Below are 67874 nucleotides of genomic sequence, written 5' to 3'. Positions count from 1 at the left end.
ACCCTGTCGGGTTTGCTCGGGTCCTGTCGGTTTTGCTCGGGCCCTGTCGGGTTTGCTGAAGCCCTGTCAGGCTTCGTCGGACCCTGTCGGGTTTGCTCGGGCCCTGTCGGGCTCCGTCGAACCCTGTCGGGTTTGCTCGGGCCCTGTCAGGCTCCGTCAGGCCCTGTCGGGTTTTCTCGGGCCCTGTCGGGCTCCATCGAGCCCTGTCAGGCTTTGTCGAACCCTGTCGGGTTTGCTCAGGCCCTGTCGGGTTTGCTCGGGCCCTGTCGGGCTCTGTCGGGCCCTGTCCGGTTTCCTCGGGCCCTGTCGGGCTCCCTCGGACCCTGTCGGGTTTGCTCGGGTCCTGTCGGGTTTCCTCGGGCCCTGTCGGGTTTGCTGAAGCCCTGTCAGGCTTCGTCGGACCCTGTCGGGTTTGCTCGGGCCCTGTCGGGCTCCCTCGAACCCTGTCGGGTTTGCTCGGGCCCTGTCAGGCTCTGTCGCGCCCTGTCGAGTTTCCTCGGGCCCTGTCGGGCTCCATCGAGCCCTGTCAGGTTTGCTCGGGCCCTGTCGGGTTTGCTCGCGCCCTGTCGGGCTCCGTCGGGCCTTGTCAGGTTCTCTTGGGCCCTGTCAGGTTTGCTCGGGCCCTGTCAGGCTCCGTCAGGCCCTATCGGGTTTGCTCGAGCCATGTCGGGCTCCATCAGGCCCTGTCAGGTTTGCTCGGGCCCTGTCGGGCCTTGTCAGGCCCTGTCGGGTTTGCTCGGGACCTGTCGGGTTTGCCCGCGTCCTGTCGGGCTCCGTCGGGCCCTGTCAGATTCGCTCGGGCCCTGTCGGGTTTGCTCGGGCCCTGTCAGGCTCCGTCAGGCCCTGTCGGGTTTGCTCGTGCCCTGTCGGGCTCCGTCGGGCCCTGTCAGGTTTGCTCAGGCCCTGTCGGGTTTCGTTGGGCCTTGTCGGGTTTGCTCGGGCCCTGTCGGGCTCCTTCGTGCCCTGTCAGGTTTGCTCGGGCACTGTCGGGTTTGCTCGGGCCCTGTAAGGCTCCGTCGAGCCCTGTCGGGTTTGCTCGGGCCCTGTCAGGCTCCGTCAGGCCCTGTCGGATTTGCTAGTGCCCTGTCGGGCTCTGTTGGGCCCTGTCAGGTTTGCTCAGGCCCTGTCGGGCTCCTTCGTGCCCTGTCAGGTTTGCTCGGGCCCTATCGGGCTCCGTGGGGCCCTGCCGGGTTTCCTCGGGCCCTGTCGGGCTCCATCGAGCCCTGTCAGGTTTGCTCGAGCCCTGTCGGGTTTGCTCGGGCCCTGTCGGGCTCCATCGGACCCTATCAGGCTTTGGCGGGTCCTGTCGGGTTTGCTCAGGCCCTGTCGGGCCTTGTCAGCCCCTGTCGGGTGTGCTCGCGCCCTGTCGGGCTCCGTCGGGCCCTGTCAGGTTCTCTCGGGCCCTTTCAGGTTTACTCGGGCCCTGCCAGGCTCCGTCAGGCCCTATCGGGTTTGCTGGAGCCCTGTCGGGCTCCGTCAGGCCCTGTCTGGTTTGCTCGGGCCCTGTCAGGCCTTGTCAGGCTTTGTCCGGTTTGCTCGGGACCTGTCGGGTTTGCCCGCATCCTGTCGGGCTCCGTCGGGCCCTGTCAGATTCGCTCGGGCCCTGTCGGGTTTGCTCGGGCTCTGTCGGGCTCCGTCGGGCCCTGTCAGGTTTGCTCAGGCCCTGTCGGGATCCGTTGGGCCTTGTCGGGTTTGCTCGGGCCCTGTCGGGCTCCTTCGTGCCCTGTCAGGTTTGCTCGGGCCCTGTCGGGTTTGCTCGGGCCCTGCAAGGCTCTGTCGAGCCCTGTCGGGTTTGCTCGGGCCCTGTCAGGCTCCGTCGGGCCCTGTCGGGTTTCCTCGGGCCCTGTCGGTCTCCATCGAGCCCTGTCAGGCTTTGTCGAACCCTGTCGGGTTTGCTCGGGCCCTGTCGGGTTTGCTCGGGTCCTGTCGGGCTCTGTCGGGCCCTTTCGGGTTTGCTCGGGCCCTGTCAGGCTCCATCGGGCCCTGTCGGGTTTCCTCAGGCCCTGTCGGGCTCCATCGAGCCCTGTCAGGCTCCGTCGGGCTCTTTCGGGTTTGCTCAAGCCCTGTCGGGCTCCGTCGGGCCCTGTCAGGCTTTGTCAGGTCCTGTCAGGTTTGCTCGGGCCCTGTCGGGCCTTGTCGGGCCCTGTCGGGTTTGCTCGGGCTCTGTCGGGCTCCATCGTGCCCTGTCGGGTTTGCTCGGGCCCTGTCGGGCTCCGTCAGGCCCTGTCGGGTTTGCTCGGGCCCTATCGGGCTCCCTGGGGGACTGTCGGGTTTCCTCGGGCCCTGTCGGGCTCCATCGAGCCCTGTCAGGCTCCGTCGGGCTCTTTCGGGTTTGCTCGGGCCCTGTCGGGCTCTGTCGGGCTCTGTCGGGCCCTGTCGGATTTGCTCAGGCCCTGTCGGGTTTGTTCGAGCCCTGTCGGGCTCCATCGGGCCCTGTCGGGTTTGCTCGGGCCCTATCGGGCTCCGTCGGGCCCTGTCGGGTTTCCTCGGGCCCTGTCGGGCTCCATCGAGCCCTGTCAGGCTTCGTCGGGCCCTTTCAGGTTTGCTCGGGCCCTGTCGGGCTCCGTCAGGCCCTGTCGGGTTTGCTCGGGCCCTATCGGGCTCCGTCGGGCCCTGTCGGGTTTCCTTGGGTCCTGTCGGGCTCCATCGAGCCCTGTCAGGCTTTGTCGGGTCCTGTCGGGTTTGCTCAGGCCCTGTCGGGTCTTGTCTGGCCCTGTCGGGTTTGCTCGGGCCCTGTCGGGTTTGCCCACGTCCTGTCGGGCTCCGTCGGGCACTGTCAGTTTCGCTCGGGCCCTGTCGGGTTTGCTCGGGCCCTGTCAGGCTACGTCAGGCTCTGTCGAGTTAGCTCGTGCCCTGTCGGGCTCCGTCGGGCCCTGTCAGGTTTGCTTGGGCCCTGTCGGGATCCGTTGGGCCCTGTCGGGTTTGCTCGGGCTCTGTCAGGCTCCGTCAGGCCCTGTCTGGTTTGCTCGTGCCCTGTCGGGCTCCGTCGGGCCCTGTCAGGTTTGCTTGGGCACTGTCGGGCTCCGTCAGGCCCTGTCGGGTTTCCTTGGGCCCTGTCGGGCTCCATCGAGCCCTGTCAGGCTTTGTCGAACCCTGTCGGGTTTGCTCAGGCCCTCTCGGGTTTGCTCGGGCCCTGTCGGGCTCTGTCGGGCCCTGTCTGGTTTCCTCGGGCCCTGTCGGGCTCCGTTGGGCCCTGTCGGTTTGCTCGGGCCCTGTCGGGCTCCGTCGAACCCTGTCGGGTTTGCTCGGGCCCTGTCAGGCTCCGTCGCGCCCTGTCGGGTTTCCTCAGGCCCTGTCGGGCTCCATCGGACCCTATCAGGCTTTGGCGGGTCCTGTCGGGTTTGCTCAGGCCCTGTCGGGCCTTGTCAGCCCCTGTCGGGTTTGCTCGCGCCCTGTCGGGCTCCGTCGGGCCCTGTCAGGTTCTCTTGGGCCCTGTCAGGTTTGCTCGGGCCCTGTCAGGCTCCGTCAGGCCCTATCGGGTTTGCTCGACCCCTGTCGGGCTCCGTCAGGCCCTGTCAGGTTTGCTCGGGCCCTGTCGGGCCTTGTCAGGCCCTGTCGGGTTTGCTCGGGACCTGTCGGGTTTGCCCGCGTCCTGTCGGGCTCCGTCGGGCCCTGTCAGATTCGCTCGGGCCCTGTCGGGTTTGCTCGGGCCCTGTCAGGCTCCGTCAGGCCCTGTCGGGTTTGCTCGTGCCCTGTCGGGCTCCGTCGGGCCCTGTCAGGTTTGCTCAGGCTCTGTCAGGTTTGCTCGGGCCCTGTCGGGCTCCTTCGTGCCCTGTCAGGTTTGCTCGGGCCCTGTCGGGTTTGCTCGGGCCCTGTAAGGCTCCGTCGAGCCCTGTCGGGTTTGCTCGGGCCCTGTCAGGCTCCGTCGGGCCCTGTCGGGTTTCCTCGGGCCCTGTCGGGCTCCATCGAGCCCTGTCAGGCTTTGTCGAACCCTGTCGGGTTTGCTCGGGCCCTGTCGGGTTTGCTCGGGCCGTGTCGGGCTCTGTCGGGCCCTGTCCGGTTTCCTCGGGCCCTGTCGGGCTCCCTCGGACCCTGTCGGGTTTGCTCGGGTCCTGTCGGGTTTCCTCGGGCCCTGTTGGGTTTGCTGAAGCCCTGTCAGGCTTCGTCGGACCCTGTCGGGTTTGCTCGGGCCCTGTCGGGCTCCGTCGAACCCTGTCGGGTTTGCTCGGGCCCTGTCAGGCTCTGTCGCGCCCTGTTGGGTTTCCTCGGGCCCTGTCGGGCTCCATCGAGCCCTGTCAGGTTTGCTCGGGCCCTGTCGGGTTTGCTTGGGCCCTGTCGGGCTCCATCGGACCCTATCAGGCTTTGGCGGGTCCTGTCGGGTTTGCTCAGGCCCTGTCAGGCCTTGTCAGCCCCTGTCGGGTTTGCTCGCGCCCTGTCGGGCTCCGTCGGGCCCTGTCAGGTTCTCTTGGGCCCTGTCAGGTTTGCTCGGGCCCTGTCAGGCTCCGTCAGGCCCTATCGGGTTTGCTCGAGCCCTGTCGGGCTCCGTCAGGCCCTGTCAGGTTTGCTCGGGCCCTGTCGGGTTTGCTCGGGCCCTGTCGGGCCTTGTCAGGCCCTGTCAGGTTTGCTCGGGACCTGTCGGGTTTGCCCGCGTCCTGTCGGGCTCCGTCAGGCCCTGTCAGATTCACTCGGGCCCTGTCGGGTTTGCTCGGGCCCTGTCAGGCTCCGTCAGGCCCTGTCGGGTTTGCTCGTGCCCTGTCGGGCTCCGTCGGGCCCTGTCAGGTTTGCTCAGGCCCTGTCGGGTTTCGTTGGGCCTTGTCGGGTTTGCTCGGGCCCTGTCGGGCTCCTTCGTGCCCTGTCAGGTTTGCTCGGGCCCTGTCGGGTTTGCTCGGGCCCTGTCGGGCTCCTTCGTGCCCTGTCAGGTTTGCTCGGGCCCTGTCGGGTTTGCTCGGGCTCTGTAAGGCTCCGTCGAGCCCTGTCGGGTTTGCTCGGGCCCTGTCAGGCTCCGTCGGGCCCTGTCGGGTTTCCTCGGGCCCTGTCGGGCTCCATCGAGCCCTGTCAGGCTTTGTCGAACCCTGTCGGGTTTGCTCGGGCCCTGTCGGGTTTGCTCGGGCCGTGTCGGGCTCTGTCGGGCCCTGTCCGGTTTCCTCGGGCCCTGTCGGGCTCCCTCGGACCCTGTCGGGTTTGCTCGGGTCCTGTCGGGTTTCCTCGGGCCCTGTTGGGTTTGCTGAAGCCCTGTCAGGCTTCGTCGGACCCTGTCGGGTTTGCTCGGGCCCTGTCGGGCTCCGTCGAACCCTGTCGGGTTTGCTCGGGCCCTGTCAGGCTCCGTCGCGCCCTGTCGGGTTTCCTAAGGCCCTGTCGGGCTCCATCGGACCCTATCAGGCTTTGGCGGGTCCTGTCGGGTTTGCTCAGGCCCTGTCGGGCCTTGTCAGCCCCTGTCGGGTTTGCTCGCGCCCTGTCGGGCTCCGTCGGGCCCTGTCAGGTTCTCTCGGGCCCTGTCAGGTTTGCTCGGGCCCTGTCAGGCTCCGTCAGGCCCTATCGGGTTTGCTCGACCCCTGTCGGGCTCCGTCAGGCCCTGTCAGGTTTGCTCGGGCCCTGTCGGGCCTTGTCAGGCCCTGTCGGGTTTGCTCGGGACCTGTCGGGTTTGCCCGCGTCCTGTCGGGCTCCGTCGGGCCCTGTCAGATTCGCTCGGGCCCTGTCGGGTTTGCTCGGGCCCTGTCAGGCTCCGTCAGGCCCTGTCGGGTTTGCTCGTGCCCTGTCGGGCTCCGTCGGGCCCTGTCAGGTTTGCTCAGGCTCTGTCGGGTTTGCTCGGGCCCTGTCGGGCTCCTTCGTGCCCTGTCAGGTTTGCTCGGGCCCTGTCGGGTTTGCTCGGGCCCTGTAAGGCTCCGTCGAGCCCTGTCGGGTTTGCTCGGGCCCTGTCAGGCTCCGTCGGGCCCTGTCGGGTTTCCTTGGGCCCTGTCGGGCTCCATCGAGCCCTCTCAGGCTTTGTCGAACCCTGTCGGGTTTGCTCGGGCCCTGTCGGGTTTGCTCGGGCCGTGTCGGGCTCTGTCGGGCCCTGTCCGGTTTCCTCGGGCCCTGTCGGGCTCCCTCGGACCCTGTCGGGTTTGCTCGGGTCCTGTCGGGTTTCCTCGGGCCCTGTTGGGTTTGCTGAAGCCCTGTCAGGCTTCGTCGGACCCTGTCGGGTTTGCTCGGGCCCTGTCGGGCTCCGTCGAACCCTGTCGGGTTTGCTTGGGCCCTGTCAGGCTCTGTCGCGCCCTGTTGGGTTTCCTCGGGCCCTGTCGGGCTCCATCGAGCCCTGTCAGGTTTGCTCGGGCCCTGTCGGGTTTGCTCGGGCCCTGTCGGGCTCCATCGGACCCTATCAGGCTTTGGCGGGTCCTGTCGGGTTTGCTCAGGCCCTGTCAGGCCTTGTCAGCCCCTGTCGGGTTTGCTCGCGCCCTGTCGGGCTCCGTCGGGCCCTGTCAGGTTCTCTTGGGCCCTGTCAGGTTTGCTCGGGCCCTGTCAGGCTCCGTCAGGCCCTATCGGGTTTGCTCGAGCCATGTCGGGCTCCGTCAGGCCCTGTCAGGTTTGCTCGGGCCCTGTCGGGCCTTGTCAGGCCCTGTCAGGTTTGCTCGGGACCTGTCGGGTTTGCCCGCGTCCTGTCGGGCTCCGTCAGGCCCTGTCAGATTCACTCGGGCCCTGTCGGGTTTGCTCGGGCCCTGTCAGGCTCCGTCAGGCCCTGTCGGGTTTGCTCGTGCCCTGTCGGGCTCCGTCGGGCCCTGTCAGGTTTGCTCAGGCCCTGTCGGGTTTCGTTGGGCCTTGTCGGGTTTGCTCGGGCCCTGTCGGGCTCCTTCGTGCCCTGTCAGGTTTGCTCGGGCCCTGTCGGGTTTGCTCGGGCCCTGTAAGGCTCCGTCGAGCCCTGTCGGGTTTGCTCGGGCCCTGTCAGGCTCCGTCGGGCCCTGTCGGGTTTCCTCGGGCCCTGTCGGGCTCCATCGAGCCCTGTCAGGCTTTGTCGAACCCTGTCGGGTTTGCTCGGGCCCTGTCGGTTTTGCTCGGGTCCTGTCAGGCTCTGTCAAGCCCTGTCGGATTTCCTCAGGCCCTCTCGGGTTCTGTCGGGCCCTGTCGGGTTCCGTCGGGCCCTGTCGGGTTTCCTCGGGCCCTGTCGGACTCTATCGAGCCCTGTCAGGCTCCGTCGGGCTTTTTCGGGTTTGCTCAGGCCCTGTCGGGCTCCGTTGGGCCCTGTCAGGCTTTGTCAGGTCGTGTCAGGTTTGCTCGGGCCCTGTCAAGCCTTGTCGGGCCCTGTCGGGTTTGCTCGGGCTCTGTCGGGCTCCAGCGTGCCCTGTCGGGTTTGCTCGGGCCCTGTCGGGCTCCGTCAGGCCCTGTCGGGTTTGCTCGGGCCCTATCGGGCTCCGTGGGGCCCTGTCGGGTTTCCTCGGGCCCTGTCGGGCTCCATCGAGCCGTGTCAGTCTCCGTCGGGCCCTTTCGGGTTTGCTTGGGCCCTGTCGGGCTCCGTCGGGCCCTGTCGAATTTGCTCAGGCCCTGTCGGGTTTGTTCGAGCCCTGTCGGGCTCCATCGGGCCCTGTCGGGTTTGCTCGGGCCCTATCGGGCTTTGTCGAGCCCTGTCGGGTTTGCTCGGGCTCTGTCAGGCTCCGTCGGGCCCTGTCGGGCTTCCTCGGGCCCTGTCGGGCTCCATCAAGCCCTGTCAGGCTTTGTCGAACCCTGTCGGGTTTGCTCGGGCCCTGTCGGGTTTGCTCGGGCCCTGTCGGGCTCTGTCGGGCCCTGTCTGGTTTCCTCGGGCCCTGTCAGGCTCCCTCGGACCCTGTCGGGTTTGCTCGGGTCCTGTCGGTTTTGCTCGGGCCCTGTCGGGTTTGCTGAAGCCCTGTCAGGCTTCGTCGGACCCTGTCGGGTTTGCTCGGGCCCTGTCGGGTTTGCTCGGGCCCTGTCGGGCTCCGTCGAACCCTGTCGGGTTTGCTCAGGCCCTGTCAGGCTCCGTCGCGCCCTGTCGGGTTTCCTCGGGCCCTGTCGGGCTCCATCGAGCCCTGTCAGGTTTGCTCGGGCCCTGTCGGGTTTGCTCGGGCCCTGTCGGGCTCCATCGGACCCTATCAGGCTTTGGCGGGTCCTGTCGGTTTTGCTCGGGCCCTGTCGGGCCTTGTCAGCCCCTGTCGGGTTTGCTCGCGCCCTGTCGGGCTCCGTCGGGCCCTGTCAGGTTCTCTTGGGCCCTGTCAGGTTTGCTCGGGCCCTGTCAGGCTTTTTCAGGCCCTATCGGGTTTGCTCGTGCCCTGTCAGGCTCCGTCAGGCCTTGTCGGGTTTGCTCGGGCCCTGTCGGGCTCCTTCGTGCCCTGTCAGGTTTGCTCGGGCCCTGTCGGGTTTGCTCGGGCCCTGTCAGGCTCCGTCGAGCCCTGTCGGGTTTGCTCGGGCCCTGTCAGGCTCCGTCGGGCCCTGTCGGGTTTCCTCGGGCTTTGTCGGGCTCCATCGAGCCCTGTCAGGCTTTGTCGAACCCTGTCGGGTTTGCTCGGGCCCTGTCGGGTTTGCTCGGGCCCTGTCGGGCTCTGTCGGGCCCTGTCCGGTTTCCTCGGGCCCTGTCGGGCTCCCTCGGACCCTGTCGGGTTTGCTCGGGTCCTGTCGGGTTTCCTCGGGCCCTGTCGGGTTTGCTGAAGCCCTGTCAGGCTTCGTCGGACCCTGTCGGGTTTGCTCGGGCCCTGTCGGGCTCCGTCGAACCCTGTCGGGTTTGCTCGGGCCCTGTCAGGCTCTGTCGCGCCCTGTCGGGTTTCCTCGGGCCCTGTCGGGCTCCATCGAGCCCTGTCAGGTTTGCTCGGGCCCTGTCGGGTTTGCTCGGGCCCTGTCGGGCTCCATCGGACCCTATCAGGCTTTGGCGGGTCCTGTCGGGTTTGCCTAGGCCCTGTCGGGCCTTGTCAGCCCCTGTCGGGTTTCCTCGCGCCCTGTCGGGCTCCGTCGGGCCCTGTCAGGTTCTCTTGGGCCCTGTCAGGTTTGCTCGGGCCCTGTCAGGCTCCGTCAGGCCCTATCGGGTTTGCTCGAGCCATGTCGGGCTCCGTCAGGCCCTGTCAGGTTTGCTCGGGCCCTGTCGGGCCTTGTCAGGCCCTGTCGGGTTTGCTCGGGACCTGTCGGGTTTGCCCGCGTCCTGTCGGTCTCCGTCGGGCCCTGTCAGATTCGCTCGGGCCCTGTCGGGTTTGCTCGGGCCCTGTCAGGCTCCGTCAGGCCCTGTCGGGTTTGCTCGTGCCCTGTCGGGATCCGTCGGGCCCTGTCAGGTTTGCTCAGGCCCTGTCGGGTTTCGTTGGGCCTTGTCGGGTTTGCTCGGGCCCTGTCGGGCTCCTTCGTGCCCTGTCAGGTTTGCTCGGGCCCTGTCGGGTTTGCTCGAGCCCTGTAAGGCTCCGTCGAGCCCTGTCGGGTTTGCTCGGGCCCTGTCAGGCTCCGTCAGGCCCTGTCGGATTTGCTAGAGCCCTGTCGGGCTCTGTTGGGCCCTGTCAGGTTTGCTCAGGCCCTGTCGGGCTCCTTCGTGCCCTGTCAGGTTTGCTCGGGCCCTGTCGGGTTTGCTCGGGCCCTGTCAGGCTCCGTCGAGCCCTGTCGGGTTTGCTCGGGCCCTGTCAGGCTCCGTCGGGCCCTGTCGGGTTTCCTCGGGCCTTGTCGGGCTCCATCGAGCCCTGTCAGGCTTTGTCGAACCCTGTCGGGTTTGCTCGGGCCCTGTCGGGTTTGCTCGGGTCCTGTCGAGCTCTGTCGGGCCCTGTCGGGTTTGCTCGGGCCCTGTCAGGCTCCGTCAGGCCCTGTCGGATTCCCTCGGGCCCTCTCGGGTTCCGTCGAGCCCTCTCGGGTTCCGTCGAGCCCTGTCGGGTTTGCTCGGGCCCTGTCAGGCTCCGTCGGGCCCTGTCGGGTTTCCTCGGGCCCTGTCGGGCTCCATCGAGCCCTGTCAGGCTTTGTCGAACCCTGTCGGGTTTGCTCGGGCCCTGTCGGGTTTGCTCGGGTCCTGTCGGGCTCTGTCAAGCCCTGTCGGATTTCCTCGGGCTCTCTCGGGTTCCGTCGGGCCCTCTCGGGTTCTGTCGGGCCCTGTCGGGTTTCCTCGGGCCCTGTCGGACTCTATCGAGCCCTGTCAGGCTCCATCGGGCTCTTTCGGGTTTGCTCGGGCTCTGTCGGGCTCCGTCGGGCCCTGTCAGGCTTTGTCAGGTCCTGTCAGGTTTGCTTGGGCCCTGTCGGGCCTTGTCGGGCCCTGTTGGGTTTGCTCGGGCTCTGTCGGGCTCCAGCGTGCCCTGTCGGGTTTGCCCAGGCCCTGTCAGGCTCCATCAGGCCCTGTCGGGTTTGCTCGGGCCCTATCGGACTCCGTGGGGCCCTGTCTGGTTTCCTCGGGCCCTGTCGGGCTCCATCGAGCCCTGTCAGGCTCCGTTGGGCTCTTTCGGGTTTGCTCAAGCCCTGTCGGGCTCCGTCGGGCCCTGTCAGGCTTTGTCAGGTCGTGTCAGGTTTGCTCGGGCCCTGTCGGGCCTTGTCGGGCCCTGTCGGGTTTGCTCGGGCTCTGTCGGGCTCCAGCGTGCCCTGTCGGGTTTGCTCGGGCCCTGTCGGGCTCCGTCAGGCCCTGTCGGGTTTGCTCGGGCCCTGTCGGGCTCCGTGGGGCCCTGTCGGGTTTCCTCGGGCCCTGTCGGGCTCCATCGAGCCGTGTCAGGCTCCGTCGGGCCCTTTCGGGTTTGCTCGGGCCCTGTCGGGCTCCGTCGGGCCCTGTCGGATTTGCTCAGGCCCTGTCGGGTTTGTTCGAGCCCTGTCAGGCTCCATCGGGCCCTGTCGGGTTTGCTCGGGCCCTATCGGGCTCCGTCGGGCCCTGTCGGGTTTCCTCGGGCCCTGTCGGACTCCACTGAGCCCTGTCAGGCTCCGTCGGGCTCTTTCGGGTTTGCTCGGGCCCTGGCGGGCTCCGTCGGGCCCTGTCAGGCTTTGTCAGGACGTGTCAGGTTTGCTCGGGCCCTGTCGGGCCTTGTCGGGCCCTGTCGGGTTTGCTCGGGCTCTGTCGGGCTCCAGCGTGCCCTGTCGGGTTTGCCCGGGCCCTGTCAGGCTCCGTCAGGCCCTGTCGGGGTTGCTCGGGCCCTATCGGGCTCAATCAGGCCCTGTCGGGTTTCCTCGGGCCCTGTCGGGCTCCATCGAGCCCTGTCAGGCTCCGTCGGGCCCTTTCGGGTTTGCTCGGGCCCTGTCGGGCTCCGTTGGGCCCTGTCGGGTTTGCTCGAGCCCTGTCGGGCTCCGTCGGGCCCTGTCGGGTTTCCTCGGGCTCTGTCGGGCTCCGTCGGGCCCTGTCGGGTTTGCTCGGGCCATGTCGGGTTTGCTGAAGCCCTGTCAGGCTTCGTCGGACCCTGTCGGGTTTGCTCGAGCCCTGTCGGGCTCCATCGGGCCCTGCAGGGTTTGCTCAGGCCCTGTCGGGCTCCTTCGTGCCCTGTCAGGTTTGCTCGGGCCCTGTCGGGTTTGCTCGGGCCCTGTCGGGCTCCTTCGTGCCCTGTCAGGTTTGCTCGGGCCCTGTCGGGTTTGCTCGGGCTCTGTAAGGCTCCGTCGAGCCCTGTCGGGTTTGCTCGGGCCCTGTCAGGCTCCGTCGGGCCCTGTCGGGTTTCCTCGGGCCCTGTCGGGCTCCATCGAGCCCTGTCAGGCTTTGTCGAACCCTGTCGGGTTTGCTCGGGCCCTGTCGGGTTTGCTCGGGCCGTGTCGGGCTCTGTCGGGCCCTGTCCGGTTTCCTCGGGCCCTGTCGGGCTCCCTCGGACCCTGTCGGGTTTGCTCGGGTCCTGTCGGGTTTCCTCGGGCCCTGTTGGGTTTGCTGAAGCCCTGTCAGGCTTCGTCGGACCCTGTCGGGTTTGCTCGGGCCCTGTCGGGCTCCGTCGAACCCTGTCGGGTTTGCTCGGGCCCTGTCAGGCTCCGTCGCGCCCTGTCGGGTTTCCTAAGGCCCTGTCGGGCTCCATCGGACCCTATCAGGCTTTGGCGGGTCCTGTCGGGTTTGCTCAGGCCCTGTCGGGCCTTGTCAGCCCCTGTCGGGTTTGCTCGCGCCCTGTCGGGCTCCGTCGGGCCCTGTCAGGTTCTCTCGGGCCCTGTCAGGTTTGCTCGGGCCCTGTCAGGCTCCGTCAGGCCCTATCGGGTTTGCTCGACCCCTGTCGGGCTCCGTCAGGCCCTGTCAGGTTTGCTCGGGCCCTGTCGGGCCTTGTCAGGCCCTGTCGGGTTTGCTCGGGACCTGTCGGGTTTGCCCGCGTCCTGTCGGGCTCCGTCGGGCCCTGTCAGATTCGCTCGGGCCCTGTCGGGTTTGCTCGGGCCCTGTCAGGCTCCGTCAGGCCCTGTCGGGTTTGCTCGTGCCCTGTCGGGCTCCGTCGGGCCCTGTCAGGTTTGCTCAGGCTCTGTCGGGTTTGCTCGGGCCCTGTCGGGCTCCTTCGTGCCCTGTCAGGTTTGCTCGGGCCCTGTCGGGTTTGCTCGGGCCCTGTAAGGCTCCGTCGAGCCCTGTCGGGTTTGCTCGGGCCCTGTCAGGCTCCGTCGGGCCCTGTCGGGTTTCCTTGGGCCCTGTCGGGCTCCATCGAGCCCTCTCAGGCTTTGTCGAACCCTGTCGGGTTTGCTCGGGCCCTGTCGGGTTTGCTCGGGCCGTGTCGGGCTCTGTCGGGCCCTGTCCGGTTTCCTCGGGCCCTGTCGGGCTCCCTCGGACCCTGTCGGGTTTGCTCGGGTCCTGTCGGGTTTCCTCGGGCCCTGTTGGGTTTGCTGAAGCCCTGTCAGGCTTCGTCGGACCCTGTCGGGTTTGCTCGGGCCCTGTCGGGCTCCGTCGAACCCTGTCGGGTTTGCTTGGGCCCTGTCAGGCTCTGTCGCGCCCTGTTGGGTTTCCTCGGGCCCTGTCGGGCTCCATCGAGCCCTGTCAGGTTTGCTCGGGCCCTGTCGGGTTTGCTCGGGCCCTGTCGGGCTCCATCGGACCCTATCAGGCTTTGGCGGGTCCTGTCGGGTTTGCTCAGGCCCTGTCAGGCCTTGTCAGCCCCTGTCGGGTTTGCTCGCGCCCTGTCGGGCTCCGTCGGGCCCTGTCAGGTTCTCTTGGGCCCTGTCAGGTTTGCTCGGGCCCTGTCAGGCTCCGTCAGGCCCTATCGGGTTTGCTCGAGCCATGTCGGGCTCCGTCAGGCCCTGTCAGGTTTGCTCGGGCCCTGTCGGGCCTTGTCAGGCCCTGTCAGGTTTGCTCGGGACCTGTCGGGTTTGCCCGCGTCCTGTCGGGCTCCGTCAGGCCCTGTCAGATTCACTCGGGCCCTGTCGGGTTTGCTCGGGCCCTGTCAGGCTCCGTCAGGCCCTGTCGGGTTTGCTCGTGCCCTGTCGGGCTCCGTCGGGCCCTGTCAGGTTTGCTCAGGCCCTGTCGGGTTTCGTTGGGCCTTGTCGGGTTTGCTCGGGCCCTGTCGGGCTCCTTCGTGCCCTGTCAGGTTTGCTCGGGCCCTGTCGGGTTTGCTCGGGCCCTGTAAGGCTCCGTCGAGCCCTGTCGGGTTTGCTCGGGCCCTGTCAGGCTCCGTCGGGCCCTGTCGGGTTTCCTCGGGCCCTGTCGGGCTCCATCGAGCCCTGTCAGGCTTTGTCGAACCCTGTCGGGTTTGCTCGGGCCCTGTCGGTTTTGCTCGGGTCCTGTCAGGCTCTGTCAAGCCCTGTCGGATTTCCTCAGGCCCTCTCGGGTTCTGTCGGGCCCTGTCGGGTTCCGTCGGGCCCTGTCGGGTTTCCTCGGGCCCTGTCGGACTCTATCGAGCCCTGTCAGGCTCCGTCGGGCTTTTTCGGGTTTGCTCAGGCCCTGTCGGGCTCCGTTGGGCCCTGTCAGGCTTTGTCAGGTCGTGTCAGGTTTGCTCGGGCCCTGTCAAGCCTTGTCGGGCCCTGTCGGGTTTGCTCGGGCTCTGTCGGGCTCCAGCGTGCCCTGTCGGGTTTGCTCGGGCCCTGTCGGGCTCCGTCAGGCCCTGTCGGGTTTGCTCGGGCCCTATCGGGCTCCGTGGGGCCCTGTCGGGTTTCCTCGGGCCCTGTCGGGCTCCATCGAGCCGTGTCAGTCTCCGTCGGGCCCTTTCGGGTTTGCTTGGGCCCTGTCGGGCTCCGTCGGGCCCTGTCGAATTTGCTCAGGCCCTGTCGGGTTTGTTCGAGCCCTGTCGGGCTCCATCGGGCCCTGTCGGGTTTGCTCGGGCCCTATCGGGCTTTGTCGAGCCCTGTCGGGTTTGCTCGGGCTCTGTCAGGCTCCGTCGGGCCCTGTCGGGCTTCCTCGGGCCCTGTCGGGCTCCATCAAGCCCTGTCAGGCTTTGTCGAACCCTGTCGGGTTTGCTCGGGCCCTGTCGGGTTTGCTCGGGCCCTGTCGGGCTCTGTCGGGCCCTGTCTGGTTTCCTCGGGCCCTGTCAGGCTCCCTCGGACCCTGTCGGGTTTGCTCGGGTCCTGTCGGTTTTGCTCGGGCCCTGTCGGGTTTGCTGAAGCCCTGTCAGGCTTCGTCGGACCCTGTCGGGTTTGCTCGGGCCCTGTCGGGTTTGCTCGGGCCCTGTCGGGCTCCGTCGAACCCTGTCGGGTTTGCTCAGGCCCTGTCAGGCTCCGTCGCGCCCTGTCGGGTTTCCTCGGGCCCTGTCGGGCTCCATCGAGCCCTGTCAGGTTTGCTCGGGCCCTGTCGGGTTTGCTCGGGCCCTGTCGGGCTCCATCGGACCCTATCAGGCTTTGGCGGGTCCTGTCGGTTTTGCTCGGGCCCTGTCGGGCCTTGTCAGCCCCTGTCGGGTTTGCTCGCGCCCTGTCGGGCTCCGTCGGGCCCTGTCAGGTTCTCTTGGGCCCTGTCAGGTTTGCTCGGGCCCTGTCAGGCTTTTTCAGGCCCTATCGGGTTTGCTCGTGCCCTGTCAGGCTCCGTCAGGCCTTGTCGGGTTTGCTCGGGCCCTGTCGGGCTCCTTCGTGCCCTGTCAGGTTTGCTCGGGCCCTGTCGGGTTTGCTCGGGCCCTGTCAGGCTCCGTCGAGCCCTGTCGGGTTTGCTCGGGCCCTGTCAGGCTCCGTCGGGCCCTGTCGGGTTTCCTCGGGCTTTGTCGGGCTCCATCGAGCCCTGTCAGGCTTTGTCGAACCCTGTCGGGTTTGCTCGGGCCCTGTCGGGTTTGCTCGGGCCCTGTCGGGCTCTGTCGGGCCCTGTCCGGTTTCCTCGGGCCCTGTCGGGCTCCCTCGGACCCTGTCGGGTTTGCTCGGGTCCTGTCGGGTTTCCTCGGGCCCTGTCGGGTTTGCTGAAGCCCTGTCAGGCTTCGTCGGACCCTGTCGGGTTTGCTCGGGCCCTGTCGGGCTCCGTCGAACCCTGTCGGGTTTGCTCGGGCCCTGTCAGGCTCTGTCGCGCCCTGTCGGGTTTCCTCGGGCCCTGTCGGGCTCCATCGAGCCCTGTCAGGTTTGCTCGGGCCCTGTCGGGTTTGCTCGGGCCCTGTCGGGCTCCATCGGACCCTATCAGGCTTTGGCGGGTCCTGTCGGGTTTGCCTAGGCCCTGTCGGGCCTTGTCAGCCCCTGTCGGGTTTCCTCGCGCCCTGTCGGGCTCCGTCGGGCCCTGTCAGGTTCTCTTGGGCCCTGTCAGGTTTGCTCGGGCCCTGTCAGGCTCCGTCAGGCCCTATCGGGTTTGCTCGAGCCATGTCGGGCTCCGTCAGGCCCTGTCAGGTTTGCTCGGGCCCTGTCGGGCCTTGTCAGGCCCTGTCGGGTTTGCTCGGGACCTGTCGGGTTTGCCCGCGTCCTGTCGGTCTCCGTCGGGCCCTGTCAGATTCGCTCGGGCCCTGTCGGGTTTGCTCGGGCCCTGTCAGGCTCCGTCAGGCCCTGTCGGGTTTGCTCGTGCCCTGTCGGGATCCGTCGGGCCCTGTCAGGTTTGCTCAGGCCCTGTCGGGTTTCGTTGGGCCTTGTCGGGTTTGCTCGGGCCCTGTCGGGCTCCTTCGTGCCCTGTCAGGTTTGCTCGGGCCCTGTCGGGTTTGCTCGAGCCCTGTAAGGCTCCGTCGAGCCCTGTCGGGTTTGCTCGGGCCCTGTCAGGCTCCGTCAGGCCCTGTCGGATTTGCTAGAGCCCTGTCGGGCTCTGTTGGGCCCTGTCAGGTTTGCTCAGGCCCTGTCGGGCTCCTTCGTGCCCTGTCAGGTTTGCTCGGGCCCTGTCGGGTTTGCTCGGGCCCTGTCAGGCTCCGTCGAGCCCTGTCGGGTTTGCTCGGGCCCTGTCAGGCTCCGTCGGGCCCTGTCGGGTTTCCTCGGGCCTTGTCGGGCTCCATCGAGCCCTGTCAGGCTTTGTCGAACCCTGTCGGGTTTGCTCGGGCCCTGTCGGGTTTGCTCGGGTCCTGTCGAGCTCTGTCGGGCCCTGTCGGGTTTGCTCGGGCCCTGTCAGGCTCCGTCAGGCCCTGTCGGATTCCCTCGGGCCCTCTCGGGTTCCGTCGAGCCCTCTCGGGTTCCGTCGAGCCCTGTCGGGTTTGCTCGGGCCCTGTCAGGCTCCGTCGGGCCCTGTCGGGTTTCCTCGGGCCCTGTCGGGCTCCATCGAGCCCTGTCAGGCTTTGTCGAACCCTGTCGGGTTTGCTCGGGCCCTGTCGGGTTTGCTCGGGTCCTGTCGGGCTCTGTCAAGCCCTGTCGGATTTCCTCGGGCTCTCTCGGGTTCCGTCGGGCCCTCTCGGGTTCTGTCGGGCCCTGTCGGGTTTCCTCGGGCCCTGTCGGACTCTATCGAGCCCTGTCAGGCTCCATCGGGCTCTTTCGGGTTTGCTCGGGCTCTGTCGGGCTCCGTCGGGCCCTGTCAGGCTTTGTCAGGTCCTGTCAGGTTTGCTTGGGCCCTGTCGGGCCTTGTCGGGCCCTGTTGGGTTTGCTCGGGCTCTGTCGGGCTCCAGCGTGCCCTGTCGGGTTTGCCCAGGCCCTGTCAGGCTCCATCAGGCCCTGTCGGGTTTGCTCGGGCCCTATCGGACTCCGTGGGGCCCTGTCTGGTTTCCTCGGGCCCTGTCGGGCTCCATCGAGCCCTGTCAGGCTCCGTTGGGCTCTTTCGGGTTTGCTCAAGCCCTGTCGGGCTCCGTCGGGCCCTGTCAGGCTTTGTCAGGTCGTGTCAGGTTTGCTCGGGCCCTGTCGGGCCTTGTCGGGCCCTGTCGGGTTTGCTCGGGCTCTGTCGGGCTCCAGCGTGCCCTGTCGGGTTTGCTCGGGCCCTGTCGGGCTCCGTCAGGCCCTGTCGGGTTTGCTCGGGCCCTGTCGGGCTCCGTGGGGCCCTGTCGGGTTTCCTCGGGCCCTGTCGGGCTCCATCGAGCCGTGTCAGGCTCCGTCGGGCCCTTTCGGGTTTGCTCGGGCCCTGTCGGGCTCCGTCGGGCCCTGTCGGATTTGCTCAGGCCCTGTCGGGTTTGTTCGAGCCCTGTCAGGCTCCATCGGGCCCTGTCGGGTTTGCTCGGGCCCTATCGGGCTCCGTCGGGCCCTGTCGGGTTTCCTCGGGCCCTGTCGGACTCCACTGAGCCCTGTCAGGCTCCGTCGGGCTCTTTCGGGTTTGCTCGGGCCCTGGCGGGCTCCGTCGGGCCCTGTCAGGCTTTGTCAGGACGTGTCAGGTTTGCTCGGGCCCTGTCGGGCCTTGTCGGGCCCTGTCGGGTTTGCTCGGGCTCTGTCGGGCTCCAGCGTGCCCTGTCGGGTTTGCCCGGGCCCTGTCAGGCTCCGTCAGGCCCTGTCGGGGTTGCTCGGGCCCTATCGGGCTCAATCAGGCCCTGTCGGGTTTCCTCGGGCCCTGTCGGGCTCCATCGAGCCCTGTCAGGCTCCGTCGGGCCCTTTCGGGTTTGCTCGGGCCCTGTCGGGCTCCGTTGGGCCCTGTCGGGTTTGCTCGAGCCCTGTCGGGCTCCGTCGGGCCCTGTCGGGTTTCCTCGGGCTCTGTCGGGCTCCGTCGGGCCCTGTCGGGTTTGCTCGGGCCATGTCGGGTTTGCTGAAGCCCTGTCAGGCTTCGTCGGACCCTGTCGGGTTTGCTCGAGCCCTGTCGGGCTCCATCGGGCCCTGCAGGGTTTGCTCGGGCCCTATTGGGCTCCGTCGGGCCCTGTCGGGTTTCCTCGGGCCCTGTCGGGCTCCATCGAGCCCTGTCAGGCTTCGTCGGGCCCTTCCGGGTTTGCTCGGGCCCTGTCGGGCTCCGTCAGGCCCTGTCGGGTTTGCTCGGGCCCTATCGGGCTCCGTCGAGCCCTGTCGGGTTTGCTCGGGCTCTGTCAGGCTCCGTCGGGCCCTGTCGGGTTTCCTTGGGCCCTGTCGGGCTCCATCAAGCCCTGTCAGGCTTTGTCGAACCCTGTCGGGTTTGCTCGGGCCCTGTCGGGTTTGCTCGGGCCCTGTCGGGCTCTGTCGGGCCCTGTCTGGTTTCCTCCGGCCCTGTCGGGCTCCGTCGGGCCCTGTCGGGTTTGCTCGGGCCCTGTCGGGTTTGCTGAAGCCCTGTCAGGCTTCGTCGGACCCTGTCGGGTTTGCTCGGGCCCTGTCGGGCTCCGTCGAACCCTGTCGGGTTTCCTCGGGCCCTGTCGGGCTCCATCGGACCCTATCAGGCTTTGGCGAGTCCTGTCAAGTTTGCTCAGGCCCTGTCGGCCTTGTCAGCCCCTGTCGGGTTTGCTCGCGCCCTGTCGGGCTATGTCGGGCCCTGTAAGGTTCTCTCGGGCCCTGTCAGGTTTGCTCGGGCCCTGTCAGGCTCCGTCAGGCCCTATCGGGTTTGCTCGAGCCCTGTCGGGCACCGTCAGGCCCTGTCAGGTTTCCTTGGGCCCTGTCGGGCCTTGTCAGGCCCTGTCGGGTTTGCTCGGGACCTGTCGGGTTTGCCCGCGTCCTGTCGGGCTCCGTCGGGCCCTGTCAGATTCGCTCGGGCCCTGTCGGGTTTGCTCGGGCCCTGTCAGGCTTTGTCAGGCCCTGTCGGATTTGCTAGTGCCCTGTCGGGCTCTGTTGGGCCCTGTCAGGTTTGCTCAGGCCCTGTCGGGATCCGTTGGGCCTTGTCGGGTTTGCTCGGGCCCTGTCGGGCTCCTTCGTGCCCTGTCAGGTTTGCTCGGGCCCTGTCGGGTTTGCTCGGGCCCTGTCAGGCTCCGTCGGGCCCTGTCGGGTTTACTCGGGCCCTGTCGGGTTTGCTCGGGTCCTGTCGGGCTCTGTCGGGCCCTGTCGGGTTTGCTCGGGCCCTGTCAGGCTCCGTCGGGCCCTGTCGGATTCCCTCGGGCCCTCTCGGGTTCCGTCGGGCCCTGTCGGGTTTCCTCGGGCCCTGTCGGACTCTATCGAGCCCTGTCAGGCTCCGTCGGGCTCTTTCGGGTTTGCTCAGGCCCTGTCGGGCTCCGTCGGGCCCTGTCAGGCTTTGTCAGGTCCTGTCAGGTTTGCTCGGGCCCTGTCGGGCCTTGTCGGGCCCTGTCGGGTTTGCTCGGGCTCTGTCGGGCTCCAGCGTGCCCTGTCGGGTTTGCCCGGGCCCTGTCAGGCTCCATCAGGCCCTGTCGGGTTTGCTCGAGCCCTATCGGGCTCCGTGGGGCCCTGTCGGGTTTCCTCGGGCCCTGTCGGGCTCCATCGAGCCCTGTCAGGCTCCGTTGGGCCCTTTCGGGTTTGCTCGGGCCCTGTCGGGCTTCGTCGGGCCCTGTCGGATTTGCTCAGGCCCTGTCGAGTTTGCTCGAGCCCTGTCGGCCTCCATCGGGTCCTGTCGGGTTTGCTCGGGCCCTATCGGGCTCCATCGGGCCCTGTCGGGTTTCCTCGGGCCCTGTCGGGCTCCATCGAGCCCTGTCAGGCTTCGTCGGGCCCTTTCGGGTTTGCTCGGGCCCTGTCGGGCTCCGTCAGGCCCTGTCAGGTTTGCTCGGGCCCTGTCGGGCCTTGTCGGGCCCTGTCGGGTTTTCTCGGGCTCTGTCGGGCTCCAGCGTGCCCTGTCGGGTTTGCCCGGGCCCTGTCAGGCTCCGTCAGGCCCTGTCGGGGTTGCTCGCGCCCTGTCGGGCTCCGTCAGGCCCTGTCGGGTTTGCTCGGGCCCTATCGGGCTCCCTCGGGCCCTGTCGGGTTTCCTTGGGCCCTGTTGGGCTCCATCGAGCCCTGTCAGGCTCCGTCGGGCCCTTACGGGTTTGCTCTGGCCCTGTCGGGCTCCGTCGGGCGCTGTCGGGTTTGCTCGGGCCCTGTCAGGCTTTGTCAAGCCCTGTCGGGTTTGCTAGGGCCCTGTCGGGCTCCGTCGGCCCCTGTCTGGTTTCCTCAGGCCCTGTCGGGCTCCGTCGGGCCCTGTCTGGTTTCCTCAGGCCCTGTTGGGCTCCGTCGAGCCCTGTCGGGTTTGCTCGGGCCCTGTCAGGCTCCGTCGCGCCCTGTCGGGTTTGCTCGGGCCCTGTCGGGCTCCATCGAGCCCTGTCGGGTTTGCTCGGGCCCTGTCGGGCTCCATCGGACCCTGTCAGGCTTTGTCGGGTCCTGTCGGGTTTCCTCAGGCCCCGTCAAGCCTTCTCAGGCCCTGTCGGGTTTGCTCGGGCCCTGTAAGGCTCCGTCGAGCCTTGTCGGGTTTGCTCGGGCCCTGTCAGGCTCCGTCAGGCCCTGTCTGGTTTGCTCGTGACCTGTCGGGCTCCGTCGGGCCCTGTCAGGTTTGCTTGGGCACTGTTGGGCTCTGTCGGGCCCTGTCGGGTTTCCTTGGGCCCTGTCGGGCTCCATCGAGCCCTGTCAGGCTTTGTCGAACCCTGTCGGGTTTGCTCAGGTCCTGTCGGTTTGCTCGGGCCCTGTCGGGTTTTCTGAAGCCCTGTCAGGCTTCGTCGGACCCTGTCGAGTGTGCTCGGGCCCTGTCAGGCTCCGTCGAGCCCTGTCAGGTTTTCTCGGGCCTTGTCAGGCTTTGTCGGGCCCTGTCGGGTTTGCTCGGGCCCTGTCGGGTTTTGTCGGGCCCTGTCGGGTTTCCTCGGGCCCTGTCGGACTCCACTGAGCCCTGTCAGGCTCCGTCAGGCTCTTTCGGGTTTGCTCGGGCCCTGCCGGGCTCCGTCGGGCCCTGTCAGGCTTTGTCAGGACGTGTCAGGTTTTCTCGGGCCCTGTCGGGCCTTGTCGGGCCCTGTCGGGTTTGCTCGGGCTCTGTCGGGCTCCAGCGTGCCCTGTCGGGTTTGCCCGGGCCCTGTCAGGCTCCGTCAGGCCCTGTCGGGTTTCTCGGGCCCTATCGGGCTCAATCAGGCCCTGTCGGGTTTCCTCGGGCCCTGTCGGGCTCCATCGAGCCCTGTCAGGCTCCGTCGGGCCCTTTCGGGTTTGCTCAAGACCTGTCGGGCTCCGTCGGGCCCTGTCGGATTTGCTCAGGCCCTGTCGGGTTTGCTTGAGCCCTGACGGGCTCCATCGGGTCCTGTCGGGTTTGCTCGGGCCCTATTGGGCTCTGTCGGGCCCTGTCGGGTTTCCTCGGGCCCTGTCGGGCTCCATCGAGCCCTGTCAGGCTTCGTCGGGCCCTTTCGGGTTTGCTCGGGCCCTGTCGGGCTTTGTCAGGCCCTGTCGGGTTTGCTCGGGCCTTGTCGGGTTTGCCCGCGTCCTGTGGGGCTCCGTCGGGCCCTGTCAGATTCGCTCGGGCCCTGTCGGGTTTGCTCGGGCCCTGTCAGGCTCCGTCAGGCCCTGTCGGGTTTGCTCGGGCCCTGTCAGGCTCCGTCGGGCCCTGTTAGGTTTGCTCAGGCCCTGTCGGGATCCGTTGGGCCCTGTCGGGTTTGCTCGGGCCCTGTCGGGCTCTTTCGTGCCCTGTCAGGTTTGCTCGGGCCCTGTCGGGTTTGCTCGGGCCCTGTAAGGCTCCGTCGAGCCCTGTCAGGTTTGCTCGGGCCCTGTTGGGTTTGCTCAGGCCCTGTCAGGCTCCGTTGAGCCCTGTCGGGTTTGCTCGGGCCCTGTCAGGCTCCGTCAGGCCCTGTCTGGTTTGCTCGTACCCTGTCGGGCTCCGTCGGGCCCTGTAAGGTTTGCTTGGGCACTGTCGGGCTCCGTCGGGCCCTGTCAGGCTTTGTCGAACCCTGTCGGGTTTGCTCAGGCCCTGTCGGGTTTGCTCGGGCCCTGTCGGGCTCCGTCGGGCCCTGTCAGATTCGCTCGGGCCCTGTCGGGTTTGCTCGGGCCCTGTCAGGCTTTGTCAGGCCCTGTCGGATTTGCTAGTGCCCTGTCGGGCTCTGTTGGGCCCTGTCAGGTTTGCTCAGGCCCTGTCGGGATCCGTTGGGCCTTGTCGGGTTTGCTCGGGCCCTGTCGGGCTCCTTCGTGCCCTGTCAGGTTTGCTCGGGCCCTGTCGGGTTTGCTCGGGCCCTGTCAGGCTCCGTCGGGCCCTGTCGGGTTTGCTCGGGCCCTGTCGGGTTTGCTCGGGTCCTGTCGGGCTCTGTCGGGCCCTGTCGGGTTTGCTCGGGCCCTGTCAGGCTCCGTCGGGCCCTGTCGGATTCCCTCGGGCCCTCTCGGGTTCCGTCGGGCCCTGTCGGGTTTCCTCGGGCCCTGTCGGACTCTATCGAGCCCTGTCAGGCTCCGTCGGGCTCTTTCGGGTTTGCTCAGGCCCTGTCGGGCTCCGTCGGGCCCTGTCAGGCTTTGTCAGGTCCTGTCAGGTTTGCTCGGGCCCTGTCGGGCCTTGTCGGGCCCTGTCGGGTTTGCTCGGGCTCTGTCGGGCTCCAGCGTGCCCTGTCGGGTTTGCCCGGGCCCTGTCAGGCTCCATCAGGCCCTGTCGGGTTTGCTCGAGCCCTATCGGGCTCCGTGGGGCCCTGTCGGGTTTCCTCGGGCCCTGTCGGGCTCCATCGAGCCCTGTCAGGCTCCGTTGGGCCCTTTCGGGTTTGCTCGGGCCCTGTCGGGCTTCGTCGGGCCCTGTCGGATTTGCTCAGGCCCTGTCGGGTTTGCTCGAGCCCTGTCGGCCTCCATCGGGTCCTGTCGGGTTTGCTCGGGCCCTATCGGGCTCCATCGGGCCCTGTCGGGTTTCCTCGGGCCCTGTCGGGCTCCATCGAGCCCTGTCAGGCTTCGTCGGGCCCTTTCGGGTTTGCTCGGGCCCTGTCGGGCTCCGTCAGGCCCTGTCAGGTTTGCTCGGGCCCTGTCGGGCCTTGTCGGGCCCTGTCGGGTTTTCTCGGGCTCTGTCGGGCTCCAGCGTGCCCTGTCGGGTTTGCCCGGGCCCTGTCAGGCTCCGTCAGGCCCTGTCGGGGTTGCTCGCGCCCTGTCGGGCTCCGTCAGGCCCTGTCGGGTTTGCTCGGGCCCTATCGGGCTCCCTCGGGCCCTGTCGGGTTTCCTTGGGCCCTGTTGGGCTCCATCGAGCCCTGTCAGGCTCCGTCGGGCCCTTACGGGTTTGCTCTGGCCCTGTCGGGCTCCGTCGGGCGCTGTCGGGTTTGCTCGGGCCCTGTCAGGCTTTGTCAAGCCCTGTCGGGTTTGCTAGGGCCCTGTCGGGCTCCGTCGGGCCCTGTCTGGTTTCCTCAGGCCCTGTCGGGCTCCGTCGGGCCCTGTCTGGTTTCCTCAGGCCCTGTTGGGCTCCGTCGAGCCCTGTCGGGTTTGCTCGGGCCCTGTCAGGCTCCGTCGCGCCCTGTCGGGTTTGCTCGGGCCCTGTCGGGCTCCATCGAGCCCTGTCGGGTTTGCTCGGGCCCTGTCGGGCTCCATCGGACCCTGTCAGGCTTTGTCGGGTCCTGTCGGGTTTCCTCAGGCCCCGTCAAGCCTTCTCAGGCCCTGTCGGGTTTGCTCGGGCCCTGTAAGGCTCCGTCGAGCCCTGTCGGGTTTGCTCGGGCCCTGTCAGGCTCCGTCAGGCCCTGTCTGGTTTGCTCGTGACCTGTCGGGCTCCGTCGGGCCCTGTCAGGTTTGCTTGGGCACTGTTGGGCTCTGTCGGGCCCTGTCGGGTTTCCTTGGGCCCTGTCGGGCTCCATCGAGCCCTGTCAGGCTTTGTCGAACCCTGTCGGGTTTGCTCAGGTCCTGTCGGTTTGCTCGGGCCCTGTCGGGTTTTCTGAAGCCCTGTCAGGCTTCGTCGGACCCTGTCTAGTGTGCTCGGGCCCTGTCAGGCTCCGTCGAGCCCTGTCAGGTTTTCTCGGGCCTTGTCAGGCTTTGTCGGGCCCTGTCGGGTTTGCTCGGGCCCTGTCGGGTTTTGTCGGGCCCTGTCGGGTTTCCTCGGGCCCTGTCGGACTCCACTGAGCCCTGTCAGGCTCCGTCAGGCTCTTTCGGGTTTGCTCGGGCCCTGCCGGGCTCCGTCGGGCCCTGTCAGGCTTTGTCAGGACGTGTCAGGTTTTCTCGGGCCCTGTCGGGCCTTGTCGGGCCCTGTCGGGTTTGCTCGGGCTCTGTCGGGCTCCAGCGTGCCCTGTCGGGTTTGCCCGGGCCCTGTCGGGTTTGCTTGAGCCCTGTCGGGCTCCATCGGGTCCTGTCGGGTTTGCTCGGGCCCTATTGGGCTCTGTCGGGCCCTGTCGGGTTTCCTCGGGCCCTGTCGGGCTCCATCGAGCCCTGTCAGGCTTCGTCGGGCCCTTTCGGGTTTGCTCGGGCCCTGTCGGGCTTTGTCAGGCCCTGTCGGGTTTGCTCGGGCCTTGTCGGGTTTGCCCGCGTCCTGTGGGGCTCCGTCGGGCCCTGTCAGATTCGCTCGGGCCCTGTCGGGTTTGCTCGGGCCCTGTCAGGCTCCGTCAGGCCCTGTCGGGTTTGCTCGGGCCCTGTCAGGCTCCGTCGGGCCCTGTTAGGTTTGCTCAGGCCCTGTCGGGATCCGTTGGGCCCTGTCGGGTTTGCTCGGGCCCTGTCGGGCTCTTTCGTGCCCTGTCAGGTTTGCTCGGGCCCTGTCGGGTTTGCTCGGGCCCTGTAAGGCTCCGTCGAGCCCTGTCAGGTTTGCTCGGGCCCTGTTGGGTTTGCTCAGGCCCTGTCAGGCTCCGTTGAGCCCTGTCGGGTTTGCTCGGGCCCTGTCAGGCTCCGTCAGGCCCTGTCTGGTTTGCTCGTACCCTGTCGGGCTCCGTCGGGCCCTGTAAGGTTTGCTTGGGCACTGTCGGGCTCCGTCGGGCCCTGTCAGGCTTTGTCGAACCCTGTCAGGTTTGCTCAGGCCCTGTCGGGTTTGCTCGGGCCCTGTCGGGCTCCGTCGGGCCCTGTCAGATTCGCTCGGGCCCTGTCGGGTTTGCTCGGGCCCTGTCAGGCTTTGTCAGGCCCTGTCGGATTTGCTAGTGCCCTGTCGGGCTCTGTTGGGCCCTGTCAGGTTTGCTCAGGCCCTGTCGGGATCCGTTGGGCCTTGTCGGGTTTGCTCGGGCCCTGTCGGGCTCCTTCGTGCCCTGTCAGGTTTGCTCGGGCCCTGTCGGGTTTGCTCGGGCCCTGTCAGGCTCCGTCGGGCCCTGTCGGGTTTGCTCGGGCCCTGTCGGGTTTGCTCGGGTCCTGTCGGGCTCTGTCGGGCCCTGTCGGGTTTGCTCGGGCCCTGTCAGGCTCCGTCGGGCCCTGTCGGATTCCCTCGGGCCCTCTCGGGTTCCGTCGGGCCCTGTCGGGTTTCCTCGGGCCCTGTCGGGCTCTATCGAGCCCTGTCAGGCTCCGTCGGGCTCTTTCGGGTTTGCTCAGGCCCTGTCGGGCTCCGTCGGGCCCTGTCAGGCTTTGTCAGGTCCTGTCAGGTTTGCTTGGGCCCTGTCGGGCCTTGTCGGGCCCTGTCGGGTTTGCTCGGGCTCTGTCGGGCTCCAGCGTGCCCTGTCGGGTTTGCCCGGGCCCTGTCAGGCTCCATCAGGCCCTGTCGGGTTTGCTCGAGCCCTATCGGGCTCCGTGGGGCCCTGTCGGGTTTCCTCGGGCCCTGTCGGGCTCCATCGAGCCCTGTCAGGCTCCGTTGGGCCCTTTCGGGTTTGCTCGGGCCCTGTCGGGCTTCGTCGGGCCCTGTCGGATTTGCTCAGGCCCTGTCGGGTTTGCTCGAGCCCTGTCGGCCTCCATCGGGTCCTGTCAGGTTTGCTCGGGCCCTATCGGGCTCCATCGGGCCCTGTCGGGTTTCCTCGGGCCCTGTCGGGCTCCATCGAGCCCTGTCAGGCTTCGTCGGGCCCTTTCGGGTTTGCTCGGGCCCTGTCGGGCTCCGTCAGGCCCTGTCAGGTTTGCTCGGGCCCTGTCGGGCCTTGTCGGGCCCTGTCGGGTTTTCTCGGGCTCTGTCGGGCTCCAGCGTGCCCTGTCGGGTTTGCCCGGGCCCTGTCAGGCTCCGTCAGGCCCTGTCGGGGTTGCTCGCGCCCTGTCGGGCTCCGTCAGGCCCTGTCGGGTTTGCTCGGGCCCTATCGGGCTCCCTCGGGCCCTGTCGGGTTTCCTTGGGCCCTGTTGGGCTCCATCGAGCCCTGTCAGGCTCCGTCGGGCCCTTACGGGTTTGCTCTGGCCCTGTCGGGCTCCGTCGGGCGCTGTCGGGTTTGCTCGGGCCCTGTCAGGCTTTGTCAAGCCCTGTCGGGTTTGCTAGGGCCCTGTCGGGCTCCGTCGGGCCCTGTCTGGTTTCCTCAGGCCCTGTCGGGCTCCGTCGGGCCCTGTCGGGTTTGCTCAGGCCCTGCCGGGTTTGCTAGGGCCCTGTCGGGCTCCGTCGGGCCCTGTCTGGTTTCCTCAGGCCCTGTTGGGCTCCGTCGAGCCCTGTCGGGTTTGCTCGGGCCCTGTCAGGCTCCGTCGCGCCCTGTCGGGTTTCCTCGGGCCCTGTCGGGCTCCATCGAGCCCTGTCGGGTTTGCTCGGGCCCTGTCGGGCTCCATCGGACCCTGTCAGGCTTTGTCGGGTCCTGTCGGGTTTCCTCAGGCACCGTCAAGCCTTCTCAGGCCCTGTCGGGTTTGCTCGGGCCCTGTCGGGTTTGCCCGCGTCCTGTCGGGCTCCGTCGGGCCCTGTCAGGTTTGCTCAGGCCCTGTCGGGATCCTTTGGGCCCTGTCGGGTTTCCTCGGGCCCTGTCGGACTCCACTGAGCCCTGTCAGGCTCCGTCAGGCTCTTTCGGGTTTGCTCGGGCCCTGCCGGGCTCCGTCGGGCCCTGTCAGGCTTTGTCAGGACGTGTCAGGTTTGCTCGGGCCCTGTCGGGCCTTGTCGGGCCCTGTCGGGTTTGCTCGGGCTCTGTCGGGCTCCAGCGTGCCCTGTCGGGTTTGCCCGGGCCCTGTCAGGCTCCGTCAGGCCCTGTCGGGTTTCTCGGGCCCTATCGGGCTCAATCAGGCCCTGTCGGGTTTCCTCGGGCCCTGTCGGGCTCCATCGAGCCCTGTCAGGCTCCGTCGGGCCCTTTCGGGTTTGCTCAAGACCTGTCGGGCTCCGTCGGGCCCTGTCGGATTTGCTCAGGCCCTGTCGGGTTTGCTTGAGCCCTGTCGGGCTCCATCGGGTCCTGTCGGGTTTGCTCGGGCCCTATTGGGCTCTGTCGGGCCCTGTCGGGTTTCCTCGGGCCCTGTCGGGCTCCATCGAGCCCTGTCAGGCTTCGTCGGGCCCTTTCGGGTTTGCTCGGGCCCTGTCGGGCTTTGTCAGGCCCTGTCGGGTTTGCTCGGGCCCTATCGGGGTCCGTCGAGCCCTGTCGGGTTTGCTCGGGCCCTGTCGGGCTCCATCGAGCCCTGTCAGGCTCCGTCGGGCCCTTTCGGGTTTGCTCGGGCCCTGTCGGGCTCCGTCGGGCCCTGTCGGGTTTGCGCGGGTCCTGTCGGGTTTGCTCGGGCCCTGTCAGGCTTTGTCAAGCCCTGTCGGGTTTGCTAGGGCCCTGTCGGGCTCCGTTGGGCCCTGTATGGTTTCCTCAGGCCCTGTCGGGCTCCGTCGAGCCCTGTCGGGTTTGCTCAGGCCCTGTCGGGTTTGCTAGGGCCCTGTCGGGCTCCGTCGGGCCCTGTCTGGTTTCCTCAGGCCCTGTCGGGTTCCGTCGAGCCCTGTCGGGTTTGCTCGGGCCCTGTCAGGCTCCGTCGCGCCCTGTCGGGTTTCCTCGGGCCCTGTCGGGCTCCATCGAGCCCTGTCGGGTTTGCTCAGGCCCTGTCGGGCACCATCGGACCCCGTCAGGCTTTGTCGGGTCCTGTCGGGTTTGCTCAGGCCCTGTCGGGCCTTGTCAGGCCCTTTCGGGTTTGCTCGGGCCTTGTCGGGTTTGCCCGCGTCCTGTGGGGCTCCGTCGGGCCCTGTCAGATTCGCTCGGGCCCTGTCGGGTTTGCTCGGGCCCTGTCAGGCTCCGTCAGGCCCTGTCGGGTTTGCTCGGGCCCTGTCAGGCTCCGTCGGGCCCTGTTAGGTTTGCTCAGGCCCTGTCGGGATCCGTTGGGCCCTGTCGGGTTTGCTCGGGCCCTGTCGGGCTCTTTCGTGCCCTGTCAGGTTTGCTCGGGCCCTGTCGGGTTTGCTCGGGCCCTGTAAGGCTCCGTCGAGCCCTGTCAGGTTTGCTCGGGCCCTGTTGGGTTTGCTCAGGCCCTGTCAGGCTCCGTTGAGCCCTGTCGGGTTTGCTCGGGCCCTGTCAGGCTCCGTCAGGCCCTGTCTGGTTTGCTCGTACCCTGTCGGGCTCCGTCGGGCCCTGTAAGGTTTGCTTGGGCACTGTCGGGCTCCGTCGGGCCCTGTCAGGCTTTGTCGAACCCTGTCGGGTTTGCTCAGGCCCTGTCGGGTTTGCTCGGGCCCTGTCGGGCTCTGTCGGGCCCTGTCTGGTTTCCTCGGGCCCTGTCGGGCTCCGTTGGGCCCTGTCGGGTTTGCTCGGGCCCTGTCGGGTTTGCTGAAGCGCTGTCAGGCTTCGTCCGACCCTGTCGGGTTTGCTCGGGCCCTGTCGGGCTCCGTCGAACCCTGTCGGGTTTGCTCGGGCCCTGTCAGGCTCCGTCAGGCCCTATCGGGTTTCCTCGGGCCCTGTCGGGCTCCATCGAGCCCTGTCAGGTTTGCTCGGGCCCTGTCGGGACTTGTCAGGCCCTGTCGGGTTTGCTCGGGACCTGTCGGGTTTGCCCGCGTCCTGTCGGGCTCCGTCGGGCCCTGTCAGATTCGCTCGGGCACTGTCGGGCTCCGTCGGGCCCTGTCAGGCTTTGTCGAACCCTGTCTAGTTTGCTCAGGCCCTGTCGGGTTTGCTCGGGCCCTGTCGGGCTCCGTCGGGCCCTGTCAGATTCGCTCGGGCCCTGTCGGGTTTGCTCGGGCCCTGTCAGGCTTTGTCAGGCCCTGTCGGATTTGCTAGTGCCCTGTCGGGCTCTGTTGGGCCCTGTCAGGTTTGCTCAGGCCCTGTCGGGATCCGTTGGGCCTTGTCGGGTTTGCTCGGGCCCTGTCGGGCTCCTTCGTGCCCTGTCAGGTTTGCTCGGGCCCTGTCGGGTTTGCTCGGGCCCTGTCAGGCTCCGTCGGGCCCTGTCGGGTTTGCTCGGGCCCTGTCGGGTTTGCTCGGGTCCTGTCGGGCTCTGTCGGGCCCTGTCGGGTTTGCTCGGGCCCTGTCAGGCTCCGTCGGGCCCTGTCGGATTCCCTCGGGCCCTCTCGGGTTCCGTCGGGCCCTGTCGGGTTTCCTCGGGCCCTGTCGGACTCTATCGAGCCCTGTCAGGCTCCGTCGGGCTCTTTCGGGTTTGCTCAGGCCCTGTCGGGCTCCGTCGGGCCCTGTCAGGCTTTGTCAGGTCCTGTCAGGTTTGCTCGGGCCCTGTCGGGCCTTGTCGGGCCCTGTCGGGTTTGCTCGGGCTCTGTCGGGCTCCAGCGTGCCCTGTCGGGTTTGCCCGGGCCCTGTCAGGCTCCATCAGGCCCTGTCGGGTTTGCTCGAGCCCTATCGGGCTCCGTGGGGCCCTGTCGGGTTTCCTCGGGCCCTGTCGGACTCCATCGAGCCCTGTCAGGCTCCGTTGGGCCCTTTCGGGTTTGCTCGGGCCCTGTCGGGCTTCGTCGGGCCCTGTCGGATTTGCTCAGGCCCTGTCGAGTTTGCTCGAGCCCTGTCGGCCTCCATCGGGTCCTGTCGGGTTTGCTCGGGCCCTATCGGGCTCCATCGGGCCCTGTCGGGTTTCCTCGGGCCCTGTCGGGCTCCATCGAGCCCTGTCAGGCTTCGTCGGGCCCTTTCGGGTTTGCTCGGGCCCTGTCGGGCTCCGTCAGGCCCTGTCAGGTTTGCTCGGGCCCTGTCGGGCCTTGTCGGGCCCTGTCGGGTTTTCTCGGGCTCTGTCGGGCTCCAGCGTGCCCTGTCGGGTTTTCCTGGGCCCTGTCAGGCTCCGTCAGGCCCTGTCGGGGTTGCTCGCGCCCTGTCGGGCTCCGTCAGGCCCTGTCGGGTTTGCTCGGGCCCTATCGGGCTCCCTCGGGCCCTGTCGGGTTTCCTTGGGCCCTGTTGGGCTCCATCGAGCCCTGTCAGGCTCCGTCGGGCCCTTACGGGTTTGCTCTGGCCCTGTCGGGCTCCGTCGGGCGCTGTCGGGTTTGCTCGGGCCCTGTCAGGCTTTGTCAAGCCCTGTCGGGTTTGCTAGGGCCCTGTCGGGCTCCGTCGGGCCCTGTCTGGTTTCCTCAGGCCCTGTCGGGCTCCGTCGGGCCCTGTCGGGTTTGCTCAGGCCCTGCCGGGTTTGCTAGGGCCCTGTCGGGCTCCGTCGGGCCCTGTCTGGTTTCCTCAGGCCCTGTTGGGCTCCGTCGAGCCCTGTCGGGTTTGCTCGGGCCCTGTCAGGCTCCGTCGCGCCCTGTCGGGTTTGCTCGGGCCCTGTCGGGCTCCATCGAGCCCTGTCGGGTTTGCTCGGGCCCTGTCGGGCTCCATCGGACCCTGTCAGGCTTTGTCGGGTCCTGTCGGGTTTCCTCAGGCACCGTCAAGCCTTCTCAGGCCCTGTCGGGTTTGCTCGGGCCCTGTCGGGTTTGCCCGCGTCCTGTCAGGCTCCGTCGGGCCCTGTCAGGTTTGCTCAGGCCCTGTCGGGATCCTTTGGGCCCTGTCGGGTTTGCTCGGGCCCTGTCGGGCTCCTTCGTGCCCTGTCAGGTTTGCTCGGGCACTTTCGGGTTTGCTCGGGCCCTGTCAGGCTCCGTCGAGCTTTGTCAGGTTTGCTCGGGCCCTGTCGGGTTTGCTCGGGCCCTGTAAGGCTCCGTCGAGCCCTGTCGGGTTTGCTCGGGCCCTGTCAGGCTCCGTCAGGCCCTGTCTGGTTTGCTCGTGCCCTGTCGGGCTCCGTCGGGCCCTGTCAGGTTTGCTTGGGCACTGTTGGGCTCTGTCGGGCCCTGTCGGGTTTCCTTGGGCCCTGTCGGGCTCCATCTAGCCCTGTCAGGCTTTGTCGAACCCTGTCGGGTTTGCTCAGGTCCTGTCGGGTTTGCTCGGGCCCTGTCGGGCTCTGTCGGGCCCTGTCTGGTTTCCTCGGGCCCTGTCGGGCTCCGTTGGGCCCTGTCGGTTTGCTCGGGCCCTGTCGGGTTTTCTGAAGCCCTGTCAGGCTTCGTCGGACCCTGTCGAGTGTGCTCGGGCCCTGTCGGGCTCCGTCGAGCCCTGTCAGGTTTTCTCGGGCCTTGTCAGGCTTTGTCGGGCCCTGTCGGGTTTGCTCGGGCCCTGTCGGGTTCCGTCGGGCCCTGTCGGGTTTCCTCGGGCCCTGTCGGACTCCACTGAGCCCTGTCAGGCTCCGTCAGGCTCTTTCGGGTTTGCTCGGGCCCTGCCGGGCTCCGTCGGGCCCTGTCAGGCTTTGTCAGGACGTGTCAGGTTTGCTCGGGCCCTGTCGGGCCTTGTCGGGCCCTGTCGGGTTTGCTCGGGCTCTGTCGGGCTCCAGCGTGCCCTGTCGGGTTTGCCCGGGCCCTGTCAGGCTCCGTCAGGCCCTGTCGGGTTTCTCGGGCCCTATCGGGCTCAATCAGGCCCTGTCGGGTTTCCTCGGGCCCTGTCGGGCTCCATCGAGCCCTGTCAGGCTCCGTCGGGCCCTTTCGGGTTTGCTCAAGACCTGTCGGGCTCCGTCGGGCCCTGTCGGATTTGCTCAGGCCCTGTCGGGTTTGCTTGAGCCCTGTCGGGCTCCATCGGGTCCTGTCGGGTTTGCTCGGGCCCTATCGGGCTCTGTCGGGCCCTGTCGGGTTTCCTCGGGCCCTGTCGGGCTCCATCGAGCCCTGTCAGGCTTCGTCGGGCCCTTTCGGGTTTGCTCGGGCCCTGTCGGGCTTTGTCAGGCCCTGTCGGGTTTGCTCGGGCCCTATCGGGGTCCGTCGAGCCCTGTCGGGTTTGCTCGGGCCCTGTCGGGCTCCATCGAGCCCTGTCAGGCTCCGTCGGGCCCTTTCGGGTTTGCTCGGGCCCTGTCGGGCTCCGTCGGGCCCTGTCGGGTTTGCTCGGGCCCTGTCAGGCTTTGTCAAGCCCTGTCGGGTTTGCTAGGGCCCTGTCGGGCTCCGTTGGGCCCTGTCTGGTTTCCTCAGGCCCTGTCGGGCTCCGTCGAGCCCTGTCGGGTTTGCTCAGGCCCTGTCGGGTTTGCTAGGGCCCTGTCGGGCTCCGTCGGGCCCTGTCTGGTTTCCTCAGGCCCTGTCGGGTTCCGTCGAGCCCTGTCGGGTTTGCTCGGGCCCTGTCAGGCTCCGTCGCGCCCTGTCGGGTTTCCTCGGGCCCTGTCGGGCTCCATCGAGCCCTGTCGGGTTTGCTCAGGCCCTGTCGGGCACCATCGGACCCCGTCAGGCTTTGTCGGGTCCTGTCGGGTTTGCTCAGGCCCTGTCGGGCCTTGTCAGGCCCTTTCGGGTTTGCTCGGGCCTTGTCGGGTTTGCCCGCGTCCTGTGGGGCTCCGTCGGGCCCTGTCGGGTTTCCTCGGGCCCTGTCGGGTTTGCTCGGGCCCTGTCAGGCTCCGTCAGGCCCTGTCGGGTTTGCTCGGGCCCTGTCAGGCTCCGTCGGGCCCTGTTAGGTTTGCTCAGGCCCTGTCGGGATCCGTTGGGCCCTGTCGGGTTTGCTCGGGCCCTGTCGGGCTCTTTCGTGCCCTGTCAGGTTTGCTCGGGCCCTGTCGGGTTTGCTCGGGCCCTGTAAGGCTCCGTCGAGCCCTGTCAGGTTTGCTCGGGCCCTGTTGGGTTTGCTCAGGCCCTGTCAGGCTCCGTCGAGCCCTGTCGGGTTTGCTCGGGCCCTGTCAGGCTCCGTCAGGCCCTGTCTGGTTTGCTCGTACCCTGTCGGGCTCCGTCGGGCCCTGTAAGGTTTGCTTGGGCACTGTCGGGCTCCGTCGGGCCCTGTCAGGCTTTGTCGAACCCTGTCGGGTTTGCTCAGGCCCTGTCGGGTTTGCTCGGGCCCTGTCGGGCTCTGTCGGGCCCTGTCTGGTTTCCTCGGGCCCTGTCGGGCTCCGTTGGGCCCTGTCGGGTTTGCTCGGGCCCTGTCGGGTTTGCTGAAGCGCTGTCAGGCTTCGTCCGACCCTGTCGGGTTTGCTCGGGCCCTGTCGGGCTCCGTCGAACCCTGTCGGGTTTGCTCGGGCCCTGTCAGGCTCCGTCAGGCCCTATCGGGTTTCCTCGGGCCCTGTCGGGCTGCATCGAGCCCTGTCAGGTTTGCTCGGGCCCTGTCGGGACTTGTCAGGCCCTGTCGGGTTTGCTCGGGACCTGTCGGGTTTGCCCGCGTCCTGTCGGGCTCCGTCGGGCCCTGTCAGATTCGCTCGGGCACTCTCGGGCTCCGTCGGGCCCTGTCAGGCTTTGTCGAACCCTGTCGGGTTTGCTCAGGCCCTGTCGGGTTTGCTCGGGCCCTGTCGGGCTCCGTCGGGCCCTGTCAGATTCGCTCGGGCCCTGTCGGGTTTGCTCGGGCCCTGTCAGGCTTTGTCAGGCCCTGTCGGATTTGCTAGTGCCCTGTCGGGCTCTGTTGGGCCCTGTCAGGTTTGCTCAGGCCCTGTCGGGATTCGTTGGGCCTTGTCGGGTTTGCTCGGGCCCTGTCGGGCTCCTTCGTGCCCTGTCAGGTTTGCTCGGGCCCTGTCGGGTTTGCTCGGGCCCTGTCAGGCTCCGTCGGGCCCTGTCGGGTTTGCTCGGGCCCTGTCGGGTTTGCTCGGGTCCTGTCGGGCTCTGTCGGGCCCTGTCGGGTTTGCTCGGGCCCTGTCAGGCTCCGTCGGGCCCTGTCGGATTCCCTCGGGCCCTCTCGGGTTCCGTCGGGCCCTGTCGGGTTTCCTCGGGCCCTGTCGGACTCTATCGAGCCCTGTCAGGCTCCGTCGGGCTCTTTCGGGTTTGCTCAGGCCCTGTCGGGCTCCGTCGGGCCCTGTCGGGTTTGCTCGGGCTCTGTCGGGCTCCAGCGTGCCCTGTCGGGTTTGCCCGGGCCCTGTCAGGCTCCATCAGGCCCTGTCGGGTTTGCTCGAGCCCTATCGGGCTCCGTGGGGCCCTGTCGGGTTTCCTCGGGCCCTGTCGGGCTCCATCGAGCCCTGTCAGGCTCCGTTGGGCCCTTTCGGGTTTGCTCGGGCCCTGTCGGGCTTCGTCGGGCCCTGTCGGATTTGCTCAGGCCCTGTCGGGTTTGCTCGGGCCCTGTCGGGCTTCGTCGGGCCCTGTCGGATTTGCTCAGGCCCTGTCGAGTTTGCTCGAGCCCTGTCGGCCTCCATCGGGTCCTGTCGGGTTTGCTCGGGCCCTATCGGGCTCCATCGGGCCCTGTCGGGTTTCCTCGGGCCCTGTCGGGCTCCATCGAGCCCTGTCAGGCTTCGTCGGGCCCTTTCGGGTTTGCTCGGGCCCTGTCGGGCTCCGTCAGGCCCTGTCAGGTTTGCTCGGGCCCTGTCGGGCCTTGTCGGGCCCTGTCGGGTTTTCTCGGGCTCTGTCGGGCTCCAGCGTGCCCTGTCGGGTTTGCCCGGGCCCTGTCAGGCTCCGTCAGGCCCTGTCGGGGTTGCTCGCGCCCTGTCGGGCTCCGTCAGGCCCTGTCGGGTTTGCTCGGGCCCTATCGGACTCCCTCGGGCCCTGTCGGGTTTCCTTGGGCCCTGTTGGGCTCCATCGAGCCCTGTCAGGCTCCGTCGGGCCCTTTCGGGTTTGCTCAGGCCCTGTCGGGCTCCGTCGGGCCCTGTCAGGCTTTGTCAGGTCCTGTCAGGTTTGCTCGGGCCCTGTCGGGCCTTGTCGGGCCCTGTCGGGTTTGCTCGGGCTCTGTCGGGCTCCAGCGTGCCCTGTCGGGTTTGCCCGGGCCCTGTCAGGCTCCATCAGGCCCTGTCGGGTTTGCTCGAGCCCTATCGGGCTCCGTGGGGCCCTGTCGGGTTTCCTCGGGCCCTGTCGGGCTCCATCGAGCCCTGTCAGGCTCCGTTGGGCCCTTTCGGGTTTGCTCGGGCCCTGTCGGGCTTCGTCGGGCCCTGTCGGATTTGCTCAGGCCCTGTCGGGTTTGCTCGAGCCCTGTCGGCCTCCATCGGGTCCTGTCGGGTTTGCTCGGGCCCTATCGGGCTCCATCGGGCCCTGTCGGGTTTCCTCGGGCCCTGTCGGGCTCCATCGAGCCCTGTCAGGCTTCGTCGGGCCCTTTCGGGTTTGCTCGGGCCCTGTCGGGCTCCGTCAGGCCCTGTCAGGTTTGCTCGGGCCCTGTCGGGCCTTGTCGCGCCCTGTCGGGTTTTCTCGGGCTCTGTCGGGCTCCAGCGTGCCCTGTCGGGTTTGCCCGGGCCCTGTCAGGCTCCGTCAGGCCCTGTCGGGGTTGCTCGCGCCCTGTCGGGCTCCGTCAGGCCCTGTCGGGTTTGCTCGGGCCCTATCGGGCTCCCTCGGGCCCTGTCGGGTTTCCTTGGGCCCTGTTGGGCTCCATCGAGCCCTGTCAGGCTCCGTCGGGCCCTTACGGGTTTGCTCTGGCCCTGTCGGGCTCCGTCGGGCGCTGTCGGGTTTGCTCGGGCCCTGTCAGGCTTTGTCAAGCCCTGTCGGGTTTGCTAGGGCCCTGTCGGGCTCCGTCGGGCCCTGTCTGGTTTCCTCAGGCCCTGTCGGGCTCCGTCGGGCCCTGTCGGGTTTGCTCAGGCCCTGCCGGGTTTGCTAGGGCCCTGTCGGGCTCCGTCGGGCCCTGTCTGGTTTCCTCAGGCCCTGTTGGGCTCCGTCGAGCCCTGTCGGGTTTGCTCGGGCCCTGTCAGGCTCCGTCGCGCCCTGTCGGGTTTCCTCGGGCCCTGTCGGGCTCCATCGAGCCCTGTCGGGTTTGCTCGGGCCCTGTCGGGCTCCATCGGACCCTGTCAGGCTTTGTCGGGTCCTGTCGGGTTTCCTCAGGCACCGTCAAGCCTTCTCAGGCCCTGTCGGGTTTGCTCGGGCCCTGTCGGGTTTGCCCGCGTCCTGTCGGGCTCCGTCGGGCCCTGTCGGGTTTGCTCGGGCTCTGTCGGGCTCCAGCGTGCCCTGTCGGGTTTGCCCGGGCCCTGTCAGTCTCCATCAGGCCCTGTCGGGTTTGCTCGAGCCCTATCGGGCTCCGTGGGGCCCTGTCGGGTTTCCTCGGGCCCTGTCGGGCTCCATCGAGCCCTGTCAGGCTCCGTTGGGCCCTTTCGGGTTTGCTCGGGCCCTGTCGGGCTTCGTCGGGCCCTGTCGGATTTGCTCAGGCCCTGTCGGGTTTGCTCGGGCCCTGTCGGGCTTCGTCGGGCCCTGTCGGATTTGCTCAGGCCCTGTCGAGTTTGCTCGAGCCCTGTCGGCCTCCATCGGGTCCTGTCGGGTTTGCTCGGGCCCTATCGGGCTCCATCGGGCCCTGTCGGGTTTCCTCGGGCCCTGTCGGGCTCCATCGAGCCCTGTCAGGCTTCGTCGGGCCCTTTCGGGTTTGCTCGGGCCCTGTCGGGCTCCGTCAGGCCCTGTCAGGTTTGCTCGGGCCCTGTCGGGCCTTGTCGGGCCCTGTCGGGTTTTCTCGGGCTCTGTCGGGCTCCAGCGTGCCCTGTCGGGTTTGCCCGGGCCCTGTCAGGCTCCGTCAGGCCCTGTCGGGGTTGCTCGCGCCCTGTCGGGCTCCGTCAGGCCCTGTCGGGTTTGCTCGGGCCCTATCGGACTCCCTCGGGCCCTGTCGGGTTTCCTTGGGCCCTGTTGGGCTCCATCGAGCCCTGTCAGGCTCCGTCGGGCCCTTTCGGGTTTGCTCAGGCCCTGTCGGGCTCCGTCGGGCCCTGTCAGGCTTTGTCAGGTCCTGTCAGGTTTGCTCGGGCCCTGTCGGGCCTTGTCGGGCCCTGTCGGGTTTGCTCGGGCTCTGTCGGGCTCCAGCGTGCCCTGTCGGGTTTGCCCGGGCCCTGTCAGGCTCCATCAGGCCCTGTCGGGTTTGCTCGAGCCCTATCGGGCTCCGTGGGGCCCTGTCGGGTTTCCTCGGGCCCTGTCGGGCTCCATCGAGCCCTGTCAGGCTCCGTTGGGCCCTTTCGGGTTTGCTCGGGCCCTGTCGGGCTTCGTCGGGCCCTGTCGGATTTGCTCAGGCCCTGTCGGGTTTGCTCGAGCCCTGTCGGCCTCCATCGGGTCCTGTCGGGTTTGCTCGGGCCCTATCGGGCTCCATCGGGCCCTGTCGGGTTTCCTCGGGCCCTGTCGGGCTCCATCGAGCCCTGTCAGGCTTCGTCGGGCCCTTTCGGGTTTGCTCGGGCCCTGTCGGGCTCCGTCAGGCCCTGTCAGGTTTGCTCGGGCCCTGTCGGGCCTTGTCGCGCCCTGTCGGGTTTTCTCGGGCTCTGTCGGGCTCCAGCGTGCCCTGTCGGGTTTGCCCGGGCCCTGTCAGGCTCCGTCAGGCCCTGTCGGGGTTGCTCGCGCCCTGTCGGGCTCCGTCAGGCCCTGTCGGGTTTGCTCGGGCCCTATCGGGCTCCCTCGGGCCCTGTCGGGTTTCCTTGGGCCCTGTTGGGCTCCATCGAGCCCTGTCAGGCTCCGTCGGGCCCTTACGGGTTTGCTCTGGCCCTGTCGGGCTCCGTCGGGCGCTGTCGGGTTTGCTCGGGCCCTGTCAGGCTTTGTCAAGCCCTGTCGGGTTTGCTAGGGCCCTGTCGGGCTCCGTCGGGCCCTGTCTGGTTTCCTCAGGCCCTGTCGGGCTCCGTCGGGCCCTGTCGGGTTTGCTCAGGCCCTGCCGGGTTTGCTAGGGCCCTGTCGGGCTCCGTCGGGCCCTGTCTGGTTTCCTCAGGCCCTGTTGGGCTCCGTCGAGCCCTGTCGGGTTTGCTCGGGCCCTGTCAGGCTCCGTCGCGCCCTGTCGGGTTTCCTCGGGCCCTGTCGGGCTCCATCGAGCCCTGTCGGGTTTGCTCGGGCCCTGTCGGGCTCCATCGGACCCTGTCAGGCTTTGTCGGGTCCTGTCGGGTTTCCTCAGGCACCGTCAAGCCTTCTCAGGCCCTGTCGGGTTTGCTCGGGCCCTGTCGGGTTTGCCCGCGTCCTGTCGGGCTCCGTCGGGCCCTGTCAGGTTTGCTCAGGCCCTGTCGGGATCCTTTGGGCCCTGTCGGGTTTGCTCGGGCCCTGTCGGGCTCCTTCGTGCCCTGTCAGGTTTGCTCGGGCACTTTCGGGTTTGCTCGGGCCCTGTCAGGCTCCGTCGAGCTTTGTCAGGTTTGCTCGGGCCCTGTCGGGTTTGCTCGGGCCCTGTAAGGCTCCGTCGAGCCCTGTCGGGTTTGCTCGGGCCCTGTCAGGCTCCGTCAGGCCCTGTCTGGTTTGCTCGTGCCCTGTCGGGCTCCGTCGGGCCCTGTCAGGTTTGCTTGGGCACTGTTGGGCTCTGTCGGGCCCTGTCGGGTTTCCTTGGGCCCTGTCGGGCTCCATCGAGCCCTGTCAGGCTTTGTCGAACCCTGTCGGGTTTGCTCAGGTCCTGTCGGGTTTGCTCGGGCCCTGTCGGGCTCTGTCGGGCCCTGTCTGGTTTCCTCGGGCCCTGTCGGGCTCCGTTGGGCCCTGTCGGTTTGCTCGGGCCCTGTCGGGTTTTCTGAAGCCCTGTCAGGCTTCGTCGGACCCTGTCGAGTGTGCTCGGGCCCTGTCGGGCTCCGTCGAGCCCTGTCAGGTTTTCTCGGGCCTTGTCAGGCTTTGTCGGGCCCTGTCGGGTTTGCTCGGGCCCTGTCGGGTTCCGTCGGGCCCTGTCGGGTTTCCTCGGGCCCTGTCGGACTCCACTGAGCCCTGTCAGGCTCCGTCAGGCTCTTTCGGGTTTGCTCGGGCCCTGCCGGGCTCCGTCGGGCCCTGTCAGGCTTTGTCAGGACGTGTCAGGTTTGCTCGGGCCCTGTCGGGCCTTGTCGGGCCCTGTCGGGTTTGCTCGGGCTCTGTCGGGCTCCAGCGTGCCCTGTCGGGTTTGCCCGGGCCCTGTCAGGCTCCGTCAGGCCCTGTCGGGTTTCTCGGGCCCTATCGGGCTCAATCAGGCCCTGTCGGGTTTCCTCGGGCCCTGTCGGGCTCCATCGAGCCCTGTCAGGCTCCGTCGGGCCCTTTCGGGTTTGCTCAAGACCTGTCGGGCTCCGTCGGGCCCTGTCGGATTTGCTCAGGCCCTGTCGGGTTTGCTTGAGCCCTGTCGGGCTCCATCGGGTCCTGTCGGGTTTGCTCGGGCCCTATCGGGCTCTGTCGGGCCCTGTCGGGTTTCCTCGGGCCCTGTCGGGCTCCATCGAGCCCTGTCAGGCTTCGTCGGGCCCTTTCGGGTTTGCTCGGGCCCTGTCGGGCTTTGTCAGGCCCTGTCGGGTTTGCTCGGGCCCTATCGGGGTCCGTCGAGCCCTGTCGGGTTTGCTCGGGCCCTGTCGGGCTCCATCGAGCCCTGTCAGGCTCCGTCGGGCCCTTTCGGGTTTGCTCGGGCCCTGTCGGGCTCCGTCGGGCCCTGTCGGGTTTGCTCGGGTCCTGTCGGGTTTGCTCGGGCCCTGTCAGGCTTTGTCAAGCCCTGTCGGGTTTGCTAGGGCCCTGTCGGGCTCCGTTGGGCCCTGTCTGGTTTCCTCAGGCCCTGTCGGGCTCCGTCGAGCCCTGTCGGGTTTGCTCAGGCCCTGTCGGGTTTGCTAGGGCCCTGTCGGGCTCCGTCGGGCCCTGTCTGGTTTCCTCAGGCCCTGTCGGGTTCCGTCGAGCCCTGTCGGGTTTGCTCGGGCCCTGTCAGGCTCCGTCGCGCCCTGTCGGGTTTCCTCGGGCCCTGTCGGGCTCCATCGAGCCCTGTCGGGTTTGATCAGGCCCTGTCGGGCACCATCGGACCCCGTCAGGCTTTGTCGGGTCCTGTCGGGTTTGCCCGGGCCCTGTCAGGCTCCGTCAGGCCCTGTCGGGTTTGCTCGGGCCCTATCGGGTTCAATCAGGCCCTGTCGGGTTTCCTCGGGCCCTGTCTGGCTCCATCGAGCCCTGTCAGGCTCTGTCGGGCCCTTTCGGGTTTGCTCGGGCCCTGTCGGGCTCTGTCGGGCCCTGTCGGGTTTGCTCGGGCCCTGTCGGGCTCCATCGGGCCCTGTCTGGTTTCCTCGGGCTCTGTTGGGCTCCGTCGGGCCCTGTCGGGTTTGCTCGGGCCATGTCGGGTTTGCTGAAGCCCTGTCAGGATTCGTCGGACCCTGTCGGGTTTGCTCGAGCCCTGTCGGGCTCCATCGGGCCCTGTCGGGTTTGCTCGGGCCCTATCGGGCTCCGTCGGGCCCTGTCGGGTTTCCTCGGGCCCTGTCGGGTTTCCTCGGGCCCTGTCGGGCTCCATCGAGCCCTGTCAGGCTTCGTCGGGCCCTTTCGGGTTTGCTCGGGCCCTGTCGGGCTCCGTCAGGCCCTGTCGGGTTTGCTCGGGCCCTATCGGGCTCCGTCGAGCCCTGTCGGGTTTGCTCGGGCTCTGTCAGGCTCCGTCGGGCCCTGTCGGGTTTCCTCGGGCCCTGTCGGGCTCCATCAAGCCCTGTCAGGCTTTGTCGAACCCTGTCGGGTTTGCTCGGGCCCTCTCGGGTTTGCTCGGGTCCTGTCGGGCTCTGTCGGGCCCTGTCTGGTTTCCTCGGGCCCTGTCGGGCTCCGTCTGGCCCTGTCGGGTTTGCTCGGGCCCTGTCGGGTTTGCTTGGGCCCTGTCGGGTTTGCTGAAGCCCTGTCAGGCTTCGTCGGACCCTGTCGGGTTTGCTCGGGCCCTGTCGGGCTCCGTCGAACCCTGTCGGGTTTGCTCGGGCCCTGTCAGGCTCCGTCGCGCTCTGTCGGGTTTCCTCGGGCCCTGTCGGGCTCCATCGAGCCCTGTCAGGTTTGCTCGGGCCCTGTCGGGTTTGCTCGGGCCCTGTCGGGCTCCATCGGACCCTATCAGGCTTTGGCGGGTCCTGTCGGGTTTGCTCAGGCCCTGTCGGGCCTTGTCAGCCTCTGTCGGGTTTGCTCGCGCCCTGTCGGGCTCCGTCGGGCCCTGTCAGGTTCTCTCGGGCCCTGTCAGGTTTGCTCGGGCCCTGTCGGGATCCAGTGGGCCTTGTCGGGTTTGCTCGGGCCCTGTCGGGCTCCTTCGTGCCCTATCAGGTTTGCTCGGGCCCTGTCGGGTTTGCTCGGGCCCTGTCAGGCCTTGTCAGGCCCTGTCGGGTTTGCTCGGGACCTGTCGGGTTTGCCTGCGTCCTGTCGGGCTCCGTCGGGCCCTGTCAGATTTGCTCGGGCCCTGTCGGGTTTGCTCAGGCCCTGTCAGGCTCCGTCAGGCCCTGTCGGGTTTGCTCGTGCCCTGTCGGGCTCCGTCGGGCCCTGTCAGGTTTGCTCAGGCCCTGTCGGGATCCGTTGGGCCTTGTCGGGTTTGCTCGGGCCCTGTTGGGCTCCTTCGTGCCCTGTCAGGTTTGCTCGGGCCCTGTCGGGTTTGCTCGGGCCCTGTCAGGCTCCGTCGAGCCCTGTCGGGTTTGCTCGGGCCCTGTCAGGCTCCGTCGGGCCCTGTCGGGTTTCCTCGGGCCCTGTCGGGCTCCATCGAGCCCTGTCAGGCTTTGTCGAACCCTGTCGGGTTTGCTCGGGCCCTGTCGGGTTTGCTCGTGCCCTGTCGGGCTCCGTCGGGCCCTGTCAGGTTTGCTCGGGCCCTGTCAGGATCTGTCGGGCATGGAGACCCCCGCTTGTCCTCAGGGTCCATTGTGACATCTTGGGCACCTCCCATTGACCCCAGGACCCATTGTGACACCATGGGGACCCCCCCTTGTCACTGGGGGCCCATTGTGACACCATGGATACCCCCGCTTGTCCTCAGGGTCCATTGTGACATCTTGGGCACCTCCCATTGTCCCCAGGACCTATTGTGACATCCTGGGGACCCCCTTGCTCCCAGGGCCCATTATGGCACCATGAGGACATCACCTTTGTCCCCAGGAACCATTGTGACATCCCAGGACCCCGCTTTGTCCCCAGGGCCCATTTTAGCACCATGGGGACCCCCTTTTACCCCAGGGCCCATTGTGGCACCATGGCAACCCCTTTTGCCCCAGGGCCCATTGTGACATTCTAGGACCCCACTTTGTCCCCAGGGCCTATTGTGACACCATGGGGACCCCTCCTTGTCACTGGGGACCCATTATGACACCATGGGGACCCCCCCTTCTTCTCAGGACTCATTCTCACATCCTGGGCACCCCCCATTGTCCCCAGGGCCCATTGTGACATCCTGGGGACCCTCATTGTCCCCAGGGCCCATTGTGACATCCCAGAACCTCCTATTGTCCCCAGGGCCCATTGTGACATCCTGGGGACCCCCATTGTCCCCAGGGCCCATTGTGACATTCCAGGAACCCCCATTGTCCCCAGGGCCCATTGTGACATCCACTGCACCCCCTTGTCCCCAGGGCCCATTGTGACATTCAGGGGACCCCTCTTTGTCCCCAGGGCCCATTGTGACATCCTGGGGACCCCCCCTTGTCACTGGGGCCCATTGTGACGTCCCAGGACCCCCCGTTGTCCCCAGGGTTCATTGTGACGTCTTAGGACCCCCCATTGTCCCCAGGGCCCATTGTGACATCCTGGGGACCCCTCTTTGTCCCCAGGGCCCATTGTGACATCCTGAGGACCCCCCCTTGTCACTGGGGCCCATTGTGACGTCCCAGGATCCCTCCTTGTCCCCAGGGCCCATTGTGAAGTCTTAGGACCCCACTTGTCCCCAGGGCCCATTGTGACATTCAGGGCACCCCCTTGTCCCCAGGGCCCATTGTGACATTCCGGGGACGCCTCTTTGTCCCCAGGGCACATTGTGACATCCTGGGGACCCCCCCTTGTCACTGGGGCCCATTGTGACGTCCCAGGATCCCCCATTGTCCCCAGGGCCCATTGTGACATTCAGGGCACCCCCTTGTCCCCAGGGCCCACTGTGACATTCCGGGGACGCCTCTTTGTCCCCAGGGCCCATTGTGACGTCCCAGGACCCCCCATTGTCCCCAGGACCCATTGTGACATTCAGGGGGCCCCTTTGTCACTGGGGCCCATTGTGACATCCCAGGACCCCCCTTTGTCCCCAGGGCCCATTGTGACATCCAGGGGACCCCCTTTGTCCCCAGGGCCCATTGTGATATTGAAGGACCCCTCTGGTCCCCAGGGCCCATTATGACATCCTGGGGATGCCCCCTTATCACTGGGGCCCATTGTGACGTTCCCAGGACCCCCCATTGTCCCCAGGGCCCATTGTGACATCCTGGGGATCCCTGTTTGGCCCCAGGGCCCATTGTGACATCCCAGGACCCCCCATTGTCCCCAGGGCCCATTGCGACATTCAGGAGACGCCTCTTTGTACCCAGGGCACATTGTGACATCCTGGGGACCCCCCCTTGTCCCCAGGGCCCATTGTGACATCCCAGGACCCCACATTGTCCCCAGGGTCCATTGTGACATCCTGGGGACCCCACTTGTCCCCAGGACCCATTGTGACACTATGGGCACCCCGCCTTGTTCCCAGGGCCCATTGTGACACCGTGGGTACCACCCTTGTCCCCAGAGCCCATTGTGACATCCAGGGGACCCCCTTTGTCCCCAGGGCCCATTGTGACATCGCAGGACCCCCCCCTGGTCCCCAGGGCCCATTGTGACATCCAGGGGACCCCTTTTGTCCCCACGGCCCATTGTGGCACCATGGGGACCCCCTTTGTCACTGGGGCCCATTGTGACATCCCAGGACCCCACTTTGTCCCCAGGGCCCATTGTGACATCCCGTGACCCCCCTTTGTCCCCAGTGCTATTGTGAAATCCTGGGGACCCCCTTTGTGCCCAGGGCCCATTGTGGCACCATGGGGAACCCCTTTGTCACTGGGGGCCATTGTGACATTCCAGGATTCCACTTTGTCCCCAGGGCTCGTTCTGACACCTTGGGCACTCCCATTGTCCCCAGGGCCCATTGTGACATCCTGGGGATCCCCCTTTGTCCCCAGGGTCCATTGTGACATCCTGGGCAACCCCATTGTCCCCACGGCCCATTGTGACATCTAGGGGACCCCCTTGTCCCCAGGACCCATCGTGGCACCGTGGGGCCCTCCTTGTCACTTGGGCCCATTGTGACACCATGGGGACGCCCCCTTTGTCCCCAGTGCCCATTGTGACATCCTGCGACCCCCCTTTGTCCCCAGGGCCCATTTTGACATTCAGGGGACCCACCATTGTCCCCAGGGCCCATTGTGACATCCTGGGCAACCCCAATGTCCCCAGGGCCCATTGTGACATCTGGGGGACCCCCTTGTCCCCAGGACCCATCGTGGCACCGTGGGTGCCCTCATTGTCACTTGGGCCCATTGTGACACCATGGGGACGCCCCCTTTGTCCCCAGTGCCCACTGTGACATCCTGCGGACCCCCCCTTTGTCCCCAGGGCCCATTTTGACATTCAGGGGACCCACCATTGTCCCCAGGGCCCATTGTGACCTTCAAGGGACCCCCATTGTTCCCAGGGCCCATTGTGACGTCCTGGGGACCCCCTCTGTTCCCAGGGCTCATTGTGACTTTCAGGGGACCCCCCCCTTGTCCCCAGGGCTGATTGTGATGTCCTAGGGCCCCTCTGTGTCCCCAGGGCCCATTGTGACACTTTAGAGACCCCTCTTTGTCCCCAGGGCCCATTGTGACATCCTGGGGACCCCCCCTTGTCCCCAGGGCCCATTGTGACATCCTCGGCACCCCCTTGTCCCCAGGGCCCATTGTGATATTCAGGGGACCCCTCTTTGTCCCCAGGGCCCATTGTGACATCCTGGGGACCCCCTCTTGTCCCCAGGGCCCATTGTGACGTCCCAGGACCCCTCATTGTCCCCAGGGCCCATTGTGACATCCTGGGGATCCCTCCCTGTCCCCAGGGCCCATTGTGACGTCCCAGGACCCCAGATTGTCCCCAGGGCCCATTGTGACATCCTGGGGACCCCCTTTGTCACTGGGGCCCATTGTGACGTCCCAGGACCCCACATTGTCCCCAGGGCTCATTGTGACATCCTGGGGACCCCCTTTGTCTCCAGGGCCCATTGTGACGTCCCAGGACCCCCCATTGTCCCCAGGGTCATTGTTACATCCTGGGGACCCCCTTGTCCCCAGGACCCATCGTGACACCATGGGGACCCTCCTTGTCACTGGGGACCCATTCCGACACCCTGGGGAGCCCCCCTTGTCCTCAGGGCCCATTGTGACATCCTGGGCATCCCCCTTTGTCCCCCGGGACCATTGTAACACCGTGGGGACCCCCTTTGTCCCCAGGGCCCATTGTGACACTGTGGGGACCCCCCTTGTCCCCAGGGCCTATTATTCCGTCCCGGGACCCCCATTGTCCCCAGGGCCCATTGTGACACCTTGGGGACCACCCCTTGTCCTCAGGGCCTATTGTGAACATCCTGGGGAACCTCCATTGTCCCCAGAGCCCACTGTTAGTCCTGGGGACCCCGTTGTCCCCAGGGCCCATTGTGACATCCTGGGGATCCCCCTTTGTCCCCAGGGTCCATTGTGACATCCTGGGCAACCCCATTGTCCCCACGGCCCATTGTGACATCTAGGGGACCCCCTTGTCCCCAGGACCCATCGTGGCACCGTGGGGCCCTCCTTGTCACTTGGGCCCATTGTGACACCATGGGGACGCCCCCTTTGTCCCCAGTGCCCATTGTGACATCCTGCGACCCCCCTTTGTCCCCAGGGCCCATTTTGACATTCAGGGGACCCACCATTGTCCCCAGGGCCCATTGTGACATCCTGGGCAACCCCAATGTCCCCAGGGCCCATTGTGACATCTGGGGGACCCCCTTGTCCCCAGGACCCATCGTGGCACCGTGGGTGCCCTCATTGTCACTTGGGCCCATTGTGACACCATGGGGACGCCCCCTTTGTCCCCAGTGCCCACTGTGACATGCTGCGGACCCCCCCTTTGTCCCCAGGGCCCATTTTGACATTCAGGGGACCCACCATTGTCCCCAGGGCCCATTGTGACCTTCAAGGGACCCCCATTGTTCCCAGGGCCCATTGTGACGTCCTGGGGACCCCCTCTGTTCCCAGGGCTCATTGTGACTTTCAGGGGACCCCCCCCTTGTCCCCAGGGCTGATTGTGATGTCCTAGGGCCCCTCTGTGTCCCCAGGGCCCATTGTGACACTTTAGAGACCCCTCTTTGTCCCCAGGGCCCATTGTGACATCCTGGGGACCCCCCCTTGTCCCCAGGGCCCATTGTGACATCCTCGGCACCCCCTTGTCCCCAGGGCCCATTGTGATATTCAGGGGACCCCTCTTTGTCCCCAGGGCCCATTGTGACATCCTGGGGATCCCTCCCTGTCCCCAGGGCCCATTGTGACGTCCCAGGACCCCAGATTGTCCCCAGGGCCCATTGTGACATCCTGGGGACCCCCTTTGTCACTGGGGCCCATTGTGACGTCCCAGGACCCCACATTGTCCCCAGGGCTCATTGTGACATCCTGGGGACCCCCTTTGTCTCCAGGGCCCATTGTGACGTCCCAGGACCCCCCATTGTCCCCAGGGTCCATTGTTACATCCTGGGGACCCCCTTGTCCCCAGGACCCATCGTGACACCATGGGGACCCTCCTTGTCACTGGGGACCCATTCCGACACCCTGGGGAGCCCCCCTTGTCCTCAGGGCCCATTGTGACATCCTGGGCATCCCCCTTTGTCCCCCGGGACCATTGTAACACCGTGGGGACCCCCTTTGTCCCCAGGGCCCATTGTGACACTGTGGGGACCCCCCTTGTCCCCAGGGCCTATTATTCCGTCCCGGGACCCCCATTGTCCCCAGGGCCCATTGTGACACCTTGGGGACCACCCCTTGTCCTCAGGGCCCATTGTGAACATCCTGGGGAACCTCCATTGTCCCCAGAGCCCACTGTTAGTCCTGGGGACCCCCTTGTCCCCAGGTCCCATTGTGACATCCTGGGGAGCCTCTTTGTCCCCAGGGCCCATTGTGACATCCTGGGGACCCCCTTTGTCCCCAGGGCCCATTGTGATGTCCCAGGACCCCACATTTTCCCCAGGGCCCATTGTGACATCCTGGGGAGCCTCTTTGTCCCCAGGGCCCATTGTGACATTCAGGGGACCCCCTTTGTCCCCAGGGCCTATTGTGACGTCCCAGGACCCCCCATTGTCGCCAGGGCCCATTGTGACATCCTGGGGATCTCCCATTGTCCTCAGTGCCCATTGAGACATATTGGGGACCCCCTTTGTCACTGGGGACCCATTGCGACATCCCAGGAACCCCATTGTCCCAAGGGCCCATTGTGACATCCAGGGGACCCCCCTTTGTCTCCAGGACGCATTGTGACACCGTGGGGACCTCATTAGTCCCCGGGGACCATTGTGACATCCTAGGGACCTCCCTTTGTCCCCAGGGCTCATTGTGGCACCATGGGGACCCCCTTTGTCACTGTGGCACATTGTGATATCCCAGAACCCCACTTTGTCCCCATGGCCCATTTGGACATCCTGGGGACCCCCTTTCTCCCCAGGGGCCATTGTGACATTCAGGGGACCCCCCCCTTCTCCCCAGGGCCTATTGTTACGTCCCAGGACCCCCATTGTCCCCAGGGCCCATTGTGACACCATGGGGACCACCCCTTGTCCTCAGGGCCTATTGTGAACATCCTGGGGAACCTCCATTGTCCCCAGAGCCCATTGTGAGATCCTGTGGAGCCCCTTGTCCCCAGGTCCCATTGTGACATCCTGGGGACCCCCTTTATCCCCAGGGCCCGTTGTGGCATCCTGGGGACCTCCTTGTCCCCAGGACCCATCGTGGCACCGTGGGGACCTCCCTTGTCACTGGGGACCCTTTGTGACACCATGGGGACCTCCCATTGTCCTCAGGGCCCATTGAGACATCCTGGGGACCCCCTTTGTCACTGGGGACCCATTGTGACATCCCAGGAACCCCATTGTGCCAAGAGCCCATTGTAACATCCTGGGGATCCCCCTTTTTCTCCAGGACACATTGTGACACCGTGGGGACCTCATTAGTCCCCAGGGCCCATTGTGACATCATAGGGACCTCCCTTTGTCCCCAGGGCTCATTGTGGCACCATGGGGACCCCCCCTTGTCACTGGGGACCCATTGTGACACCATGGAGACCCCCCCTTGTCCTCAGGGTCCATTGTGACATCCTGGGCACCCCCCATTGTCCCCGGGACCCATTGTGACATCCTGGCCACCCCCTTGCTCCCAGGGCCCATTTTAGCACCATGGGGACCGCCTTTGACCCCAGGGCCCCTTGTGGCAGCATGGCAACCACTTTTGTTCCCAGGGCCCATTGTGACATTCAGGGGACCCCATTGTCCCCAGGGCCTATTGTGACACCATGGGGACCCCTCCTTGTCACTGGGGACCCATTGTGACAACATGGGGACCCCCCCATGTCCTCAGGACTCATTTTCACATCCTGGGCACCCCCCATTGTCCCCAGGGCCCATTGTGACATCCCAGAACCTCCTATTGTCCCCAAGGCCCATAGTGACATCCTGGGGACCCCCATAGTCCCCAGTGCCTATTGTGACATTCCAGGACCCCCCATTGTCCCCAGGGCCCATTGTGACATCCTCGGCACGCCCTTGTCCCCAGGGCCCATTGTGACATTCAGGGGACCCCTCTTTGTCCTCAGGGCCCATTGTGACATCCTGGGGACCCCCCCTTGTCACTGGGGCCATTGTGACGTCCCAGGACCCCCCATTGTCCCCAGGGCCCATTGTGACATTTTGGGGATCCCTCCTTGTCCCCAGGGCCCATTGTGACGTCCCAGGACCCCACATTGTACCCAGGACCCATTGTGACATTCAGGGGACCCCCTTTGTCACTGGGGCCCATTGTGACATCCCAGGACCCCACATTGTCCCCAGGACCTATTGTGACATCCTGGGGACCCCACTTGTCCCCAGGACCCATTGTGACACTATGGGGACCACCCCTTGTGCCCAGGGCCCATTATGACACTGTGGGTACCACCCTTGTCCGCAGGGCTCATTGTGACATCCCAGGACCCCCATTGTCCCCAGGGCCCATTGTGACATTCAGGGGACCCCCCTTTGTCCCCAGGGCCCATTCTGATACCGTGGGGACCCCCTTTGTCCCCAGGGCATATTGTGACATCCTGGGGACGCCCTTTGTCCCCAGGACCCATTTTGACACCGTCGACACCCCCGTTTGTCCCCAGGGCCCATTGTGACATCCTGGGGACACTCCTTGTCCCCAGAGCCCATTGTGACATCCAGGGGACCCCCTTTATCCCCAGGGCCCATTGTGACATCGCAGTACCCCCCCTGGTCCCCACGGCCCATTGTGGCACCATGGGGACCCCCTTTTGTCACTGGGGCCCATTGTGACATCCCAGCACCCCACTTTGTCCCCAGGGCTTATTGTGACACCATGGGGACCTCCCTTGTCCCCAGGGCCCACTGTGACATCCCATGACCCCCATTTGTCCCCAGTGCTATTGTCAAATCCTGGGGACCCCCTTTGTCCCCAGGGGCCATTGTGGCACCATGGGGAACCCCTTTGTCACTAGGGCCCATTGTGACATCCCAGGACTCCACATTGTCCCCAAGACCCATTGTGACATCCTGGGGACCCCACTTGTCCCCAGGACCCATTGTGAACACTATGGGGACCCCCCCTTGTTCCCAGGGCCCATTGTGACACCATCGACACCCCCCTTGTCCGCAGGGGTCATTGTGACATCCTGGGGACCCTCCTTGTCCCCAGAGCCCATTGTGACATCCAGGGGACCCCCTTTCTCCCCAGGGCCCATTGTGACATGGCAGGACCCCCCTGGTCCCCAGGGCCCATTGTGACATCCTGGGGATCCCTCTTTGTCCCCAGGGTCCATTGTGACATCCTGGGCAACTCCATTGTCCCCAGGGCCCATTGTGACATTGCAGGACCCCCCTGGTCCCCAGGGCCCATTGTGACATCCTGGGGATCCCCCTTTGTCCCCAGGGTCCATTGTGACATCCTGGGCAACCCCATTGTCCCCACGGCCCATTGTGACATCTGGGGGACCCCCTTGTCCCCAGGACCCATCGTGGCACCGTGGGGACCCTCCTTGTCACTTGGGCCCATTGTGACACCATGGGGACCTCCCCTTTGTCCCCAGTGCCCATTGTGACATCCTGCGGACCCCCCTTTGTCTCCAGGGCCCATTTTGACATTCAGGGGACCCACCATTGTCCCCAGGGCCCATTGTGACCTTCAAGGGACCCCCATTGTTCCCAGGGCCCATTGTGACGTCCTGGGGAGCCCCCTCTGATCCCAAGGCTCATTGTGACTTTCAGGGGATCCCCCCTTGTACCCAGGGCTGATTGTGACGTTGTAGGGCCCCTCTTTGTCCCCAGGGCCCATTGTGACATCCTGGGGAACCCCCTTGTTCCCCGGGCCCATTGTGATGTCCTGGGACCCCCCATTGTCCCCATGGCCCATTGTGACATCCTGGGGATCCCTCCTTGTCCCCAGGGCCCATTGTGACGTCCCAGGACCCCCCATTGTCCCCAGGGCCTATTGTGACATCCTCTGCACCCCCTTGTCCCCAGGGCCCATTGTGACATTCAGGGGACGCCTCTTTGTCCCCAGGGCCCATTGTGACATCCTGGGGACCCCCCCTTGTCCCCAGGGCCCATTGTGACGTCCCAGGACCCCCCATTGTCCCCAGGGCCCATTGTGACATCCTGGGGATCCCTCCTTGTCCCCAGGGCCCATTGTGACGTCCCAGGACCCCCCCATTGTCCCCAGGGCCCATTGTGACATTCAGGGGACCCCCTTTGTCACTGGGGCCCATTGTGACATCCCAGGACCCCACATTGTCCCCAGGGCCCATTGTGACATCCTGGGGACCCCTCTTTGTCCTAAGGACCCATTGTGACGTCCCAGGACCCTGCATTGTCCCCAGAGCCCATTGTGACATCCTGGAGACACCCTTTGTCCCCAGGACCCATTGTGACGTCCCAGGACCCCCCATTGTCCCCAGGGTTCATTCTTACATCCTGGGGACCCCCTTGTCCCCAGGACCCATCGTGACACCATGGGGACCCTCCTTGTCACTGGGGACCCATTGTGACACCATGGAGACCCCTCCTTGTCCTCAGGGCCCATTGTGACATTCTGGGCATCCCCCTTTGTCACCCGGGACCATAGTAACACCGTGGGGACCCCCTTTGTCCCTAGGGCCTATTGTTACGTCCCAGGACCCCCCATTGTTCCCAGGGCCCATTGTGACACCTTGGGGACCCCCTTGTCACTGGGGACCCATTGTGACACCATGGGGACCACCCCTTGTCCTCAGGGCCTATTGTGAACATCCTGGGGAACCTCCATTGTCCCCAGAGCCCATTGTGAGTTCCTGGGGACCCCCTTGTCCCCAGGTCCCATTGTGACATCCTGGGGAGTCTCTTTGTCCCCAGGGCCCATTGTGGCATCCTGGGGACCTCCTTGTCCGCAGGACCCATCCTGGCACCGTGGGGACCTCCCTTGTCACTGGGGACCCTTTGTGACACCATGGGGACCTCCCATTGTCCTCAGGGCCCATTGAGACATCCTGGGGACCCCCTTTGTCACTGGGGACCCATTGTGACATCCCAGGAACCCCATTGTCCCAAGGGCCCATTGTGACATCCTAGGGACCTCCCTTTGTCCCCAGGGCTCATTGCGGCACCATGGGGACCCCCTTTGTCACTGTGTCACAATGTGATATCCAAGAACCCCACTTTGTCCCCAAGGCCCATTTTGACATCCTGGGGACCCCCTTTCTCCCCAGGGCCCATTGTGACATTCAGGGGACCCCTCTTTGTCCCCAGGGCCCATTCTGACATCCTGGAGACCCCCCCTTGTCACTGGGGCCCATTGTGACGTCCCAGGACCCCCCATTGTCCCCAGGACCCATTGTGACATCCTGGGGATCCCTCCTTGTCCTCAGGGTCCATTGTGACGTCTTAGGACCCCCCATTGTCCCCAGGGCCCATTGTGACATTCAGGGGACGCCTCTTTGAAACCCAGGGCACATTGTGACATCCTGGGGACCCCCCCTTGTCCCCAGAGGCCATTGTGACGTCCCAGGACCCCCCATTGTCCCCAGGGCCCATTGTGACATCCTGGGGATCCCTCCTTGTCCCCAGGGCCCATTGTGACGTCCCAGGACACCCCATTGTCCCCAGGGCCCATTGTGACAGTCAGGGGGCCCCTTTGTCACTGGGGCCCATTGTGACATCCCAGGACCCCACATTGTCCCCAGGACCTATTGTGACATCCTGGGGACCCCACTTGTCCCCAGGACCCATTGTGACACTATGGGGACCCCCCCTTGTTCCCAGGGCCCATTCTGACATCCTGGGTACCACCCTTGTCCGCAGGGCTCATTGTGACGTCCCAGGACCCCCCATTGTCCCCAGGGCCCATTGTGACATCCTGGGGATCCCTCCTTGTCCGCAGGGCCCATTGTGACGTCCCAGGAACCCCCATTGTCCCCAGGGCCCATTGTGACATCCTCGGCACCCCCTTGTCCCAAGGGCCCATTGTGACATTCAGGGGACCCCCTTTGTTCCCAGGACCCATTGTGACATCCTGGGGACCCCCTCTTGTCACTGGGGCCCATTGTGACGTCCCAGGACGCCCCATTGTCCCCAGGGCCCATTGTGACATTCAGGGGACCCCTCTTTGTCCCCAGGACCCATTGTGAAGTCAAAGGACCCCCCATTGTCCCCAGGGCCCATTGTGACATCCTGGGGATCCCTCCTTGTCCCCAGGGCCCATTGTGACATCCTGGGGACCCTCCTTGTCCCCAGAGCCCATTGTGACATCCAAGGGACCCCCTTTGTCTCCAGGGCCCATTGTGGCACCATGGGGACCCCCTTTGACACTGGGGCCCATTGTGACACCGTCGACACCCCCCTTTGTCCCCAGGGCCCATTGTGACATCCTGAGGACCCCCCTTGTCCCCAGAGCCCATTGTGACATCCAGGGGACCCCCTCTTGTCCCCAGGGCCCATTGTGACGTCCCAGGACCCTCCATTGTCCCCAGGGCCCATTGTGACATCCTGGGGATCCCTCCTTGTCCTCAGGGCCCATTGTGATGTCCCAGGACCGCCGATTGTCCCCAGGGCCCATTGTGACATCCTGGGGATCCCTCCTTGTCCCCAGGGCCCATTGTGACGTCCCAGGACCCCCCATTGTCTACAGGACCCATTGTGACATTCAGGGGACCCCCTTTGTCACTGGGGCCCATTGTGACATCCCAGGACCGCCCATTGTCCCCAGGGCCCATTGTGACATCGTGGGGACCCCACTTGTCCCCAGGACCCATTGTGACACTATGAGGAACCCCCTTGTCCCCAGGGCCCATTGTGACGTCCTGGGTACCACCCTTGTCCGCAGGGCTCATTGTGACGTCCCAGGACCCCCCATTGTCCCCAGGGCCCATTGTGACATCCTGGGGATCCCTCCTTGTCTGCAGGGCCCATTGTGACGTCCCAGGACCCCCCATTGTCCCCAGGGCCCATTGTGACATCCTCGGCACCCCCTTGTCCCCAGGGCCCATTGTGACATTCAGGGGACCCCTGTTTGTCCCCAGGGCCCATTGTGACATCCTGGGGATCCCTCCTTGTCCGCAGGGCCCATTGTGACGTCCCAGGACCCCCCATTGTCCCCAGGGCCCATTGTGACATCCTCGGCACCCCCCTTGTCCCCAGGGCCCATTGTGACATTCAGGGGACCCCTGTTTGTCCCCAGGGCCCATTGAGACGTCCCAGGACCCCCCACTGTCCCCAGGGCCCATTGTGACATTCAGGGGACCCCCTTAGTCCCCAGGGCCCATTCTGATACCGTGGGGACCCCCTTTGTCCCCAGGGCCCATTGTGACATTCAGGGGACGCTCTTTGTCCACAGGGCCCATTGTGACATCCTGGGGACCCTCCTTGTCCCCAGAGCCCATCGTGACATCCAGGGGACCCCCTTTGTCCCCAGGGCCCATTGTGGCACCATGAGGACCCTCTTTGTCACTGGGGCCCACTGTGACATCACAGGACCCCCCTTTGTCCCCAGGGCCCATTGTGACATCCTGGGGACCCTCCTTGTCCCCAGAGCCCATTGTGACATCCCAGGACCCCACTTTGTCCCCAGGGCTTATTGTGACACCATGGGGATCTCCCTTGTCCCCAGGGCCCATTGTGACATCCCATGACCCCCCTTTGTCCCCAGTGCTATTGTGAAATCCTGGGGACCCCTTTTGTCCCCAGGGCCCATTGTGACACCGTGGGGAACCCCTTTGTCACTGGGGGCCATTGTGACATTCCAGGATTTCACTTTGTCCCCAGGGCTCGTTCTGACACCTTGGGGACTCCCATTGTCCCCAGGGCCCATTGTGACATCCTGGGCAACCCCATTGTCCCCAGGGCCCATTGTGACATCCTGGGGACCCCCATTGTCCCCAAGGCCCATTGTGACATTCCAGGACCCCCCATTGTCCCCAGGGCCCATTGTGACATCCACTGCACCCCCTTGTCCCCAGGGCCCATTGTGACATTCAGGGGACCCCTCTTTGTCCCCAGGGCCCATTGTGACATCCTGGGGACCCCCGTTGTCACTGGGGCCCATTGTGACGTCCCAGGACCCCCCATTGTCCCCAGGGCCCATTGTGACATCCTGGGGATCCCTCCTTGTCCCCAGGACCTATTGTGATGTCCCAGGACCCCCCATTGTCCTCCGGACCCATTGTAACATTCAGGGAACCCCTTTGTCACTGGGGCCCATTGTGACATCCCAGGACCGCCCATTGTCCCCAGGGCCCATTGTGACATCCTGGGGACCCCATTTTCCCCAGGACCCATTGTGACCCTATGGGGACCCCCCCTTGTTCCCAGGGCCCATTGTGACACCGTGGGTACCACCCTTGACCGCAGGGCTCATTGTGACATCGCAGGACCCCCCTTTGTCCCCAGAGCCCATTGTGACATACAGGGGACCCCCTTTGTCCCCAGGGCCCATTGTGACATCGCAGGACCCACCCTGGTCCCCAGGGCCCATTGTGACATCCTGGGCACCCCTTTTGTCCCCACGGCCCATTGTGGCACCATGGGGACCCCCTTTGTCACTGGGGCCCATTGTGACATCCCAGGACCCCACTTTGTCCCCAGGGCTGATTGTGACGTCCCAGGGCCCCTCTGTGTCCCCAGGGCCCATTGTGACACTTTAGGGACCCCTCTTTGTCCCCAGGGCCCATTGTGACATCCTGGAGACCCCCCCTTGTCCCCAGGGCCCATTGTGACGTCCCAGGACCCCCCTCTGTTCCCAGGGCTCATTGTGACTTTCAGGGGATCCCCCCTTGTCCCCAGGGCTGATTGTGACGTCCTAGGGCCCCTCTGTGTCCCCAAGGCCCATTGTGACGTCCCAGGACCCCCATTGTCCCCAGGGCCCATTGTGACATCCTCGGCACCCCCCTTGTCCCCAGGGCCCATTGTGACATTCAGGGGACCCCTCTTTGTCCCCAGGGCCCATTGTGACATCCTGGGGACCCCCTCTTGTCCCCAGGGCCCATTGTGACGTCCCAGGACCCCCCATTGTCCCCAGGGCCCATTGTGACATCCTGGGGATCCCCCCTTGTCACCAGGGCCCATTGTGACATTCAGGGGACCCCCCTTTGTCTCCAGGACATATTGTGAGACCGTGGGGACCTCATTAGTCCCCAGGGCCCATTGTGACATCCTAGGGATCCCCTCTTGTCTCCCGGGCCCATTGTGACGTCCCAGGACCCCCCATTGTCCCCAGGGCCCATTGTGACTTCCTCGGCACCCCCTTGTCCCTAGGGCCCATTGTGACATTCACGGGACCCCCCATTGTCCCCAGGGCCCATTGTGAAATCCTGGGGACCCTCCTTGTCCCCAGAGCCCATTGTGACATCCAGGGGAACCCCCTTGTCCCCAGGGCCCATTGTGGCACCATGGGGACCCCCTTTGTCACTGGGGCCCATTGTGACATCCCAGGACCCCCCTTTGTCCCCAGGGCCCATTGTGACATCCTGGGGACCCCCATTGTCCCTAGGGCCCATTGTGATATTCAGGGGACCCGCCATTGTCCCCAGGGCCCATTGTGACATCCTGGGGACCCCCCCTTGTCACTCGGGCCCATTGTGATGTCCCAGGACCCCCCATTTTCCCCAGGGCCCATTGTGACATTCAGGGCACCCCCTTGTCCCCAGGGCCCATTGTGACATTCCGGGGACGCCTCTTTGTACCCAGGGCACACTGTGACATCCTGGGGACCCCCCCTTATCCCCAGGGCCCATTGTGACATCCCAGGACCCCCCATAGTCCGCAGGGCCCATTGTGACATCCTGGGGATCGCTCCTTGTCCCCAGGGCCCATTTTGACGTCCTAGGACCCCCCATTGTCCCCAGGACCCATTGTGACATGCAGGGGGACCCCCTTTGTCTCTGGGGCCCATTGTGACATCCCAGGACCCCACATTGTCCCCAGGGCCCATTGTGACATCCTGGGGACCCCACTTGTCCCCAGGACCCATTGTGACACTATGTGGACATCCACTTGTGCCCAGGGCCCATTGTGGCACTGTGGGTACCACCCTTGTCCGCAGGGCTCATTGTGACATCCCAGGACCCCACATTGTCCCCAGGGCCCATTGTGACATTCAGGGGACCCCCCTTTGTCGCCAGGGCCCGTTCTGATACCGTGGGGACCTTGTTTGTCCCCAGGGCCCATTGTGACATCCTGGGGATCCTCCGTGTCTCCAGAGCCCATTGTGACATCCAGGGGACCCCCTTTGTCCCCAGGGCCCATTGTGGCACCATAGGGACCCACTTTGTCACTGGGGCCCATTGTGACATCCCAGGACCCCCCCTGGTCCCCAGGGCCCATTGTGACATCCGGCGGACCCCCCTTTGTCCCTAGGGCCCATTGTGACATCCTGGGGACCCGTTTCTCCCCACGGCGTATTGTGGCACCATGGGGACTCCCCCTTGTCACTGGGGGCCCATTGTGACACCATGGAGACCCCTGCTTGTCCTCAGGGTCCATTGTGACATCCTGGGCACCCCCTTGCTCCCAGGGCCCATTGTGGCACCATGGGGATACCCCCTTGTCCCCAGGGCCCATTGTGACATTCTAGGACCCCACTTTGTCCCCAGGGCTTATTGTGACACCATGGGGACCACTCCTTGTCCTCAGGACTCATTCTCACATCCTGGGTACCCCCCATTGTCCCCAGGGCCCATTGTGACATCGTGGGGACCCCACTTGTCCCCAGGGTCCATTGTGACACTATGGGGACCCCCCCTTGTGCCCAGGGCCCATAGTGACACCGTGGGTACCACCCTTGTCTGCAGGGCTCATTGTGACATCCCAGGACCCCCCATTGTCCCCAGGGCCCATTGTGACATTCAGGGGACCCCCTTTGTCCCCAGAGCCCATTGTGACATGCTGGGGACGCTCTTTGTCCCCAGGGCCCATTGTGACATCCTGGGGACCCCCTTTGTCCCCAGGGCCCATTGTGGCACCATAGGGACCCCCTTTGTCACTGGGGCCCATTGTGACATCCCAGGACCCTCCCTGGTCCCCAGGCCCCATTGTGACATCCTGGGGACCCCCTTTGTCCCAGGACTTCATTGTGACATCCTGGGGACCCCCCTTGTCCTCAGGGTCCATTGTGACAGCCCAGGACCTTACAATGTCCCCAGGGCCCATTGTGTTATCTGGGGGAACCCCTTGTTCCCAAGGCCCATTGTGACATCCTGGGGACCCACCCTTGTCCCCAGGGCCCATTGTGACATCCCAGGACCCCCCATTGTCCCCAGGGCCCATTGTGACATCCTCGGCACCCCCTTGTCCCCAGGGCCCATTGTGACATTCAGGGGACCCCTCTTTGTCCCCAGGGCCCATTGTGACATCCTGGGGATCCCTCCTTGACCCCAGGGCCCATTGTGACGTCCCAGGACTCCCCATTGTCCCCAGGACCTATTGTGACATCCTGGCCACCCCCTTGCTCCCAGGGCCCATTGTGGCACCATGGGGACACCCCCTTGTCCCCGGTGCCCATTGTGACATCCCAGGACCCCCCTTTGTCCCCAGGAGCCATTGTAGCACCATGGGGACCACTTTTGTCCCCAGGGCCCATTGTGACATTCTAGGACCCTACTTTGTCCCCAGGGCCTATTGTGACACCATGGGGACCCCTCCTTGTCCTCAGGACTCATTCTCACATCCTGGGCACCCGCCATTGTCCCCAGGGCCCATTGTGACATCCTGGGGACCCTCATTGTCCTCAGGGTCCATTGTGACATCCTGGGCACCCCCCATTTTCCCCAGGACCCATTGTGACATCCTGGCCACCCCCTTGCTCCCAGGGCCCGTTGTGGCACCATGGGGACACCCCCTTTGACCCCAGGGCCCATTGTGGCACCATGGCAAGCCCTTTTGTCCCCAGGGCCCATTGTGACATTCTTGGACCCCACTTTGTCCCCAGGGCCTATTGTGACACCATGGGGACACCTCCTTGTCACTGGGGACCCATTGTGACACCATGGGGACCCCCCCTTGTCCTCAGGACTCATTCTCACATCCTGGACACCCCCCATTGTCCCCAGGGCCCATTGTGACATCCACTGCACCCCCTTGTCCCCAGGGCCCATTGTGACATTCAGGGGACCCCTCTTTGTCCCCAGGGCCCATTGTGACATGCTGGGGACGCTCTTTGTCCCCAGGGCCCATTGTGACATCCTGGGGACCCTCCTTGTCCCCAGAGCCCATTGTGACATCCAGGGGACCCCCTTTGTCCCCAGGGCCCATTGTGGCACCATGAGGACCCTCTTTGTCACTGGGCCCCATTGTGACATCCCAGGACCCCCCTTTGTCCCCAGGGCCCATTGTGACATCCCAGGACACCCCCTTTGTCCCCAGTGGTATTGTGAAATCCTGGGGACCCCTTATGTCCCCAGGGCCCATTGTGACACCATGGGGAGCCCCTTTGTCACTGGGGGCCATTGTGACATTCCAGGATTCTACTTTGTCCCCAGGGCTCGTTCTGACACCTTGGGGACTCCCATTGTCCCCAGGGCCCATTGTGACATCCTGGGGACCCCCATTGTCCCCAGGGCCCACTGTGACATTCCAGGACCCCCCATTGTCCCCAGGGCCCATTGTGACATTCAGGGCACCCCCTTGTCCCCAGGGCCCATTGTGACATTCAGGGGACCCCTCTTTGTCCCCAGGGCCCATTGTGACATCCTGGGGACCCACCCTTGTCACTAGGGCCCATTGTGACGTCCCAGGACCCCCCATTGTCCCCAGGGCCCATTGTGACATCCTGGGGATCCCTCCTTGTCCCCAGGGCCCATTGTGACGTCTTAGGACCCCCCATTGTCCCCAGGGCCCATTGTGACATTCAGGGCACCCCCTTGTCCCCAGGGCCCATTGTGACATTCCGGGGACGCCTCTTTGTACCCAGGGTCCATTGTGACATCCTGGGCACCCCCCATTTTCCGCAGGACCCATTGTGACATCCTGGCCACCCCCTTGCTCCCAGGGCCCGTTGTGGCACCATGGGGACACCCCCTTTGTCCCCAGGACCCATTGTGACATCCCAGGACCCCCCTTTGTCCCCAGGGCCATTGTAGCACCATGGGGACCCCCTTTGACCCCAGGGCCCATTGTGGCACCATGGCAACCCCTTTTGTCCCCAGGGCCCATTGTGACATTCTTGGACCCCACTTTGTCCCCAGGGCCTATTGTGACACCATGGGGACCCCCCCTTGTCACTCGGGACCCATTGTGACACCATGGGGACCCTCCCTTGTCCTCAGGACTCATTCTCACATCCTGGACACCCCCCATTGTCCCCAGGGCCCATTGTGACATCCACTGCACCCCCTTGTCCCCAGGGCCCATTGTGACATTCAGGGGACCCCTCTTTGTCCCCAGGGCCCATTGTGACATCCTGGGGACCCCCCCTTGTCCCCAGGGCCCATTGAGACGTCCCAGGACCCCCCACTGTCCCCAGAGCCCATTGTGACATTCAGGGGACCCCCTTTGTCCCCAGGGCCCATTCTGATACCGTGGGGACCCCCTTTGTCTCCAGGGCCCATTGTGACATCCTGGGGACCCTCCTTGTCCCCAGAGCCCATTGTGACATCCCAGGACCCCACTTTGTCCCCAGGGCTTATTGTGACACCATGGGGATCTCCCTTGTCCCCAGGGCCCATTGTGACACCGTGGGGAACCCCTTTGTCACTGGGGGCCATTGTGACATTCCAGGATTTCACTTTGTCCCCAGGGCTCGTTCTGACACCTTGGGGACTCCCATTGTCCCCAGGGCCCATTGTGACATCCTGGGCAACCCCATTGTCCCCAGGGCCCATTGTGACATCCTGGGGATCCCTCCTTGTCCCCAGGGCCTATTGTGACGTCCCAGGACCCCCCATTGTCCTCCGGACCCATTGTAACATTCAGGGAACCCCTTTGTCACTGGGGCCCATTGTGACATCCCAGGACCGCCCATTGTCCCCAGGGCCCATTGTGACATCCTGGGGACCCCATTTTCCCCAGGACCCATTGTGACCCTATGGGGACCCCCCCTTGTTCCCAGGGCCCATTGTGACACCGTGGGTACCACCCTTGACCGCAGGGCTCATTGTGACATCGCAGGACCCCCCTTTGTCCCCAGAGCCCATTGTGACATACAGGGGACCCCCTTTGTCCCCAGGGCCCATTGTGACATCGCAGGACCCACCCTGGTCCCCAGGGCCCATTGTGACATCCTGGGCACCCCTTTTGTCCCCACGGCCCATTGTGGCACCATGGGGACCCCCTTTGTCACTGGGGCCCATTGTGACATCCCAGGACCCCACTTTGTCCCCAGGGCTGATTGTGACGTCCCAGGGCCCCTCTGTGTCCCCAGGGCCCATTGTGACACTTTAGGGACCCCTCTTTGTCTCCAGGGCCCATTGTGACATCCTGGGGATCCTCCGTGTCTCCAGAGCCCATTGTGACATCCAGGGGACCCCCTTTGTCCCCAGGGCCCATTGTGGCACCATAGGGACCCACTTTGTCACTGGGGCCCATTGTGACATCCCAGGACCCCCCCTGGTCCCCAGGGCCCATTGTGACATCCGGCGGACCCCCCTTTGTCCCTAGGGCCCATTGTGACATCCTGGGGACCCGTTTCTCCCCACGGCGTATTGTGGCACCATGGGGACTCCCCCTTGTCACTGGGGGCCCATTGTGACACCATGGAGACCCCTGCTTGTCCTCAGGGTCCATTGTGACATCCTGGGTACCCCCTTGCTCCCAGGGCCCATTGTGGCACCATGGGGATACCCCCTTGTCCCCAGGGCCCATTGTGACATTCTAGGACCCCACTTTGTCCCCAGGGCCTATTGTGACACCATGGGGACCCCTCCTTGTCCTCAGGACTCATTCTCACATCCTGGGTACCCCCCATTGTCCCCAGGGCCCACTGTGACATCGTGGGGACCCCACTTGTCCCCAGGGTCCATTGTGACACTATGGGACCCCCCCTTGTGCCCAGGGCCCATTGTGACACCGTGGGTACCACCCTTGTCTGCAGGGCTCATTGTGACATCCCAGGACCCCCCATTGTCCCCAGGGCCCATTGTGACATTCAGGGGACCCCCTTTGTCCCCAGAGCCCATTGTGACATGCTGGGGACGCTCTTTGTCCCCAGGGCCCATTGTGACATCCTGGGGACCCCCTTTGTCCCCAGGGCCCATTGTGGCACCATAGGGACCCCCTTTGTCACTGGGGCCCATTGTGACATCCCAGGACCCCCCCTGGTCCCCAGGCCCCATTGTGACATCCTGGGGACCCCCTTTGTCCCAGGACTTCATTGTGACATCCTGGGGACCCACCCTTGTCCCCAGGGCCCATTGTGACATCCCAGGACCCCCATTGTCCCCAGGGCCCATTGTGACATCCTCGGCACCCCCCTTGTCCCCAGGGCCCATTGTGACATTCAGGGGACCCCTCTTTGTCCCCAGGGCCCATTGTGACATCCTGGGGATCCCTCCTTGACCCCAAGGCCCATTGTGACATCCCAGGACCCCCCATTGTCCCCAGGACCTATTGTGACATCCTGGCCACCCCCTTGCTCCCAGGGCCCATTGTGGCACCATGGGGACACCCCCTTGTCCCCGGTGCCCATTGTGACATCCCAGGACCCCCCTTTGTCCCCAGGAGCCATTGTAGCACCATGGGGACCACTTTTGTCCCCAGGGCCCATTGTGACATTCTAGGACCCCACTTTGTCCCCAGGGCCTATTGTGACACCATGGGGACCCCTCCTTGTCCTCAGGACTCATTCTCACATCCTGGGCACACGCCATTGTCCCCAGGGCCCATTGTGACATCCTGGGGACCCTCATTGTCCTCAGGGTCCATTGTGACATCCTGGGCACCCCCCATTTTCCCCAGGACCCATTGTGACATCCTGGCCACCCCCTTGCTCCCAGGGCCCGTTGTGGCACCATGGGGACACCCCCTTTGACCCCAGGGCCCATTGTGGCACCATGGCAAGCCCTTTTGTCCCCAGGGCCCATTGTGACATTCTTGGACCCCACTTTGTCCCCAGGGCCTATTGTGACACCATGGGGACACCTCCTTGTCACTGGGGACCCATTGTGACACCATGGGGACCCCCCCTTGTCCTCAGGACTCATTCTCACATCCTGGACACCCCCCATTGTCCCCAGGGCCCATCGTGACATCCACTGCACCCCCTTGTCCCCAGGGCCCATTGTGACATTCAGGGGACCCCTCTTTGTCCCCAGGGCCCATTGTGACATGCTGGGGATGCTCTTTGTCCCCAGGGCCCATTGTGACATCCTGGGGACCCCCTTGTCCCCAGTGCCTATTGTGAAATCCTGGGCACCCCCTTTATCCCCAGGGCCCATTGTGACATTCCAGGACACCCCTTGTCCCCATGGCCCATTGTGAAATCCTGGGGACCTCCTTTGTCCCCAGGGCCCATTGTGACGTCCCAGGACCCCCCTTTGTCCCCAGGGTCCATTGTGACATCCTGGGGACCCTCTTTGTCCCCAGGGCCCATTGTGACAGGGTGGGGACTCCCTTTGTCCCCAGGGCCCATTGTGACATCTCAGGATCCCCCTTTGTCCCCAGGGCCCATTGTGACATCCTGGGGACCCCCTTTGTCCCAGGACTTCATTGTGACATCCTGGGGACCCACCCTTGTCCCCAGGGCCCATTGTGACATCCCAGGACCCCCATTGTCCCCAGGGCCCATTGTGACATCCTCGGCACCCCCTTGTCCCCAGGGCCCATTGTGACATTCAGGGGACCCCTCTTTGTCCCCAGGGCCCATTGTGACATCCTGGGGATCCCTCCTTGACCCCAAGGCCCATTGTGACATCCCAGGACCCCCCATTGTCCCCAGGACCTATTGTGACATCCTGGCCACCCCCTTGCTCCCAGGGCCCATTGTGGCACCATGGGGACACCCCCTTGTCCCCGGTGCCCATTGTGACATCCCAGGACCCCCCTTTGTCCCCAGGAGCCATTGTAGCACCATGGGGACCACTTTTGTCCCCAGGGCCCATTGTGACATTCTAGGACCCCACTTTGTCCCCAGGGCCTATTGTGACACCATGGGGACCCCTCCTTGTCCTCAGGACTCATTCTCACATCCTGGGCACACGCCATTGTCCCCAGGGCCCATTGTGACATCCTGGGGACCCTCATTGTCCTCAGGGTCCATTGTGACATCCTGGGCACCCCCCATTTTCCCCAGGACCCATTGTGACATCCTGGCCACCCCCTTGCTCCCAGGGCCCGTTGTGGCACCATGGGGACACCCCCTTTGACCCCAGGGCCCATTGTGGCACCATGGCAAGCCCTTTTGTCCCCAGGGCCCATTGTGACATTCTTGGACCCCACTTTGTCCCCAGGGCCTATTGTGACACCATGGGGACACCTCCTTGTCACTGGGGACCCATTGTGACACCATGGGGACCCCCCCTTGTCCTCAGGACTCATTCTCACATCCTGGACACCCCCCATTGTCCCCAGGGCCCATCGTGACATCCACTGCACCCCCTTGTCCCCAGGGCCCATTGTGACATTCAGGGGACCCCTCTTTGTCCCCAGGGCCCATTGTGACATGCTGGGGATGCTCTTTGTCCCCAGGGCCCATTGTGACATCCTGGGGACCCCCTTGTCCCCAGTGCCTATTGTGAAATCCTGGGCACCCCCTTTATCCCCAGGGCCCATTGTGACATTCCAGGACACCCCTTGTCCCCATGGCCCATTGTGAAATCCTGGGGACCTCCTTTGTCCCCAGGGCCCATTGTGACGTCCCAGGACCCCCCTTTGTCCCCAGGGTCCATTGTGACATCCTGGGGACCCTCTTTGTCCCCAGGGCCCATTGTGACAGGGTGGGGACTCCCTTTGTCCCCAGGGCCCATTGTGACATCTCAGGATCCCCCTTTGTCCCCAGGGCCCATTGTGACATCTCAGGACACCCCAATTGTTTCCAGAGCCCATTGTGACATCCTGGGGACCGCCCAGTTGTCTCCAGGGCCCATTGTGGCATCCTGGGTACCCCTTTTATCCCCGGGGCCCATTGTGACATTCTGGGGACTCCCCTTGTCACTGGGGACCCATTGTGACACCATGGGGACCACCCCTTTCTCCCCAGGGCCCATTGTGACATCCCAGGACCCCTCTTTGTCCCCAGGGCCCATTGTGACATCCCCGGACCCCCCATTGTCCCCAGAGCCCATTGTGACATCCTTGGGACCCCCATTGTCCCCAGGGCCCATTGTGACATTCAGGGGACAGCCTTTTTCCCAAGGGCCCATTGTGACACCATCGGGACCCCCGTTGTCCCCAGGGCCAATTGTGACACCATTGGGACCCTCCTCGTCACTGCGGACCCATTGTGACACCATGGGGACCTGCCCTCGTCCTCAGGGCCCATTGTGACATCCTGGGGACCCTCTTGTCCCCAGGGCCCATAGTTGCACCCTGGGGACCCCCTCTTTATTCCCAGTGCCCATTGTGACATCCCAGGACCCCCCTATGTCCCCAGGGCCCATTGTGACACCATGGGGACACCCCTTTGACTCCAGGGCCCATTGTCACATCCCAGGACCTCCCAATTGTCCCCAGGGCCCATTGTGACATCCTGGGGACCCGCCCTTGTCCGCAGGGCCCATTGTGAAGTCCCAGGACCCCCTTTGTCCCCAGGGCCCATTGTGACATCCTGGGGACCCCCCTTGTCACTGGGGACCCATTGTATACACCATGGGGACCCCCATTGTCCCCAGGGCCCATTGTGACATCCTGGGGACCCCCCTTGTCACTGGTGACCCATTGTGACACCATGGGGACCCCCGTTTGTCCCCAGGGCTCATTGTGACATCCCAGGACCTCCCATTGTCCCCAGGGCCCATTGTGACATCATGGGGACCGCCTTGTCCCTCTGGCCCGTTGTGGCACCGTGGGGACCTCCTTTGTCCCCAGGGCCCATTGTGACACCATGGGGACCCCTTTTGTCACTGTGGTCCAATGTGACATCCCAGGACCCCACTTCGTACCCAAGGCCCATTGTGACACCGTGGGGACCCCCCTTGTCTCCAGGACCCACCGTGGCACCGTGGGGACCACCCTTGTCACTGGGACCCATTGTAAAACTATGGGGATCCCCCCTTGTCCCCAGAGCCCATTGTGACATCCTGGGGACCCCCTTGTTCCCCATGGCCCACTGTGATGTCCCAGGACCCCCCCCTTGTCCCCAGAGCCCATTGTGACATCCTGGGGACGCCCTTTTTCCCCAGGACCCATTGTGGCACCATTGGGACCCCCTTTGTCACTGGGGCCCATTGTGACTTCCCAGGACCTCACTTTGTCCCCAGGGCCCATTGTGACTTCCGGGGGACCCCCTTTGTCACCAGGGCCCATTGTGACGTCCCCGGACCCCCCATTGTCCCCAGACCCATTGTGACATCTTGGGGACCCGCTTTGTCCCCAGGGCCCATTGTGACATTCAGGGGACAGCCTTTGTCCCAAGGGCCCATTGTGACACCGTTGGAATCCCCGTTGTCCTCAGAGCCCATTGTGACATCCTGGGAACCCCCTTTGTGCCCAGGGCCCATTGTGACATTTCAGGACCCCATTTTGTCCCCAGGGCCCATTGTGACATCCTGGAGACGCCCTTTGTCCCCAGAGCCCGTTGTGACATCTAAGGACCCCCCAATTGTGCCCAGGGCTCATTGTGACATCCCAGGACCCCCCATTGTCCCCAGGGCCCATTGTGATGTCCTAGGCCCCCCCTTTGTCCCCAGGGCCTATTTTGACATCCTGGGGACCCCCCTTTGTCCCTAGGGCCCGTTGTGACATCCTGGGGACCTCGTTTGTCACTAGGGTCCATTGTGGCACCATGGGGATGCCCTTTGTCCCCAGGACCCATTGTGACATCCTGGGCACCCCCTTTGTCCCCAGGGCCTATTGTGACAGGGTGGGGACTCCCTTTGTCCCTAGGGCCCATTGTGACATCCTGGGGACCTCGTTTGTCCCCAGGGTCCATTGTGGCACCATGGGGACCCCCTTTGTCCCCAGGGCCCATTGTGAAATCCTGGGGACCCCCTTTGTCCCCAGGACCCATTGTGACATCCTGGGCACACCCTTTGTCCCCAGGGCCTATTGTGACAGTGTGGGGACTCCCTTTGTCCCCAGGGTCCATTGTGAAATTCTGGGGACCCCCTTTGTCCCAAAGGCCCATTGTGACATCCTGGGGACCCCACTTTGTTCCCAGGACCCATTGTGATGTCCACAATGGCCCCGTTGTCCCAAGGGGTCATTGTGACATACTGGGGACCTCCTTTGTCCCCAGGGCCCATTGTGACGTCCCTGGACCCTCCATTTTTCCAAGAGCCCATTGTGACATCCTGGCGACCCCGCTTTTTCCTCAGGGCCCATTGTGGCACCATGGGGAGCCCCTCTGTCTCCAGGGCCCATTGTGACATTTAGGGGACTCATCTTTGTCCCCAGGGCCCACTGTGACATCCCAGGACCCCCCTTTGTCCCCAGGGCCCGTTGTGACATCCTGGGGACCTCGTTTGTCACTAGGGTCCATTGTGGCACCATGGGGATGCCCTTTGTCCCCAGGACCCATTGTGACATCCTGGGGACCCCCTTTGTCCCCAGGGCCCATTTTGGCACCACAGGGACGCCCTTTGTCACTGGGGCCCATTGTGACATCCCAGGACACCCCTTGTCTCCAGGGCCCTTTGTGACATTCAGGGGACCCCTCTTTGTCCCCAGGGCCCGTTGTTGCATCCTGGGGTCCCCCCTTGTCCCCAGGGCCCATTTTGACATTCAGGAGAGCCCTCTTTGTCCCCAGGGCCTGTTGTGACATCCTGGGGACCCCCTTTGTCACTGGGGCCCATTGTGACATCCCAGGACCCCCCTTTGTCTGCAGGCCCCAATGTGACATTCAGGGGACCCCACTTTGTCCCCAGGGCCCACTGTGACGTCCTAGGACCTCCCTTTGTCCCCAGGGCCCATTGTGACACCGTGGGGACCCCCTGTTTTCCCCAGGGCCCATTGTGACATCTGGTGGACCCCCTTGTCCCCAGGGCCCATCGTGGAACCGTGGGGACCCTCCTTGTCACTAGGGCCCATTGTGACACCATGGGGACCACCCCTTTCTCCCCAGTGCCCATTGTGACATCCTGGGGACCCCACTTGTCCCCAGAGCCCATTATCACATCCTTGGGACCCCTGTGTCCCCAGGGCCCATTGTGACGTCCCAGGACCCCCCATTGTCCCCAGGGTGCATTGTGACACCGTGGGGACCCCCTTTGTCCCCAGAGCCCATTGTGACATCCTGGGGAGCCCCCTTTGTCCTCAGGGCCCATTGTGACATTTCTGGACCCCCCACTGTCTCCAGGGCCCATTGTGAACATCCTGGGGACCCCTCTTTTCCCCAGGGCCCATTGTGACATCCTGGGCTGCCCCGTATGTCACCAGGGCCCATTTTGACACCGTGGGGACCCCCTGTTGTCCTCACGGCCCATTGTGACATCCCAGGACCCCCAATTGTCCCCAGGGCCCATTGTGACACCATGGGGAACCCTCTTGTCACTGGGGACGCATTGTGACACAATGGGGACCCCACCTTTGTCTCAAGTGCCCATTGTGACATCCTGGGGACCCCCTTTATCCCCAGGACCCATTGTGACGTCCCAGGACCCCATTTGTCCCCAGGGCCCATTGTGACATCCCAGGGCC

This window comes from Patagioenas fasciata, chromosome 26 (genome assembly GCF_037038585.1).
Source record: "Patagioenas fasciata isolate bPatFas1 chromosome 26, bPatFas1.hap1, whole genome shotgun sequence".
NCBI lineage: Eukaryota > Metazoa > Chordata > Aves > Columbiformes > Columbidae > Patagioenas > Patagioenas fasciata.
Note: the sequence above shows the minus strand (reverse complement) of the source record.